Source organism: Salvia miltiorrhiza, chromosome 1, assembly GCF_028751815.1.
Source record: "Salvia miltiorrhiza cultivar Shanhuang (shh) chromosome 1, IMPLAD_Smil_shh, whole genome shotgun sequence".
Taxonomy (NCBI): domain Eukaryota; kingdom Viridiplantae; phylum Streptophyta; class Magnoliopsida; order Lamiales; family Lamiaceae; genus Salvia; species Salvia miltiorrhiza.
The window spans coordinates 18,103,010-18,175,098 of NC_080387.1; the positions used below are offsets into that span (position 1 = coordinate 18,103,010).

Consider the following 72,089-nt stretch of genomic DNA (forward strand, 5'->3'; position numbering starts at 1 on the left):
TTTCTTTGCCTAGTTATGAATTATGCTTTGCTTTCAATTATGCAATTTCGTTTATGCCAATTAGATTAGAAGCCTTTAATTAAAGTTATTTAAATTCTTAGCGTAGTAGTATTTAATTATTAGTAGCTTTTACTTTATGCTTTTAATTTTGCCTAGGGTTAATAATTTATTTATGCTTTTAATTCTGTCTAGGGTTAGTAATTTACTTCCGCATGCGCACTTATGTTTTGTTCTTTTCTGCCTAGTTAATTCTAAGTAGTTTTATGTTAAGTTTTAATTCCAAGCTTTAGTTTAATTTTACAGCTTTCAAACGACAATCTTTACTGCTTTCTTGTGATACAATTAGAAGCCCTGTAAGATCACGTTAGGATGTCCTTGTTCTATTACAAGTCAATCTAGAGGTGTTTTAGGTTGAGTCAGTCTGCAAGTTAGTAGTTTGAAAGCTGAAGATTGCATTCAGGTGCAATCAAGGAAATTGATTTAACGGTCACGACCGCATAACCTATGGACCAGTTTTAGTAAACTAACTGATCAACTGACTTGCAACTTTAAACCAAGGAATTCAAAGATGGTGGATTCTCTTGTAAACCAGGACCGTGAACGTATGAATGTTTCTCCAAACCACGTAGAACTTGTTGTACACTCTACTTTCAATACTTTATATTTCAATATTATATTACTAACCATCAGCATAATTCATTCAGCATATATCCTCTCAGCAAACTCAATTTGCTGACCCTACTAAAAACGGACTAAGCTGAAAGTTAAACTTAAAAAGATTTTGACTAAGCCACTAACGTAACCACCACATTCCGCACATATAATTATCAGTCCAACTGATCAGCTTACTAAGTACTCTGTTAAACACGCTTACTTGGATTGCTAGTCAACTGCACTGAATCAACTCAACTGACTTATAACCAGCTAAACCTATTTTAGAACATATATACTGCTAAACAACGAAAAATTTGTAACTACTATATCCCCCATACATCAGTACATACTCGCTTGAGACTAAATATCCCAAACACAATAGGACTAGACTAAGTTGGCATAAATTATTATTTAATTGTTAAATTTTATTACTTTAATTTTAAATTTAATGCTAAAATGTTAATATTGTTATCGCACGTAACCAAATTTGGCATAGTTAAATGCAGAGTGTTCTTAAAACACGAAAATGCAGTTGTAGAAACGAAAAAGGAATGAAAACACTTGAAAGGAAATAAAACTTCAAACGATTGAGAATGTCATGTAATAAAAAGGAATTATAACCAACTGTCCACAATTCTATTTGGGCAACACGCAATATAACATTTAGGACGCTTCATTGAGTTCCAGCGACAAATTTTATTCACAAATACAGAAACAGCCAAAATCATGACTGTTTCACAGTTTTGTGAAGTTAAAAAAAATTGCGAAAGCACGCATTGGTTCGATGAAGAACAGATTATTTGTACTAAGTAATTGGATGAGGCTGCAAGGCTTTCTTGACAAGTTCAGTCTGCTCCTTAATGTGAACTTGGTAAAAGCCGGTAGCAGTAGCTGCAGATGGACCTCGACCAGAGTACTTGACGTCTTCCACAGAGCCTCTACCGAGAGCTTTCATCGCAGTTCCAAGGCGTGGCAAGATGTGGCTGTATGCTCCCATGTTCATGGGCTCTTCCTGGCACCACACGACTTCCGCATCTGAAACAATCACAAACCAATGAAACCTAGCAATCACTCTACATGATGATGATACATATAATCCATCTGGAGTTAATATCGTCAACATAGATTAACAACCCATTATAAATATTAGATACGTGGCTTAAGTTGCCAGTTAGTCTTCTGTCAGAATGGAGAGGGGGTACTTCATGTACAGTTATTCGATTAAACAGAATTTATTGAATAGTTGAAAGTTTTGAAGACATACTTGGGTATCTTTTCAGTTCACGCTGGATAAGATCATACGGGAAGGGACAAAGCTGCTCAACCCTACATATTGCAACATCTTTTCCCTTCACTTTTTTCCTCTCTTCGTCAAGCTCATAATAAATCTGCAAATATGAAATGTGGGAATGGTTATTATACAAACCATACTTATCGAATAAAATGAGTCCACTATAAATTTATTATATAACATTATGAATTTGCTGTGAAAAATTATAAATTCAAAAAAATTCAAATTTTTGCCACCTATGGGATTTGAACCCTAAATGGTTCTTAGTTTATATGATAATAAATATCCGGACACATTTGAACTACTCCCTGTAAAAGGTAGTGATTGCAAGCATGAACACACAAATAAAACTAATAGTTGTAAAATCATAATCAATAGAATAATTGACTCTCGAGCATTTTACTTTAGCAGCATACTTATTCCATCTTTCTTTTTGGGGTGGAGGGGGCATTTGGAAAGAAGAATATCTCACTCATACCTTTCCAGAGCAAAGCACCAAACGTCTAATACCCTCTTCAAGATCTGAGTGATCATTTTGGTCCTTTATCAGACGTTTAAACCTTGTTCCTTGCTTGTCAAAACCTGGGTGTCCTTGAACATCATCAAACTCAGATAAATTTGATTTGCAGTCCTTGTGACGAAGTAAATTCTTTGGGGACATCACAATGAGAGGTTTACGGAATTCCCTATGGATCTGAAACAAATACGCAAAACGTGAGAAACTAGATACAGCAGCTGCACAGTTTTAGAGATTTAGTGAGTTAAAAATACTTACTTGGCGACGCAAGACATGGAAATAATTTGCAGGAGTAGTAACATTAACCACCTGCCAATTGCATTCCTGAATCTGTTTCCTAAGAGTAGGGTCCATCTCGGGGATCAAATAGGGATGTTCATCACTCATCTGTATTGTAACAGGAAAAGTCAGAATTGCAATTCCTGAACAAAACAACAATGCATATAAACTTCAAAAGTAAATGGATATTGAACAGAAGAAGGAATGACCGGATATAAATACAGTGTTCTGAAAGCAACTGGGTAGTCTGAAGCTCCTTTGAGAATCTGTTTCCTAAGAGAGTGTTTGGACTGCTTATAAGCTCCTTTACAATGGAACTTATTAGCTCTTAAATTAAGATGTCAGAAGCTTATAAGTTCTTTTGAAAAAGGTAAGGACCTCAACTTTTTTGGATAAAGGATCTCATTTTGAAAAGCCCTTATTCTTTAGGATTGTAATTACAACTGTCATTAGTCATTACAAACATCTTATAAGCTCAATTGTCAAAAAAATCCAACTAAAATAATATCTAACAATTATAAGTTCTAAAAACATGTAAATCGTAGAAAATTATAAGCTCTTTAAATAACCTTGGCCAGAAACCCTCTAAGTGCTGCTGTAAAACAACTTGCTAAAATTTCATAGAAGTACTAATTTCAACCAATGTATCTTAAATGCTAAGAAAAGCATGGAAAGTTTCAGGAAAAGGAAAGTTCTTCTCCATCTTCCCATCATTTCACCTCTTCAAAGTAAGCGATAAAATTTATGTTCAAAATTGTGGGAGCGGGTCAGCATTAGATATTTGGTAACAAGCAATGTTATTGAGGGCGGTCCATGGCGGTCAGGCCCGAAAACCGCCATAAGGCTATGGCGGGTGCCATGGCAGATTAATAAAATAATAATAATAATATATATAATTATATTATATAATTTATATATATACAAATTATGAAATTAAAGGATGCAAAACACATAATATCATAGAAAACTTGATATCCTAAGATCAAACATAACACAAAATTCTAAGTTCAAACATAACAAAATGCAATAATAAGTTCAAGGCTTCAAGCATAAAACATAGATAGATAATAATGTCTAATAAGAAATAAAATGATAGCCCTCCTCATCAACATCCACATAGTCATGACTCATCTTCTTATTCATCATCTAAAGGAGCAAAAACCCTTCTTCCTCTTCTCCTTCGGATTCCTCATCAATCTCATCGAGTTCATTGTCAAATTCTTCATCTTCAAGCACCATATCTAACCCGTTCCCTTTTGATCTTGAAGATGTGGAAGTAATTGTGCTTTTCTTAGAAGATCTAACACTACTAGCTCTAGAATTAGCAAGTGAAGTTGATGACTTTTTTCTTTTCCACGAGGTGGTACGCCGATAAGTTATAGCCTCTCCCAACCCCCGAAGCCTCATAAACAGTGTCCCAATTAAGTGAATGATTTCCAGAAAGAGGCGCTTATGTTATGAGGGCTGCTATGATTTTTTTCTACTCCTTAAAACCCTAATTTTAATATAATTTTAATTGGTCAACAGGATAATGGATCGGATCAACGGGCTTACTGACCCATAAAACAAGTTGTCGGTTAAAAATCCGCCATATCCCGCCATGACGTGGATATGGTGGCCGCCACAGCCCGCCATGGCAAAACTGCCATGCCATAGGATTTTCATGGCGGTTTACTCCGAAACCGCCACCGCCATCCGCCATATCCCCGCGGCCCCGCCATGGAGGAAATTTGACAACACTGACAATAAGTTTTGTTGGTAATTACAAACCAATATGAACTTTAAAAAATTTGCTTGTGGTTAAAAAAATATATGGTTCATTAAGGCCAATACAGCCCCGATGAGTGCCAGAATAAAAAAACGCAACGCAAAACTAAAATCAGAACTTTAGATGTAAGAGCACAAACCGTGAATGATATTCTACGAGACAAATTAAAGCCAATCGAATAAATAACATTCACGACCATCTGAGTGGAGCACTTAATGAACATTTTCCATTAAAAACATATAGCCACAACTGAGTGCAAGAAAAGGTCCTCATTCTGGAAGCAGCCCAAGAAGATACCTCTAAAATACTGCACTCTTTGAGTGGCTAGAAAACATAACAGGTTCAGAGTTTTTCCCAGGAAAATAGTCATTGACCTTGGTGCAGTAGAATACACTTCTGTTCTAAGCTATCTTCATCAGTCTTTCTTAATGTACTTTTAGGATGTCTTAACAAACATCATTCACCCAGCCCGACAGCCAACAAGAAAAGTAGAAATATTTACCAAGACAAGTAACACAAGAAAATAAATTATAGTAGAAGGATCAGAAAGAGATACCTGAAGTAAACGCTCCAAACGAGCACTTGAGTGTTCAGGACCTTGACCATCATATCCATGAGGTAGTAGGACAACTAATCCAGTTTGACGCAACCATTTTGCCTCCCCACTGCTAATAAATTGGTCAAATATCACCTGAGCCCCATTGGCAAAGTCACCAAATTGGGCTTCCCAGAGTACCAGCGAATTGGGATTTTCCATGGAATAGCCCAGTTCGAAACCTAAAACTCCAAACTCTGAAAGAGAGCTGGGGATGGGCAAGGATGAATAGTAAATATTAGAATTTTATTATGCACATGAACAATTTCCTAACAATTTGAAAGCCCTCGAAGGACCAACCTATTTCATGTAACAAACTAAAAGCACCGAACAAATGGATTGTTTTGGCTTTCTGAATATTTAAAAACACAAAAGTTGACAGAAGGCACAAGAAATATGTATGGGCACTCTCTTACTCTGCATGTAAATTATGGAGTAAAATGCCAAATAGTGTATAAAATAAAACAAGAAGTTTTGATATGAGGTGGACACGATACCGACACATAATTACAGTGTACAGATAAATTCTAACAGGTACATCCTCATATAAAAATAAAAAGTTTCTAACAAATAAGTAGTTTGATCTCAGCCACCTCAATGGAAAAATAAATATCCCATTAAATATTTATAGCTCAGCTAACATTGTTTCCATCTTCAACACCAGAAATTTATTCTTGTAAAAAAAATTAACCAAACAATCTCTTAGAAAGTTGTGAGTGTTAAATGCTTATGCATAAATATAGTTCACTTGAAACAAAAAAAGTCGAACCAGAAGTATCTCGTTAGCATGTGTGCATGTGTAGCAGAAATAGGAACATAAAATACCTGTTGCTAACAGTAAAGGTCTCTTCATTTTGGTTTATCATAACATGATCTAAGGGGCAGTATTTTTCCCCTGTTTCTTGATCATGTAAAACAGAATGCCTATGGCTGAAAGTACCTCGCTCCACATCCTGCCCACTCAACCTGACATGATTTCCCTCAACCAACAAGGTTGCGAAAGCAAGTGCTTCTCCCATTGCCCAGTCAATGCCCTCACCTGTTTCAATCATCTTTGCGCGTTCTTCAAAGATCCTCTTCACTGCTCTGTGAGGTTTAAATGTTTCTGGCAAAGTTGTGACGGCCTTGCCAACATTTTTCAAAATCTCCGGTTTTACTCTGCAAATAAGAACATTTTAACAACCCCAATTGAAACAAGCAGCAAAAAATGTCATCAGAGGATCTATTTGGCGAAAAATTACCCAGTATTCCGAATGCGAGAGAGCTGTTCCGGAGACTTGAAACCACCCCAGTAAGCTGAAAGCCAGTCCCTTTTCTGAGGCACGTAGTCTTTGCTGGACAGAAATTCTTCGTTGAGAATTGAAAGGACTTTGGCATTTATTTTATCAATATCATCTTTCGTAGCCTGACCCAATTCTAGAAGTTTGTTTTGGTAAATCTGAAGTGCGGAAGGATGATTCCGGATGATCTATAAAAATCATAAAATACTATATTTAGAAGCTTCAACTATGAATAAATGGAAAAACTGAACACTGGTTACAAAAAGAAGGAAAGATAACAAGCATCAGAGCAGGTAGAAAAGAGACACTGAAAGAAGCAGATCTTGATATAATTGAGAAGTAGAAAAAAAATATTAACAGAATGGACCTTATACATGCATACTGAGTATCAAGAAGGAAAGATAAGAAAGCTTTGAGCAAATTGACAAGAAACAGTGAAAGAAGCAGAACTTGGTTTCACAGAAAAGTTGAATAAGAAAATTGACAGCATGGACCTTATACATCTTCGGTTGCGTGAATGATGGTTCATCAATTTCATTGTGGCCAAATCGACGATAGCACACAATGTCAACAACAACATCTGTATGGAATGTTTGACGCCACTCTGCTGCAAGTTCACAGACATGGACAACTGCTTCTACATCATCACCGTTTACATGGAAAATTGGAGCACTCAGAGCTTTTGCAACATCTGTACAATACTGAGAAGATCTTCCTGATCTTGGGTCAGTAGTGAAAGCCACTTGATTGTTCACGACAATATGAATGGTACCGCCAGTAGTGTAGTTTGGAAGAGCACTAAGATGCAAAGTTTCATAGACAACACCCTGTCCAGCGAAACTACCATCACCGTGTATCAAAATGCCCATGTTTTTTGTTCTGTCAACATCATTTGAGAAATACTGTTTTGCTCTAGTTTTTCCAACCACAACGGGATCCACAGCTTCCAAGTGGCTAGGATTTGCAACCAGTGACAAGTGAATTCTCTTGCCTCCCCTTGTTGGCCGGTCATAAGAAGTTCCCAAATGATATTTAACATCACCAGTTCCAGTGTAAAGGCCAACCTCATCCACAGGTTTCGTACCACCACTAAATTCACTGAAGATCTGTCGAAGAGGTTTCCGCACAACGTTGCCCAGAACATTCAATCTTCCTCTGTGTGACATCCCAATGACTATGCTCTCCACTCCAAGATCTGCCGACCTATCAAACATTTCTTTCATGCCAGGAATCAATGTCTCACAACCTTCAAGCCCGAACCTCTTGGCTGCAGTCCACTTGGCAGCTAAGAAGTTCTCAAATTGTGTACTCCAAATAAGCCGGTCAAGGATCACCTCACGACGCTGGCGACTATACTGAGTGGGGGTTGGAGTCTCAATCTTGTCTCTCAACCAGTTACATTTTTCTCGATCAGCAATGTGCATGTACTCGTAGCCTATGTTTCCACAATAAGCCTGTTCAAGTCTTTTCAATATCGCCCTCAGGGTTTGCACCGGGCGGTTCTCAGACAAGAATCCAGCCATCCTCCATACACCAATGAAGAACTCTCTATCAAGATCAGCTTCTGAAAACCCATAAAGGGCTGGATCGAGGTCGTCGGTAACAGACCTCTCCTCCAAATCTAATGGATCCAACTTGGCTTTCGTGTGACCATACACCTGGTAAGCTCTCACAAGCAACAACAGCCGCATACTCTCTTGAATGGTTTGCCCTGAAATCCCTGGTGAGGTGGCAGCCTGCCCAACAAAGTTCCTGAAGAAATTGTCCCACGATTCATCAACACTATCAGGGTCCTGCTCCCAAGCCCTCTGGAGCTCTTCCAGATAAACGCTGCTCGTTCCATCCAAGAAGCTGTCAGTCAACCTGGAGAGTGGAACTGGACGAGGAACAGGCGCAGATTGCGCCTTTGACCTAAAAACTGTAGAATGAAAGTATTTGTTTCCATCAGACAGGGTCCTAGTCCGCTTTGCGTATGAACAACTATGCGCTAAAGTTCTTTGAATGGCATGCTTTGCAACGCTAGACCCCACTCTAAACCAGGCCATTGCTATGGACAATTCCAATCAAATCTATCACTCAATATCCAAATTTGGCCCTTTCCCAAGAAGATTGAGCATATGAGCTCTCAATCCATCACCATCAGAACCTAATCAACAAATGAACACCAATAAACGCATTGAAACATCAGATAAGCCAAAAACCCACAATCTCCATAAATAATTAGCCTAGAGAGATTCTATCACCATAACAAATTCGTTACCATACCAGTTTATGAACTAATCTCATAGAGCAGTCAATCAAATTATAACTATCATAAGAGAGCATAAAAATTTGAGAAAACAAACTCTAAAAAAAAGTTCCAGGGTTATATCACAACAACTTCTCAATATCAAATGCTACACAGACAAACAGAGTCGACTGCACAAATTTGAGAAAACAAACTCTAAAAAAAAGTTCCAGAGTCGACTGCACAAATTGAGTCCGCGTACTAAAAGATGGTGAAAGTTGAAGGGAAAGATCATATGAAATGTTTTGAGGCAAATCAACAGAGCAACAGACGCTAACCGTCCTTGATTTAGAAACTGTTTGACTTCATATTCTGCTTACGACGACAGAGCAATCAATTTCCATACCTGAATTGTGAAAGAAAGTGAGATTGAGCCCCAAATCTGAGATGATTGTTCTTTTTTTTTTCCGTTTCCGTTTTGGTTTTTTACAGTTTTCGATTTTTTTCTTTTCTTTGACTGAAGTGAATTTTCCACTTTTTTTAAAAGCTTCTGGAGATAGCTTTCCTTTTTTGTTGATATTTTTCTTCGTTTTCAAAAATAAGCACAGGAAGTCAGGTACTAGTCCAATTAATTTATTTCAGGATACCTCTTTATAGATTTTATTTTTGTATTCCAGTATCCTATACCTTTCTTGATAGATTTTCTTTTATTTTTGCATTCAAGTACATTTGATAGGCATAGGGATACGATATATACTAGCTTACGTTAAGATATAAATAAGAGGTGATTGATTTTATATTTTTGCGTTTAATAGCTAAAATATGAAAAATAGATACCATAAATTAGTTATTTAATGCCCTATGTTAAAGTTAGGGGTGGGAATTTCGGGATCGGGTAATCGGGTACCCGACCCGAAAAAATCGGGTATCGGGTACCCTATACCCGAAAAAATCGGGGTCGGGGTCGGGGTCGGGTATTTAGGCTGTGAAAAAATCGGGTATCGGGTATACCCGATCGGGTATCGGGTATACCCGAATTACCCGATTTTTTAATTAATAAATTTTTAACTATTTATTTATCCCATTCTCCTCTCTCTCTCTCAGTAGTCAGAACACACCCCATTCTCTACGCCTCCCCTCTCTCTCTCTCAGAACACACCCCATTCTCCTCCTCTCTCCGCCATCTCTCTCTCACCAGCCGCCTCGCCACTTCTCCATCGCCGGCGACGAAAGCTATGTCGCCGTCGCGGCTCCCCCTTCCCCTATCTTGCTTCTCTCTCTGTCAAAAAGGAAATCCCCAAAATCCTAAACCCTTTCCTTCGATTTCAAGGGAGAGGCAGTCGGAGCAGCGCCTTGCCGTCGCGGTACAGCAGCAGCGTCGCTCAACCACCTTCTCTCCCGTCTCCGTGACGTCGCGACCCTCGCCAATCGCCCCCAGATCTGAGACTTCCGATACCCTCGACCCTCGCCGTTCCGCCGCCCAGCCGTTTCCCAGATCCGAGACCCTTGTATGTATGTAATCGCCGCCCAGCCGTTTCCCAGATCCGATACCCTCGGCGCTGCTGCTTCTTCTTCTGTACATATTTGATTTTGATTCTTGAAAGTTGCTGTACAGATTCTTGATTTTGATTATTGAAAGTTGTTGTACAGATTCTTGATTTTGATTTTGATTATTGAAAGTTGTTGTACAGATTCTTGATTTTGATTTTGATTCTTGAAAGTTGCTTACAGATCGGGTAATTTAGGGTACCCGAATACCCGACTCGGGTACCCGAGTCGGGTATTAGGGTACCCGATTTCAAATTCGGGGTCGGGGTCGGGTAGTGGGTTTAGGGTATTTTCGGGTTCGGGTACCCGATTTTTTCGGGTAGGGTACCCGAACCCGACCCGATTCCCAGCCCTAGTTAAAGTATAGATTAAATTTACAAATTATAATTATAACTTCATATAAATTTAAGGGAGAAAGACATATCTAACCAAAATGAGATAGTTTGAGACTTATATAGCCACCATTTTTAAAAGATGACTTTAGGGGTCAAAAAGCATTGAAAGTACATTTTTACCCTTACTAATTAGTGAATAAAAATAAAGAGAAAAGAAATTATTTTCACCCACCACCAACCTCTTCTCATTCTCTCTCTCTCTTCTTCATTCTCATTCTCTCTCTCTTCCTCCATTAATGAACTCAAAGCTTGTGTATCTTCTTCTTCCTTCATTCTTTGATTTTCGCAGGTTATCTTGGACCGTACAACTGACTTTAATGTGATAGCAAATGTTGTATGTTGGTGAAGAAATGGATGAAAAGTGGATTTAGAGTTCTTCTTCCTCATTTCTTTTCTTTTGGGTGAAAACCCACGAAAATTTTCCCAAAAAATCCGTGATTTTTTTTATCTGAAAACACTTGAGTTGGGCGAAATTCCTTGGGCATTCTGATTGTATTTAGGTATATATGTTAAATTTATAGCAAATGTATCAATTGTATGTTTTATTTTCTGATTTTTGTGAGAATATTGCAGTACACAGTAGCCTCTGCGTAAATGACACAGTTAAGACTATATTGATATCAAAATCATGATTTGTTGTTTTGTAATGATAAAATTTAATTTTTTCACGTCTATGACCACATTCAATGTGAAAAATATAAAATAAATGTTTGATTTTGAGGACACAGCTGGGAGATATGAATGTGTTCTTAGCTACACAGTTGAGCTCAATTGTGCTGCACGAGTGTTTATGTTGACTGTGTTGTATTTGTAAATGATACAGTTAAGAATATATTGATATCAAAATCATAATTTATTGCTTTGTAATGATAAAATTTAGTTTTTTCACGTCTAAGACCACATTGAGTGTGAAAAATATAAAATAAATGCTTGATTTTGAGGACACAACTGGGAGATATGAAGGTTTTCTTAGCTACACAGTTGTGTTTTACAATGACACAATCAACATAAACACTCGTGCACAATTGAGCTCAACTGTGTAGTTAGAAACACAGTTGCATCCACAACAACACAGTTGTAAAACATCAACTGTGTACAAAGTCAATCAATCGTGTACATAATATGCACAGTTGAACAATATACACAGTTGACTATAATACGTACACAGTTGATTCTATTTGTACATTTTTTTATCAAAATCAACCGTGTAAATGTGTGCACAGTTAAAGTCAATATACACAGTGGTCTAATTACATAGGTGGGGACGAGGTTCTTTTATACATGATTGTGGGTTTGTTATCTTATGATAATCTAGTACGAGAGATTAAAAAGACATTGAAATATGACTTTGATGGTCAAAATGAATTGAAAATACTATCTTTACCCTTACTAATTAGTACATAAAAATAAAGCAAAATTAAAAAGAAAATTATTTGACTTAAAATAATAAAAAATAAAAGAAAAAGGTTAATCTCTCTCTCTTAAGCCGAGTCTAGTCTTCTTCTCCCAAAAATCTCCAACGGTGACGAGGGCGGCGACAACCTTTCTTCTCCCAAAAACCGACGTCCCTTCTTTTTTATGATTTGAGAGTTCCCCGATAATGGCAAAGGCGGCGAGATCGGCGGGGACGACGGTGAAGTCGTTCAGCGGCCAGAAGGGCGTCGGCTTCGTCTCGTCGTAGATTGCTGCGAGGTCGGCCGGAGCAAAGCCGTCGAGGTCGTGATCCTCGCCAGGAATCACAAATTACAAATTAATAAGTTAACTTTGTTCATATACATTCATAAAGTTAAGTTTGTTCGTATTCATGTGTCACTCAAATTACTGTGTATACATTCATAAAGTTAACTTGGGTTGTTTTGGATGTTTTGGATTTGGATCAGCTGTGTACGAATTTATCTATTTATTGTGCACTTATTTAATTAACTGTGTACATGTGAATGTTTTGGTTGATTTGGATTTGGTAAATTGAATTAACTGTGCAAAAAAATTTCAAGTGTGTATGAGTATTCAATTGTGTAAATAACAAATATGTTGAAAGATAAGCAAGTTAACCAACAAATTACAAAGCAATAAGTGAAATTAAGTATTCAAATGTATTAGTAAACATTATATTCAATATAATGAGTTAATTGTGTTCATATCCATCACTCGCTCAAACATATTGAACATATATTACATGTAACTTAAGTGTAGTGAGTGTATATGTTAGTATACATATAATAGCATCATAGTAATTTACACGTGTTTCATTAAAAATAAATATCCAATTTGATTTGTTAACCATTGAAATAAATTTAGAAGGTTCAATTTCTTAATTTCAATTTCCCAAACACCCTCAAATCAGCCAAAAAGAATTGTTCTACGGTGCACAATGACAATGCACAATGTCAGTACACAGTTGAATGCATACACAGTTGTGGGCTAACTACCCTTTGAACGGGGCATATTTTAGCAGTTGAGATGCAATTAGGTGAAATTAATATCGAAAATATATTAGTTAACATTATATTCAATATAATGAGTTAATGATGTCCATATCCATCACTCATATGTCACATGTAACTTAAGTGTAGTAAGCGTATATGTTAGTGTACATATAATAGTATCGTAGTAATTTACACGTGTTTCATTAAAAACAAGTATCCAATTTGATTTGTTAACCATTGAAATGAACTTATGAGGTTTAATTTTTTAATTTCCATTGCCCAAACACCCTGAAATCGGCCAAAATGAATTGTTCTACGGTGCACAATGGCAGTGCACAATGTCAGTACACAGTTGTGGGCTAACTACCCTTTAACCGGGGCATATTTTAGCAATTGAGATGCAATTATGTGAAATTAAGATTGAAAATATATTAGTTAACATTGTATTCAATATAATGAGTTAATGATGTTCATATCCATCACTCGCTCAAACATATTGAACATATGTCACATATAACTCAAGTGTAGTAAGTGTATATGTTAGTGTACATATAATAGCATCGTAGTAATTTACACGTGTTTCATTAAAAACAAGTATCCAATTTGATTTGTTAACCATTGAAATGAACTAAGAAGGTTCAATTTCTTAATTTTCATTGCTCAAACACCCTCAAATTAGGCAAAAGGAATAGTTCTACGGTGCACAATGACAGTGCACAATGACAGTACACAGTTGAATGCATGCACAGTTGTGGGCTAACTACCCTTTAAACGTAGCATATTTTAGTAATTGAGATGCAATTAAGTGAAATTAAGATTGAAAATGTATTAGTTGACATTATAATTGAATATAATGAGTTAATTGTGTTCATATCCATCACTCGCTCAAACATATTGAACATATATCACATGTAACTTAAGTGCGATTTTCTACACCTGTAGTTGACTGCTTGTCTTTCTTGACCATATATACTACCGGATAGTCATTTTGTTCCAAAAGTATTCGAAAAAAATATGTATCATTTTTCAAGGCAACTTTTGTTCTCCTACCATCGCTCATACTCGTCAAATAGTGAAACAAATAATCAAAGACGCTTTCATCACAATCCAGTTGCTCGTTAATCTCTCGTACTAGATTATCATAAGATAACAAACCCACAAGCATGTATAAAAGAACATCATCCCCACATATGTAATTAGATCTCTCCCAATGACTACCATGACGAATTGCTACACGTCGTGATGACATATTTGCAAAAGAATCACGTAATAGATTACTAATGTGTTCAATTGTTGATAGTTGACTATGCACAACAATTAAAATCAACTGTGTACATATTATCACGTAATAATTAAGATTTTTATGCGCTTGAAATTAAAATCATTAGTTCATAAATATATTAATACATTATTAAATAAATTGATAAATTAATTAATTTAATTTAATTAGTATGTAAACGATAATTAAGCTAATTCATAAAGAATATGTCAACTGTGTATATTGACTTCAACTGTGCACACATTTACACGGTTATTTTTTTATCAAACGTGTACAAATCGAATCAATTGTGTACGCATTATAGTCAACTGTGCGCAAAATATATATTATAATAATAATAAATAAATATGTAACTTAATTAATAAATAAATAAATAATATCATTAATTAATAATTTAAATAAAAATCAACAAAATTAAATATTAATCAATTTTTAATAAGAAATAATTAAGCTAATTCATAAATAATATGTCAATTGTGTATATTATTCAACTGTGCACACATTTACACGGTTGATTTTGATCAAAAGTGTACAAATAGAATCAACTGTGTATATTGTTCAACTATGTATATTATGTACACGATTGATTGATTTTGTACACAGTTGATGTTTTACAACTGTGTTGTTGTGGATGTAACTGTGTTTCTAACTACACAGTTGAGCTCAATTGTGCACGTGTGTTTATGTTGACTGTGTAATTGTAAAACGCAACTGTGTAACTAAGAACACCTTCATATATCTCAATTGTGTCCTCAAAATCAAGCATTTATTTTATATTTTTCACACTCAATGTGATCTTAGATGTGAAAAAACAAAATTTTATCATTACAAAACAACAAATCATGATTTTGATATCAATATAGTTTTAACTGTGTCATTTATGCAGAGGCTACTGTGTACTGCAATATTCTCACAAAAATCAGAAAATAAAACATACAATTGATACATTTGCTATGAATTTAACATATATACCTAAATACAATCAGAATGCCCAAACAATTTCTCCCAACCCAAGTGTTTTCAGATAAAAAAATCACGGATTTTTTGGGAAAATTTTCGTGGGTTTTCACCCAAAAGAAAAGAAATGAGGAAGAAGAACCTTAAACCCATTTCATCAATTTCTTCACCAACCTACCTTACATTACCATTTACTATCACATTAAAGTCAGTTGTACGATCCAAGACAACCTACGAAAATCAAAGAATGGAGGAAGAAGAAGATGCACAAGCTTTGAGTTCATTAATGGAGGAAGAGAGAGAGAATGAGAATGAAGAAAAGAGAGAGAGAGAATGAGAAAAGGTTGGTGGTGGGGGAAAATAATTTCTTTTCTCTTTATTTTTATTCACCAATTAGTAAGGGTAAAAATGTATTTTCAATGCTTTTTGACCCCTAAAGTCATCTTTTAAATGTGGTGGCTATATAAGTCTCAAACTATCTCATTTTGGCTAAGGAAGGGAATTCTCACTAAATTTAAATAGGTAACCCCAAATATCTAACTCCTTTTATCTCCTAATTCATAGTTATTTTCTCTATTTTTTTCTCTCTCACTGAACATAACGCAGTTCCCCCTCCCCCATTCCAATCTATTGATTCCTTCTCAATCTCCTCCGAAGTTCGATAAGTAATCTATTTTGAGAATGATCGTCGTCATCGTGCTTCTTTCTTTGTAATACATTGTTGTCGTTGTCGTCTCTCAACAACCATTGTCTATTTCAGCTTGTTTTTCTCTCCTCAATTTTTCTACAGCAATGTTGTCGTCGATTTCCTCCCCTCACCAGATCAAACAGCAGCCCCGAAATTCTTAGCCTCTTTCAAAACCAAATTTCCCTCAAAATTTGATCTAACACCTAAACCACCACACCCATAATTACTCATCCATCAACGAATAAATTTGAGAACATTAAGGTATATTGATGATAATTTTTGGTTACATGGAGCGTAATTTTGTCTTCTCCAATCTTTTTTTTTTATAAATTAGCAATATTAAATAAAGAAAATTTAAAGACCGCACCACATGGGACTCGAACCCAAGACCTTTGACCTTGGGCATTAACCCTTACCGCTTGGCCAACACACGCATGCTGTCTTCTCCAATCTTAATTTGTGGTACTGTTGCAATAAGGCATGGGTATTTGAGGGGGTGAGGTGAGATGTATACTCTAAAGAGAAATAATAATTTAACAACCGTGTGCGTGTGTTGGCCTAGGGGTCGGAGGTTAATGCCCAAGACCTGAGGTCCTGGGTTAGAGTCCTCTGTCGCTCGGTCTTTAAATTTCTTTATTTACTTATGTAATTTATCAAAAAAAAAATTAACAACGAACTTTGCTCAATTCGGGGACTGAAAGGATAGGTATCTAGACTACCAAACAACTAGTTAAGGGAAGATGTGTATCATATCTAGCCATTTTTTAAAAAAACAAAATAAAAGATATACTTTCATTTCAAGAAAAACAATATCTCAAATATCTTATAGTAACACCAAAATAAAAATAAAAAAACCCTGCCACATGAAACTCTGCTACTTCAACATTCAAACTATAATCCACAAAGATAAGGTCAAATACATGGTTTGAGATATCAAAGTTGTACTCGCATCCAAAATCATGCTCAATAGAACCGTAGAACTTTATCACTAACATTATTTCTGCATGCTTTTTATGATGCATGATTCTAGCAGACGTTGTTAGCACAATGTAGGGCTCAACGGAAGCATCTTCACAATTCTTAGCTCAATCTCTTTCACACTGTAGTTGGCAAAATTCGTTAATTTGGCCCAAGTCCAATTAACATTCCAAGCTGGATAAATAAGTCAAGTAACCCAGTCCGTCTAGCTTCGAACCAACTTAGATCGACAACGAGGCTAGCCCAATTACTTAAACTTGTTTGCCTAGCCCAATAAATCCAGTTTGTCTAAACAGTCGGGTTGAATAATTCACACTCAGCCTGAGCCCATCAAGCTAGTCCGTCAAAGCTAGCTTGCCAATCTGGCACGATCCTAAAAGACCCAATTAGTCCAACAGACTGATCCATCTAGCCTAAAAAGCTATAGATCAACTGGAATGGACAACCAAGCCAGATATATCACATCCGGCCCAAGGGTTATCATCCACCTGGTTGACAAAGTCACAAAGACCTAGCCGCTAACCTTAAGAGGCGTCTTACTCCAAGCTGACATACTGAGAGTATGAATCTTTGTGATCCCGTTCAAATCGCAACAACCTGGGAGATAAGGGTTTGGATGAGGTCAGACTGTAGAAACCCTAGCGGCTGGATGTCCATTATATAAACGGCCCGACTAGGTCATAAAGAGACACACGAAAAATCTTACTTGCTCTCTACTTCTTGAATTATCTTTACTCTGCCACCACGCTGATTGCTCTTCCAAGTCGAAAATCGCCAACTTGGTCTATCTCTGTCTCCCACCTTCCATTGTCACAACCCGCCGTCACCGTTTCCACCCTCTGACGCCGCTGACACCTTGGAATAACCACTCATTCCAATCTGTATTTCTCTCTTATTTCAATCTGTTTGTCATTCTATTTTGCTATTCCATTACTGACTTGAGCGTCGGAGGATCTACGGTCGACACCCCCTCCCGGTGCTCAATCTAGGGCTCTTATGTGTTCTTATGTTGACAGATTGCTAGTGGCCAATCTATCCGGACGTGCAGACGTCAATTTCAATTGTAGATTTTAGCCTCTACACACACCAACATCAAAGCGAGGTGTGCCACATTTGTTTAACCTATCATTCATCAACGTACTCAAACTCTCCTATATATCTATACTTTTGCATGACAATAAGAAACTTGATAATGACTTTTGATGATGGCATGATCATGATCTGATGTTTTCCTATCTTTTTAACACTATACATGTTCTTTAGAGCATCATTAAGGACAGTTTCTTTCATGGGAAATGGGTGTGCGTTATACACTCACCCATCCGGCCGACACGTGTATTCCATATATTTATCCATTTATTTTTATGATGTTAAATATTTAACTTGTAACCAAGTTAATGAAATGGGGCCCACTTTTTCAAAAGCTTTCTTTAGAAGCTGAAGCTACGGGTGTTTTGAATAAAATTATTTTGTAATTTAAAATGCGGGCCGCCGCACATTTCAAAACTTCCTTTAAAAGCTAAATTGTTGCAGACGAATTGAATATGTCATCAATTATAGTGGCAAAAGTAGGTGGGTGATTTGGGCACGACAAGAATTTGATTTTTGTCTCTACCAAGTAACTTCATTTTTTCGAAAATCATATTCATTGCAAACTGAAGGGGAGATGATTTTCTTGAAGAAGATGATTTTATTTTTCTCTCAATGTCTCCACCCAAAGAAGATCACTTTTACCCATCTTCACAATGTGAGTAGAGGTGAGCAAAAAATCCGAAACCGAATAACCGAATCAATCTGAATCGAAATTTTAAAATATGGTTCAGTTTTTCGGTTCGGTTCGGGTTTTTTTTCATAAAATTTTGGTTTTTCGGTTCGGATTTTTTAAAACCGAAAAACCAAATTATATTTATAATATATATATATATATATGTATAATAATATTTTAATTACACATATAACTATTATATATTATATAATATATATAATATTTTAATTATAATTTTATAATATCTAACTTCTAATATTTTTTTAATTTTATAGTTTTTTTTCAAAAAAAAATTCAGAATTTTTGTTTTTTTTTTCAAAATTTTCGGGTTTTTCGGTTGTTTTTTTTGGATTAATTCGGTTTTTCGGTTCGGTTAGGTTTTAATTATAAAAACTTTGGTTAATTTGGTTCGGTTTGGTTCGGGTTTTTTTTAAACCGAACAAAAATATGGTTTGATTTGGTTTTAACAAAAATCGAACCATATAACCGAATGCACACCCCTAAATGTGAGCAAGATCAAACTTAAACCTAATGTAAGTGAATCTTTGTGTTTTTTGTTTCTTAGAGGTTTAAAATAGTTTGTGATGGAGGGCTTTTTGTATTTATAAATTATTTTTTGTACTTGTAGTAGTTAGTTGTAGTTTCCAGTATGATGTAAATGATATTACTTACTTAGTATGGTATTATGATGTTTGTTATGCAATAAAATAGAAGATATATGATTTGTTTTTGTGTTTGTTATGTTGTGTAGTCTTGATGGTGTTCAATTTGAATGTACCCGTTGGTTTTGACGATTTGGAGTATTATAATCATATATTGAATGATGAAAATCTGGAATGGGTATGGATAATGAAGTGAATGAGGAAAATTTAATTAATGATTATCCCATACATGAAGCAGATAATATTGATGATTTGCTTGATTCAACTCCAACGAAGCAGCAAGCGAGCATGATGTTGATCCTAATGTGGAATCTACAATTGATCATTGTACTGAAATGGCTCTTGAGAAATGATTGAAACCTGGTTCTACAATTGAAAAAATGGATCAAGCTTATCTATTGTATTGTGAGTATGCCCAATATAAGGGGTTTAATGTTAAAAAAGAGACTCAGAACTATTTCATAAAAACTGAAGAGGTGTGAATGAAAGAATATATATGCTTATGTCATGGAATGAGAGATAATCGACGTATTCAAGGGAGATTGGCTATTTACAAGAAAGAAGACACTAGCCCAAGATAATAATTAGAGAATTATAAATAGAAAGACAATGGGAAGAGCCGGCTACCACTAACCTTTATGTGAGCAGCAATTCAAGTGGGATTATTCTACGAATTTTCGCTCACTAAGAAAGTAGAACACTGACATCACAGTCCAAAAGATCAAATCTGGAGTCTTTCATCTGCAGCTTCTCAAGTAAATGATTCTACCACTAATGTGATGCAATTAAATTATGGATTAAGGTACAGATACCCCCCTAAACATGACCCCCCTAGAACGTATACCCCCCCATTCTCCAACTTGGTACAGATTGCCCCCCAAACTCAACGGAAAGTATACATTTAAGTCCAGGTGTTAGACGGACGTCTAACGCCGTCAAGAAAATAATTTTTTTTTTCGCCGCTGCAATTCCGAGTTTGGGATCTCCGCCGCCGCGTCGCCCCCTTCTGAACTCCGGCGAGGGGTCGCTATCTCCATCTCCCTCACATCTTCATTTCTTCTCTCTCGAAATCTACCGAAGAAACGAAGAGAAGCCTCAAATCTGGACTCGAATGGAGCCCCAGTTTTCCAAAATTTGGGATCGCCGCTGCAACTCCCGGCCATCTCAGTCGCCGCCGGCGTCGCCTCGAGGAATCTGGTATAGTCAGTCGTCATTCGTCCTCCTCTCTTTCTCTCTGGACCTAGCACCACCGATTAAAAATGATAGAGTCTCCGTTCTTCATACGATTTCCGGCGAAGCTTATAGGTGTAGCTCCCTCCTTTATTCTCACGGCTGCTGCGTTTCTCCGGCGAGCGGAGAAAGGTCCGTCATTGCTACTTTCTCTGGTCGACGGTTCGACGCAGCCGTGCTGCTGCTGGATTCGGGGATGGTTACGCCGCTGCCGCCGTTGAGGACCTTCTCCGGCGAACGGTTAGCCCCGTTGCTCCACTTCCGGGCCCAACATTAAATTAAAAAAAAAAAAATCTTGACGGCGTTAGACGTCCGTCTAACGCCTGGACTTAAATGTATACTTTCCGTCGAGTTTAGGGGGCAATCTATACCAAGTTGGAGAATGGGGGGTATACGTTCTAGGGGGGTCATGTTTAGGGGGGTATCTGTACCTTAACCCTTAAATTATTAGATGCATGCTAGGTATATAGTTGTTCTATGGTGAATGATTTGACAACCAGAAACGATCCGAAGGGGAAAGAGAAACCATATTTCACTATATGGTTCCATCAACAACTTCCACCAAATTTTTGGGCAGAAGCGATCAACACTGCATGCTTTACTCATAATCATTTTTCCTCACTCAAAGACATGGTAAAACTCTATACAAACCATGGAACAAGCGTAAGCCAAATCTAATCTATTTTAGAATGTTTAGTTGATGTGTTATATATATATAACAATGAGAAAAGTCAGTTGAACACCTTTGAAAGAAAGGAATATTTCCAGGCTATGCCTCGGGCAGATCAACTTACATAGCTTTCAATAAACAAACCCTTAAAGTGGATATAAGTATAACACCCCCCATGTTGTTTTTTATTATTCTACTTCTGAGTATAAGGACATTAATTCTGAAAACAACAATCAGAAGCATCTACAAGTAGAATTTCTCAACTTCATCAATCAGTTTCCCTTATCGTCCCTGATGATTTACTGATATGGGGACAAGATGACAAAGAGGCTGGAGAAGAAGAAGATTTCTCGCATTAAGACAAAATAGATCAGATGGATGTTCCACCAGTGATTATTGACTTTCAAGAAAATGCAACATGCAAGGGGGAACAACACTAACTACTCAGAGAACAGAAGTTGAACATCTATGGCATGAGGATACAACTGTAGCTAGAGATTCGCCAGTTAGCAAGACTCATTCAATCAATCCAGCTGACAACACATCTACAGCTAACCAAGAGCCACTCACAATTCCTTCAGCGAACGAAATTATAAGATATCGTAAGCAGGGTAAAGAACATCCAAATGAACTGATTAGTAGTGATTCGATTGAGAAAGTCAGAACAAGAAGTTCACACATTGACACCGTCTTATTCAGTTTCTACTTATCATCTATTGAACCCATCGATATATTGGAAGCTCTCAAAGACGTCAACTAAATGATACCTACGTAATAAGAGCTGAATAAATTTCTCAGAAATGACGTATAGGAATTGGTAGACATGCCACTCCATCAAATATGATTGGAGTGAAATGAATCTTCAAGAATAAGAAGGATGAAGATGGAAACGTCATAAAGAACAAGGTCATACTAGTTGCCAAAGGTTATAGTTGTTCAACCTAAAGTACACTCTCTAGATTGCTCGCAAGAGAACGAGGTCAATCGTAGAGTGACAAGTTGACCCAAGTCGTATTCCATGAGAAAGACTTAGCAGGGCTAATTATCTATGTGTTAAATACGTAAAAACAATAACACCTAAACATTCTAACCAATTTTCAAGTGATCAAGTAGTGTATCAAAAACAACGAGAAATAAATTCAAGATAATAAAACAAACGGAAATTCAAGGATTAAAGATTCTAGGGCGACAGATCATCTTCTTGGGAAATCAATAAATAAGTGAAGATCATGCACAATTCATAAACTCACAAAATTCTCCTAATGTAGGTGCTCAAACCATAGTTTTCACATTCAAACATGAGTCTACGCTAATTAAATCACATGAATTCATCAATTATTAGACTATACGTTTCCGATTAAGTCTAATTCCAATTCAACCATGGTCAAGCAATGAGTTCTTCTCTCGATCTCACACGTTACAAACACAATCAAGCAGATCAATTGCTAAATCGAATATCATACAATTGAATCGGATAAAGTACATCAATACATCACAAACACATAAATTAAACCCTCCAACCCTAGATTATAGAAATTAGTTCATCATGCTGTAAAAATAAAAGAAAAAGCAAAAATAATCCATACAATGAAAGCAAAGATGAAAAATAAAGAAATTTTTGCTAAATAAAAGTGTAATCCGTTCCAAAAGCGTAGAGAAATCGAAATAAATGAAAAACTAAGGTTCAACTTATGTTTGTGCTTCATCAAAGTGAAAGATAGAAGTTAGAATGAAAGAGAGATGGTTTTCTAACTCATAAAGACTCATTTTGAAATCAAATTTTCGTCAATAATCGCTCCAGTCAGCTACGGCTCACTGGTCAGCCGCGGCTCACCCGTCATTCTGCCCTTGACAGCTTCCTTAGTCAACCGCGGTTCACTGGTCAACCGCAGCTCACTCTAATTTGTCCTCAATTCTATAGTTTTCCTCTTTTCACCCAAAATTCCTTCATTTTCAAGTGCCGAGTACCTAAATCATTAAAAATACAATAATAAGCTCAACTCGACAATTCAAAATGGAAATCACCCAAAATATACACACTTTCACAAGAGACGTAGAGCTAAAATGACTCGAAAAATGATTAAGAAAACGACCAAATAAATCCCCCCACACTAAGCATTTGCTTGTCCTCAATCAAAAATTTAGTTCAACGTAGTAGAGTTTGAACTTAAGAGACTTCATTTCCAGTCAACTCAACATAGACATCATATCCTCTTCAGAATTATTGTCAACCATTTCCCAACATCAATGAATTTCTCTCTCTCTCTCTCTCTCTCTCTCTCTATTTTTAATACAACTCCTCAAATTCCAACAAGTACAAACTCTCAAGAATGAACTTGTCGCAGCCCGACATCTAGCCAGTGATAGCGTAGATCGGGTATCGATACGACTAATAAAATGATATGGTAAAACAAGGAAAACTAGATGACTCATCAAGCGGAAGCTAATAATAATTCATGCTCAAGCAAATAAAATATCATCAATCTTAATAGAAATATTGTCGGCTTCATACATTCAAACGTATCAGGGTTCTAGTCAACGAAAACAAAGGGAGTATAGCTAAATATTTACAAGGATTCAAATTGTTCAGGGTAGCACAGCAAAACGTGATCAGACTATATGTATGAAGACATATAGCTGAGAGTGACAATCCTAATTAAGTTCAAAGGACATAGTCTTCAACTATTCACACTACCGTATAGGAGCAAAATACGGTACTCAAAAGTCGTCTAGAAACAACAACCCTCCAGCGGTCCCCCAATCTCTCTCCTTGTTCATCCTGCACATTTAGAAATACATGCAGGGCTGAGTATAAAATACTCAGTGGACATAAGCCGAAAATAAACAATCTCGCTCATAGAGCTATAAATTTAACTTGCCATTTATACATTACACAGGGGTTTTACTCAAAAGAACCCGTGTAAGCAATTGATAAATTATAAGCATCATAAAGTAAAGAAAGATAGACTGCAGTCACAAATACTTAGCATGTAGTACCACTTCTACAACTCATCATCATCAAGGCACTGAGAAGTAGGCCTCCTTCTCAAGCACCGTAACCGGCCGACCTGACAATCGGCTCACAGTCATTTCTGACCGCCCAACCCGATATACAGCTCACGGTTACCTCCGTGTACACAATCCCGTCTTTGGCAGGACCCGAAATCGTTTCATCCGTAGAGGGTAACGTACAGACTCGTCGTCATCAAAACTCGGCAAGTTAATTAGTTCAAACATCAATTTATCTCAAATCATTTTAAAACTTATAAACATCATCATAATCATCATTTAGAAAGCCAGTAACAGGGGTATTAGAAAGTAATGCCCACCTGGAAATCCTAGCTTCGGTTCCCGTACTTTGGAGCAATCTTACTTATGCCCTCGACTTGTATCTTCAGATATCATCATTGGCGTAGACGGTTCATGTAATAAGATAAACGTCGATCAGACAAAACCTCACTAAGTTCACTGTTCTCATCTTAGTACTACTCTTCATTTCTCATCGGTACCTTCTAACTAGTCATTCTTATAATGAAAATACTTCCTAAATATTTACCGTTTCTACTCTCGACTCATCACCAAATTCGGTTAAGTAAATTAAGAACGAACTAAGTTTCATATCTATATATGTATATATATACTCCATAGCATTTTTATGAATTAATACGGTGTATAGTTATCGCCATTAACACATGCAATTATAATAAGTCAAAGGTAGGAGTGTTGTGAATGCCTATTACTAGACCTCATATACTCTGTCCCAACTTCAAGCAATAAACTGTTTTACCTCGGAACTCCCCTGGGTTTGGAATTCATACCAATTGAAACCTCTTGAAGTCTAGTTTCATTTAAAAAAAAAGTAGGTTGCAAAACTCTAAGTGGTTCAGGAGATATGACCATTTTCCTACAGCCTACCATATTCGGCAGTTTTGTGCAACTGGAAGTTTTGATATTTGAAAAATAGTAGATCTTGTCAAAATGACTTTAAATTTTGTGAGTAGCTAGATAACATGTTCATATTGTTCATATAAAAATTTGGAAACCATAAACTCAGGGGAAGATACTGGAAAGGTGACTCTAGTATCTGTTTCTTCCAAACTTTCGGTAGAGAGTTGTAGTTGGAGATTTATAATTTAAAAAGGTATCAAACGATGTCCAAATGACTTTAAATTTTGCATGAGAGTTTCTAACACTTATATATACTTACCATAAAATTTTCAAGATTTTTTGGGTATCACTAAGTCTGTCGAATTCAATCAAGTCAGTAGCTTTGTAAGCTAGCCAATTAACTCATCAATTAGCCAATCTTAAGCATATAGCCAAGTATGCCTTATTTCCCATCAAACCAATTCATCATAATCTTTATCAATCATCTCTAATCATCATTTTAATCCATCAACTATGATACCTACAATCTCATAAGCTCATATTCATAATCAATTCATCAATCAATCCTTAATCTTCAACCTTTCTTAGCATACTAACACATTCAAACATTTGTATCTCATAATATCTCATAATAACTCATGCTTTGCATACAAAAGATAATTAACTGGACTCCTAATAGCCTAAACATGGTCTCTCTTGAAGATTGGCAGAATAAAAATTTTATGACTTCCAACCCTAAATTTTTCGAAAATTACCAGCTTGAATTAGGAGTTGTTTTCATGCTTTAATCATCCATATTCATGCTTATACAGCTTAATATAAGTAGATTCATGTGTTTAGAAGCTTACTCTATGATTTGTGTAGAGAAAAGTATAACTCCACCTTCTTGATTCCTAGCTTGAACCTTCAACCCAGCTTTTGTTCTATGGATTTAAGGGTGTTTTCAGCTTGATTTAATCGGTGGTTATGGCATAAAAGTAGCTTGTGAAGCTTTTTACTATCTCATCAATGGTGTTGGGTGAAGACAGTCGAGAGAGAAGAGAGAGAGAAGTGGCTGCTAAGGGGAATGAATCAAGACCGAGATGTTTTATTTAATCCCATTTACTTAGCCACCAAGTATTTCAATTAAAACACATGCTTAATTATCCACAAAAAGAATCTTATCCATTAACTATGTTTATCCACTTGCTTTGACTCCCCTCTCTAAAGTCAGTTCTGCACACTAAACAGTCTTGGTGGCCAGAGCTGCTTCAGCTATGGAACCAGAGCAGAGAACAGCTCGACATCAGCTCTGCCACCAGAGCAGAGCACATCTCGATTTCAGCTCTGCCACCAGAGCAGAGCTCGATTTTAGCTCTGCCACCAGAGCAGAGCTCGACTTCAGCTTCAGCTCTGCTTCCAGAGCAGAGCTCGGTTTTCAGCTCTGCTGCCAGAGCAGAGCTCAGATTTAGCTCTACTGCCAGAGCAGAGCTCGGATTTCAGCTCTGTCGTTAGAGCAGAGCTCGGGTTTTCAGCTCTGCCGTTAGAGCAGAGCAGAGCTCAACTTCAGCTCTGCTTGCAGAGCAGAGCTGGGCTCAACTTCAGCTCTGCTTCCAGAGCAGAGCTTGGTTTTCAGCTCTGCTGCCAGAGCAGAGCTCGGATTTAGCTCTACTGCCAGAGCAGAGCTCGGATTTCAGCTCTGCTGCCAGAGCAGAGCAGAACACAACATCAGCTCTGCAGAGTAGAGCTCGGCTACACCAGAGCTGCTACAAATTATCGAAAGAAAAAAATTTTTTAACTTCATCAATGTTCAACCAACATCTCTATACATCCTTATTTCCTCAAAGTATTTCATTCTCTAGTCCCATCATCGAAAATATAATAACTCAATCTATTGGAATACCTCGTCTCATCATAAGCTTATTTTTATATCTCAGTGCTCTTAAAAATAAATCTCAAAATATTTATAATGAGGAAAAAAAATGCGGGGTGTTACAGAACTACAACCATATCAATTCGTACAAGATGGAACACTTCTGAATTAGAGATAAATATTTAAGCAACTGCAATGATAACACTCCTTCAAATTTCAGCCGGACAAATCACCTCAATCATATCTCATAAACTTGCCCCACAACAACAAGTATAAAAATGGCCTCATCTCAGTTAAGTCACAATTAACAATGAACTCCAAAGATTCAACTCAAATCTAGCAGACTCAACCAAAGACAAACTAACTTAAATCAAACCTCTACTATGCAAAACTAAAATAACGCAGGGCTTCACAAATGCTCACACACTCAAATAAAACAAATATCACAACACACAAACTCATCAAATCACATAAGAAATAACAACCTCCCCCCACACTAAAATAGAGCAATTTCCACAATGCTCAAGTGCAATGAAGTAATGCAAGGAAAAGGCGAAACTTCCATGAAAATTGACGAGCCGGCAATGATGTGATTCATTGGTGGCCTGCTGGTGGTGGATGGGGATAGTGCTGGGTCCAAGAACCCCAGCTAGTCTCTAACGTAGATATCCTCTGATCCTGAGTATCCAAACGCTCAAACAGGACTCTGCGAAAATCACCAATGACATTGTCAAAATGATTTTGAAAAGCAGTCATAGACGTATCAAAATGGTGTTGTGTGAGTGGTGTATCAGAGTATGTGAGTGATAGTGCGGGTGAAGCAACGGGATCCTCGTCCGCTTTAACTGCATGAGATGCGCCTTTTACGGTCGACTGATGCGCAGGTTCTGGACGAGAAATGATAGGTGACCGGTGACGTTTGGTGGCGAGGAGGAATGCGGCTGGAGACAGATGGTGGGCGGAGATGATGAAAGTGGGCGGCCGATGGATGTAGAGTCGCGAGATGATAGTTGGCAGATTCAAATTAGGGCTCCACTCCTTTCTTTTCTTTTCTTTTCTTTTTGTTTTTTTCGATTTTGTTTTTAAAGAAAGTCAGCCGGGCTGACTGGCCACCCCCGGCGCACACTGCGTTCTGCCCGGCTCACCTCTATTTGCTTAAACGCGAGCCAGCCCCGGCTGAGTAGTCATCTGCGGCTCACGCTGCATTCTATCCGGAATTGAGATGTTGCGCCAACAAGGCTAACCGCGCCCTTCGGCTCACTCTGTAAACTGCCTAAATATGAGAAAATTCGCCAACCAAGATGACTGCGAGCCGAGGCTCAATGTTGCTCAAATAATTCCAATTTCAAATTTTCCAAATTTCATCCCATCAACTTCATCTCCTTTCCGAACCAATAAAATTCATAAAAACCCCTTCCTGAAACCACAAAAATAATAAACTCCATCAAATCACTATGAAGCAAGACAACATAAAAACTAAACTAAAACTTAAGCAAATAAACAAAGCAATAAAATCGTGGGTTTTCTCCCACGTAGCACTTTATTTAATGTCGTTAACTCGACCACTTTATGCTCAATCATAGATCACATCATCGAGTACAATGGACTCGACTCCTTTTGGACGAATTCCTCCTTCAATGTACGGCTTCACCCTATGACCATTGACTTGAAACGACTCTTTTTTCCACGGATTGAATAATTTGACCACTCCATATGGAAAAACTTTTTCAATCCCAAATGGTCCACTCCAACTAGATTGTAGCTTGCCCGGGAATAATCGTAACCGAGGATTGAATAGAAGAACCTTCATTCCTGGGCGTATCTTCTTTCTCACAATAATTCGATCATGGAGCTTTTTCACCTTGTTAGGCCCGGAGGGTCTCGAATAGGTGTATGGGGGGAGGGGGGGGGGGAAAAATACACCTATAGGCTATTTTTCTGAAATCAGAAAGGATCTCAAGATAGAGATCAAAACGAAACTTTACATACAAACTTAGACGCCTGTTTACTGAAAAGATTTTTGACCAAACAGGGTTGACGACTGATACTGAAAGACTCTTCAGTAATGAGTTATCAGTTAAGTCACTGGAACTTAACTGATGCACGTAAGGTTTCAATCGAGTTTGCTAAAACAGAGATGTTATAAATCTTCCTGACTATTAGATGATAGAGCAGTCAGACTGATAACATACGCAGCGAAAATACTTTTGTTTCGCAATAGCCTTTGTTGAGCACGTTGTTAGTCTTAGGTTTCTCTTTGCAATTAATCAGTATTCAGTTTATCAAAGTAAGAACACAAGTAGGAAAGTAAAATTAAAAGCTGTAAATAACACTGAGATTTTTACGTGGTTCGGAAAATACTTCCTACATCCACGGTCGGTTGATCAGACCAACAACTTCACTCTGCAAGTGCTTACGGGTGCACTGCAAACCAATGCTTGTGCTTACGGGTGCACAGCAAACCGAATCCGTGTGCTTAGCCGGGTGCACACAACCGAATCAACTGAAGATCCAATCTTCAGTACCAACGACTTCACTCGTGTTGGATTTCTCACTCCTAGCACGAACTGGCACTAGGATCTCACGGAGTCAGAGTACCTTCCTGAACTTATTTTCAACTCAAACACTCGATTCTATCGGTCGAAGGGAGGTTTGAAATCTTGCCAACTAAACTTCAAAGAACAAGTTCTTTGGAGTTAGTTTTGACCTAGGCTCTGGGTATATAGGGGTTTGCCTAAGGTCTAAGAGAATGTATATTCTCTTCTTCGATTCAAGCTTTGGAGAGGTTAAGCTTTGGCTAAGAAACAATTTTGGCAGAGTTTCAGCTTATGTCGTTGAATCGGTGAAGATTGAAGTGGTCCTCCAGCGCTATTTATTGGAGAGGTCTTGAATAGATCCGTTGGCGGAGAAGGTCTTCAAGAATTCTTCCGTTGGAGAGCAGTTTGAATTTGGGCTGAGGCTTCAATCTTCGAGGTTCCTTGTTTGGTGAGAACGGCTATGTGAGGAGCAGGAGATGCGACGTCTCTGATAAAGTAGCCACCAAATAGGAATGACCTCTGCAGAGAAAGGAGAATCTTGAGATCTCTGCATTTAATGCGGCTGTACTTCTGGTGTACGTGGCTTCCTTTGAACGTTGGAGGTTCAGTCTGAGGAAGAATGTTTAACTGATACTTGACTTTAGTATCAGTCCGCTAATTCCTCGTGGCACGCATTAAGTAATCAGTTCAAGACTGATTCTTCAACTGATACTTCAATTGGCAACTTCAGTCTTCAGTCCTTCGTCCTTTAGTCTTCAGTCTTCAGAACCGCAACTAAACTAGAAAAGAACTCTAACACTTGAGTTCGAACAATTCTAGTCTATTACAATCAAGGCCTATGGATTTTGGTATCATCAAAACAAGGATTAGGATATTCCATTAAGTTCCCAACACACCTTATCCTTGTAAATCTTGGCGTTGTCATACACCTCATTCCTCAACTCATCAAGTTCCGAGAGTTGCAAAGCCTCTAAATTCGCAAGTACAATATCAAGGCTATTCTCTTGCAAAAATACCATCTCGACCGCGGCATCAATAACATCAACGAAAGAGCAATTTTCCATAAGAGATGTAGCAGGTATGACACTATTATCTCGAACAGAAAAAGACACTGTTTCCCCCAACACAGTCATTTTTAAAGTTCCATTCTTGACATCAATTAACGTGTTGGTTGTTTCCATAAACGGCCTACCTAACAACAAAGTATGCTCTTTTCCATTGTCTCTCACATCCCCCACATCCAAGACAACAAAATCAACAGGAATAATTAAACCACCAACTTTAACTAATATATATTCGACAATCCCTTTAGGATAACAAACAGACCTATCAGCTAATTGCAAGCACATACGAGTAGGTGTAGGATCCCCTAATTCAAGTTGCTCAAATAGAGAAAATGGCATTAGATTAATACCTGCTCCCAAATCCAACATACCTGATGTCTCCTTTCCATTTCCCAAAGCAATTTTGATAACAAAGCTTCCTGGATCTCGTTGCTTTGGTGGAAGTTGATGCTGCAATATTGCACTTGCCAATTCAGACACCACAATTTTCACATCATCGGCGAATTTCCTTTTCTTTGATGCTAGTTCTTTGAAGAACTTTACATACGCTGGAACATTCCGAATCACATTAAGTAGAGGCAGATTCATATTCACTTTTGATAGCAGCTTGTAAAAGTCATTAAACTGCTGATCTTGCTTTGCATTTCTTAGTCAGCTCGGAAAAGGTATAGGTGGTTTGTAAGGATTAGCAGCTTTGTGAAGCCCATTATCCTTATTCTCCTCTTCTTTCTTTGCATCCTCATTCTTTTCTCCCGACTTGCTTGGTTCTGCCTCTTGAGAACTTGATTCATAAGCCCGTAGATATTCAACCTTGTTATCAACCACTTTGCCACTTTTAAGAATAGTAATAGCATGAGCCTGTTCAGAATGGCTCGGCAACTTGTCCCTGGTGTTCTGCTGAACTAGCTCTCCTACAGTTCCTACAATCTGTCCAACTTGAGTCTCGATTCTTTTTATTGAAGCTTCAACGGATTCAAATATTTGATTAGTTGACTGGATAAATGCGTTCAGTGAATCTTTCAATGAAGGCTTCTTCGGTGGAGCTTGTTGGTTTGGATACTGCTGTTGTCAATAGAATCTCGGCTATTGCTGTTGATACTGTGGCTGATTTGGTTGTTGTGGCTGCTGAAAATTCTGGGCATTCTGACTCGGACCTTGACCTTGATTTTGTCTCCAAGAGAAGTTTGGGTGATTCCTCCACCCCGGATTGTAAGTTGGAGCAAATGGGTCTAGTTTAGGATGAGGTTGAAAACCTTGCAAAGTATTAACTTGTGCCTCATCCTCAAATATGGGCTTCCCCATTCTCGGGCATAAATTTGCTCCGTGTCCAGATTCTCCACAAATCCCACAAGTCTCGACTGACATCACTCGTTGAGATTCAGAGTCTTTCACCCTCAAAAGTTCCAATTGCCTAGTCAACTCGGCAACTTGCCTTGTAACATCATAGCCTGGCGTAGCTTCATTGACGGTTGCCTTCCTTCCTGATCACTAATTTCTTAGCAACAAAAATGACTGCAACTAACACAAGTAATTGTAGCAAGCAACAAGTAATCGAGTATCGTATCCACAGGGACTGAAAAACCAAAATCACCATTAGCTATCTCCTAAACAGACACTCACAGTAGACAGGCAAATGAAAATAAGGAGGATTGATTAACACTAAACGCAAATAGCAATAAATAAAAGCACGTAGAAAAATCAAATATTAAAGACAACTGATCCTAGGGTAGTAAATTCATTAACTAAATCTACGCAATAAATTTATTAATCCTATGTACCAGTTTAATCCAGTTATGATGAGAGATCACTTAATTAATCAATCACTCTCGCTAGAGCAGCAACGATCGTAGATTAGTAAATTCTCTATCTCCGCTAGGTCTCAAGAAAATCTACTAACTCCCAATAGCTCCTAAGAATAGTTCCCTATGATCCACCTATCTCCGCTAGGTCTCAAGGTTAAGATCATATCATACATTCCTGAATCCGCTAAACAGTTATCTCCCCTAGGTCTCAAACCGAATAGCTACACATGCAAATTATTCGCCAGATAATCCACAAGAAATCAAGCACCAGGAATTATGAATCATAAACTGGAAGGCACAAAGGTATTAACAAATAAATCACATAAATTCAATCAACTATTTACAAACCCTAGAATCAGCTAAACGAAACTAGCCAGACATAATGAAATAAAACATAAACATAATTAAAAAGAACACAATTGGAAGAACTGAATTATATAAAAACTGAATAAGAACGAATGTAGCAGCTTGAATCTTCAATCTTGTAGAAATCCAATCCAAGCAGTAAAAACTGGAAAGCAATAAATTCTAAAGCTATGAAATTGAAAAATAAAAGTTGGGAACTGAAAAAGGAACCCAAAATAGGTCAAAAGAAGACCTATTTATAGTACCAGGGTAAAATACAGAGTTTGAGCTCGAAAAGGACTTGAAAAACGCATAAAAAACGCAAAAATACGGAGGCGCGGCGGTCTGGCGGCGATCGAACGGCATCACCGCTGGCGCCGAAAACTCGGCGGGCTGCCCGGCGGTCGCCGCCCGGTCGCCGCTGTTTCGCTGTTGCGTGCCACTTTCTTGTTTTGGTCATAACTTTCTCGTCCAAACTCCGATTTATGATCCATTTGCGCTCACGAACTCGTATCGAGACGATCTACAACTTATATTTCAGATAAGTTTTCCAAATTCGAACTCAATAGACCTGAAATTTTCTTCAAAGTTCGAGTAAGAATCATGTTTCAAAAGATAAAGCAAATTAAGCACAAAACAATCATCCAACACTCAATTTCCTATAAAATTGACATCATATGAACACTAAAACCATGGAAACATGAGTGTTATCAACTCCCCCAAACTTAATCCATTGTTCGTCCTCGAATAATGAGAAGAACACAATCAATAACACGAATGGGTAAGAAATCTAGCTCATCGATGCCTCCAAAAAATAAAGAATGATAGAATTCTCAAATCCTCAATAATTAAGCACAAAATTCACCAATAAACACAACCTATAGCAAAATCCACCTTGACATTCCCACCAATTGAATCTCACAAGGTATGTGTATCACTCAACTCTCAATTTGATGGAATATATATGACGTGTATGCTCTCATCGAATTCAATGCAATGCAGATCTCTTACCATAGGCTTGCCAATCGTCTACAATCTCCATCGCTAAAAGTGTGTCAGGACTAAGATCAAAAAGGTCTTTTTCTTCGGGTTATAATGTAGGGACATTGGTTAAGGTAGGGAAATATAGGCTAAGTGACTCAAATAAATTAAGAACACCAACCTTATAACTTCACAAAGCAAGTATGGAATAAATTCCATCTTCCTCCCAACTATGCCACCATAATCAACAAAACTCAATGGATTTAATCATCACAAAACAGAACTAAACACTCTTTTATACTCTCCATTTATTTCCAACAAACAAACAGTCGATTTTCTAACAAATATCTCAAAGTACACTCGACTTCACACTTTTTTCCTTTTCTTTTTCTTTTTTTTTTCTCTTTTTTTTTCTTCCTCAACAATTTTTTTTCTTTTCTTTTCACAACTGGTCTAGAGCTTATAAGAGTAAATAGTAGCTCAATATCATCCCTTCTTTTTCACAACCCACTATGAATATTCACCACACAAAGATTCCCATATACTTCATCACCCCCTATCATCCGGATAAAGAATAAAAGCTAAATAGGCTCAAAGTGGATAACAAAGGATAATTTTTTTTTCAAGGATAGTGTTTGGGAAAAATTGTGGCTAACAAAAGATGGCCTAAAATCATCTCCTAATCCTGGGCACAACAGCAACCTCGACACAGAAACCATGGCAAGTTCCAGAAGATCACCACATGCATGACAAAACTCACAACAAAGAATAAACTGTGTATGATAAACAGCTATGGCTCAAAATCTCACAGGTTTATTCAACGTCTAAAAGTCAAGGTCAAAATCACTCTAGAATTATGCAAATTAGTTCCAATTATGCTCAAATCATTAAAGAAAATCAAATTCAAATTTTTTTTCACAGAAATCATCATTGGCATCTCACCAGAAATCTAAAGGAGCAATAAACATCTCAAAAATAAAACAAACACACACCACCAACCAAGCAAGATAAAACAATAAAGCTAACAAAAAGATAAAAGTGATACACATATCTACTTTCACCCCCCTCCCCCAAACTTATTACAGAACATAAGTTCGAAAATAAGTTTGGAGGGATGATGATATGTGTGTCACTACTCACAGAAATACATGCTCCATGGTGGTGGTATGAACAAGGCGCGAGTTCCCGCATCTTCCAAGCTCAACACTGCACTAAACTCCCAAACAAAACAAAGAAACAAAAAGAAACAAAACGAAACTAAAAGAACGAAAAACAAAACAAAGAAAAACAGTTGGGTTACCTCTCAACTAGTGCTTAATTTAACGTCTAGAGCTCGACGATACCTCAAAAACTCATGGAGGTCGGAAACAGCACTCTAACCATTGGAAAGCTTTTGTACTCTTAGGTGCCCTCTCCACCAAAACACTTCTCTTAGCTCGAACATCCTCCACAAGCATTGCCCCCTCCTCATTCTTGTTCCGAAAAATTCGGAATTTCACTTTCTTCTTCTTGGGGGTATGGGTTTTCAATGACCCCCCATCATGCTCCAAAAACAAACACATCTCAAAATTCAGAACTTCTTTTGGCTTTGGAGTTTTTTTCTTGGCTTCATACTTGGGCAGCTCATTCTTCTCAACCTCTTCATCCTCCGAATTTGCTAGAAAACTGTCAGCTAAGTTAATCACTTCATTCTGGGGAACTTCCTTTGGTGGAGGTTTCTTGAAAACCACAGTTTCCCCATAGGCTCCCAATGTCATCGTCCCCCTTTGCATATCTAGCTTTGCTCCACATGTGGCAAGGAAAGGTCTCCCTAACAGCAAAGGCATCTTTGGATCCTCCGGAATATCCAACACTACAAAGTCGACTGGGAAGAAAAAATCACTCACCTTCACAAGCACATCTTCCGCAACTCCTAGAGGTTTACAGCAAGACTTATCCATAAGCTGAATTTTTTTGTTGGTTGGCTTCAAATCCCCCAGCTGCAACTTCCTATAAACTTTGAGAGGCATGACATTTATGCTTGCTCCGGTGTCACACATCACTTTCTCAAACAATGACTTTCCAATCTTCACAGGAATATTGAAGCTGCCTGGATCTTCTCTCTTTGGAGGCAACCGATACTCCTTCACTGCGAGCACCTCCTCAAATTCATTGAATGCACTCTTTTTTTCCATCACAGCCTTCACAATTTGCACCTCATTTGGTTTATTTCTCAAGATCTCCACGGAAGGAATATTCACAGCCAACTTCTTAAATGTCTCCAAAAATTTGGAGCTTTGCTCATCTAATCTTGGCATCGGGAATGGAAGAGGGGGAGAAACAGAAATACCTTCATCCTTAACTGAATTATCAACCACCCGGATGGAATGACATTGCTGATTTTGCTGAGGCTGTTGATGTTGGCTCTTCGGATTGAACTGAGTGTTGCTAGGAAATTGGCCTGGCTTGTGCTGTGCAGCTGCTTGGTTAGCCATCTGACCAACTTGAGTCTCCAACATCTGCACCTGCTTAGACAACGCTGAAAATTTTTGCTCTATGTTGGAAATTTTGGTCCCCATGTTTGCCGAGTTTGCCTCCATCCCGGTCACCTTCACCAACATTTGCTTCATCATCTCCTCTAGTGAATCATTCTTAGGCTCATTGATGACTCCTCCACTAGACACAGAAAATCCCGGTGGAGGTTGCAAAGCATTGTTGGGATTGCTATATGCTAGATTTGGGTGTGGACGCCCTACTGGCTGATACTGCTGCTGAAACTGCTGCCCTCTGTTGTATATTCCTGGCTGTACCTTCTGAAAATTTCCATATTTTTGGCCATTGACAAAATTTACGTCTTCTATGCATAAGGGATCTCTCACAGCTTGCTCCTGATTTCCAATGGTCAAAGCATTAATCTTAGTAGTCAGCTCTGCCTGCTGCGTAGCAATCGCTGCCTGCTGTGTAACCATCGCTGCCATAGGATCAGAACTGGAAGCAGCTGCAACCTTTTTCAATTGTACTCTTTCCACTGGCCATTGATAGCTTGTAGCAGCCATACTCTCTATGATGTTCCAAGCCTCTGAACTGCCTTTCTGAAGCAGAGAACCTCCTGCAGCTGTGTCCAAATGTATTCTTGTACGCTCTCCACAAGCATTGTAGAACATGATAATGAGCGTGCCTTCATCAAATCCGTGGCTCGGACACTTTCTCAACTTCTCTTGATACCTCTCCCATGTATCTGACAGCTTTTCTCCCTCAAACTGCTGGAACTGCACAATGTCCATCTTTAATTTCAGGGTCAGGCCAGGAGGATGGAACTTGCGTAGGAAAGCTTGAGCTACATCTTCCCACGTAGTAGTTGCACTCAAATTCAATGTATGATACCATGACTTCGCTTTAACCCGCAGTGAGAAAGGGAAAAGACGAAGACAGATAATATCATCAGATACTCCATTCATCTTTACAGTGCTGCAAAGCTCCAGAAATTGCGCCAGATGCGCATTAGGATCCTCTATAGCGTGTCCTCCATACTGGTTCTGCTGGACCATCGTGATCAAACCAGACTTCAGCTCAAAATTATTGGCATTAATGCGGGGAGGTTCCTGATACTCATACTGAGGAACAAACATATATGCAATCGGAGGCTAATTCTGAGCTTCTTTAGCAGCTTGAGCGTCCAACAGCTGTTGCAGCTGCTCCTGTAGAGCATGAATTTATTCATCAGTAGCCATCGTATGCAATGCCTAAAAAAACGAGAATTAGAAAAAAAATAAAAATAAAAGCCTGAAATACTACTAAGTCCTATAGGACATATTAAAGAAACTTCTAATCAGTCCCCGGCAACGGCGCCAAAAAGTTGATCACTAATTTCTTAGCAACAAAAATGACTGCAACTAACACAGGTAATTGTAGCAAGCAACAAGTAATCGATTATCGTATCCACAGGGACAAAAAACCGAAATCACCCTTAGCTATCTCCTAAACAGACACTCACAGTAGACAGGCAAATGAAAATAAGGAGGATTGATTAACACTAAACGCAACTAGCAATAAATAAAAGCACGTAGAAAAATCAAATATTAAAGACAACTGATCCTAGGGTAGTAAATTCATTAACTAAATCTACGCAATAAATCTATTAATCCTATGTACCAGTTTAATCCAGTTATGATGAGAGATCACTTAATTAATCAATCACTCTCACTAGAGCAGCAACGATCGTAGATTAGTAAATTCTCTATCTCCGCTAGGTCTCAAGAAAATCTACTAACTCCCAATAGCTCCTAAGAATAGCTCCCTATGATCCACCTATCTCCGCTAGGTCTCAAGGTTAAGATCATATCATACATTCCTGAATCCGCTAAACAGTTATCTCCGCTAGGTCTCAAACCGAATAGCTACACATGCAAATTATTCGCCAGATAATCCACAAGAAATCAAGCACCAGGAATTATGAATCATAAACTGGAAGGCACAAAGGTATTAACAAATAAATCACATAAATTCAATCAACTATTTACAAACCCTAGAATCAGCTAAACGAAACTAGCCAGACATAATGAAATAAAACATAAACATAATTAAAAAGAACACAATTGGAAGAACTGAATTATATAAAAATCTGAATAAGAACGAATGTAGCAGCTTGAATCTTCAATCTTGTAGAAATCCAATCCAAGTAGTAAAAACTGGAAAGCAATAAAGTCTAAAGCTATGAAATTGAAAAATAAAAGTTGGGAACTGAAAAAGGAACCCAAAATAGGTCAAAAGAAGACCTATTTATAGTACCAGGGTAAAATACAGAGTTTGAGCTCGAAAAGGACTTGAAAAACGCATAAAAAATGCAAAAATACGGAGGCGCGGCGGTCTGGCGGCGATCGGACGGCGCTCACCGCGCGGACGCCGCTGGCGCCGAAAACTTGGCGGGATGCCCGGCGGTCGCCGCCCGGTCGCCGGCTCCTTCACAAATTTCCCTCTTCAGGCGGCGGTCGCCGCCCGGTCGCCGCGGGGTCGCCGCTGTTTCGCTGCTGCGCGCGACTTTCTTGTTTTGATCATAACGTTCTCGTCCAAATTCCGATTTATGATCCATTTGCGCTCACGAACTCGTATCGAGACGATCTACAACTTATATTTCAGTTAAGTTTTCCAAATTCGAACTCAATAAACCTGAAATTTCCTTCAAAGTTCGAGTAAGAATCATGTTTCAAAAGATAAAGCAAATTAAGCACAAAACAATCATCCAACACTCAATTTACTATATGATGAGGAGTAATATATGTGGAGCGGAGGAATCTCTTTGCCAGTGGAGCCACGGGGAGCAGCGAGGTAGATTTCATCAAAAGAATCGTACTCGCTGGAAGAATCATCCTCACCAGAAGAAGCACACTCGCCAGAGGAACCATCCTCGCCAGAGGAATCATATTCGCCAAAGGAACCATCCTCGCCAGAGGAACCATCCTCACCAGAGGAATCATACTCGCCAGAGGAACCATCCTCACCAGAGGAATCTTGCTCGCCAGAGAAGTCACTTTCGCCAGAGGAGTCTCGTCCATCAGAGAAGTCACTTTCGCCAGAGGAGTCTCGCCCACCAGAGAAGTCACTTTTGCCAAAAGGAAGCAACAAAAGCGCGGTGAAATCTCCCGCGTAAAGATGAATTTCCTATAATACCCTCGACCATGCAAGGCGCATGCGTGTATGCCGATTTTACTATTTTGCCCTCCCATGTAATCTATAAATAAGCATTGAGCTCGTGCATTGTGACACACGCTATCTCAAATTCTCAATGCAGCAATAGTTTTTCTCTTGAGCTCCTGCATTCCGACTGTTTTTTTTGTCTCTTCCGTTCAATCACACTAGGTATAGTCTACGTTTTTTGCTCTTTAGTTTAGGTATTGGTTCCTTGTTTCACCAACTGGCGCCGTCTGTGGGAAAATAACTAAGTTAGGATGTGAGTTTGTGGTCGCCGGCGCATGTAGATCTGAAATTCCAATCGGGTTTGCGTGTGTCGGTACCGTTTGAGCCGATAATTTGGGCACCCAGATGAATTCGATCCGTTAATTATGTTTTGCGGGCTGATTTGCTTTTAATCTTCTGCGATCTGTGTTTAGTTACGTTTTTTGATGCATGGGGAAAGGTGGTGAAGGTCGTAAACCGTGAATTGGGGGGATTTGTGTTTATTTACCGATTGATCAGTTTAATTGTAGGCGAATGCAAGGTTTCTTCGTAGAATTAGGGTTTTTACTTACAGATCTGATGTTTTATATCGGTGGATTGTGGGGTGGTACTCTGTTTCTGTTGTGTTGGGCTTGCGCTGTTGATTTGCGGGTGTTTTTCGCTTAAGGGTGATAATTATCGATGTTTTCCATGTTTTTGCGGCTAATCTTCGTTTTCTATCGGTGGGTTGTGGGGTGGTACTCTGTTTCTCTCATGCTGGGTTTGTGCTGTTGGTTTACGGCTGTTTTTCGTTTAAGGGTGATAATTATCGGTGGGTTCCATGTTTTTATGGCTAAATCTTTATCTTCCCCTGTTTAAGGATGATAAATCTTCGTTTTATCCCCTGTTTAACGCGTTCTGTTAATAATCCGACTGATTGCTGTGATGATTTTGCCGTTTTTGGGTTTTGTGGTTGTTTTGCTGCACGATCGTGGTAATTTCGGGCTGTGAATGTTCATTTTTCCTGCATAATTCTCACTATATATCATGCCTAACGTATTGCGCTAACAAGTTTCTTGGTGGTTGCTCTGTTCATGTCTATCTTTGGATCTCTTACTTTGGTTCTCTTGACACTCTGTTTCTTCTGCCGGATCTTAATACGAGTTCACAGGGGAAACTTCGGTTATTCGGGCTCTATTATTTCAATATATGCCCTGGGTTTATTTCCCAGTGTATAGAGTTATCTTGAGGGGATTTTTCAACGGCCTCTGCGCCGGTGTTCGGGATTTCTTATATCGGGATTTCAATCAGGAAGGGAGGATCTATTCATTTGACGTCTGGATTTTTTCTCACTCTGTTTATGTGCAGGTACCATGGGATCTTCTGATGCTCACAGCACCTTGGAGAAGGAGTTCGACAACGTGGGATCTGGCTCTGTTGCCCACACTACTGAAGTGCCCACCTCACTGTTTAATGGGCTGCCCACCAGCACCATCTTCACTTCACCGCCGGGTTTTCACACTGTCTCAGCCACTCCGCCGACAGGGCAAAATGCTAACGTCCAGAGATTTGCTCTGGTGACTCCGGGTTCCGAGATGCCAGGCTTGGCCCCTACATCTGGTGGGGGACCGCTCAACTTCGGGCTGGCAGAGCAAATGATGGCTCTACTCAACTACGCTACTATGCGTCAGGCGCTGGGGACTCCTCTGCTGTCCACCATCCCCGCTGCAACTCCTCTGGCAGGAGCGCTCATTCCACAGGGTACTGAAGCCCCGCCTCCTACTGTCCATGAGATGAACAACCAACTCACTGATGCACAGGCCCCGCTGCCTAGGGAGATACAAAGGGTTCCTGCTGACAAGAAAGTGGAGAAAAGGCCGGAGGGGAGTCGAGTCAGGCTCAATAGTGTTGTTAGACGAGAGGGGGTTGATGAGTCTGATAGTCAATCCGTCTCGCTCGTGTTTGAGAAGGAGAGGCCAAAGGAGAATGCGCGACTGAAAAACCAAGTGTCGCAACTAAAACACCAGCTTGAGGACTTGGAGAATTCACTGAGGGAGAGGTCCCAGAGGGACGGCCGAGCCCAGAGGTCAGAAAAGTCTCATAGGGCAAAGAAATCACATCGATCAGAGAGATCCCATCATTCAGAGAAATCACGTTATGTAGAGAGGGCAGATGAACGGGAGCTGGAGTATTCCTCTGGCAGGCCAGGGCGCAAGGATCACAAGCGCCCCCACGCTCACGACTCCCCGAGGGACAGACGGGAACATGGGAGAGATAAGGAGGACAAGAGGGCTAAAACGTCAAGGTTCCACCCCATCAACAATCGCAGTCCTTTCTCTGATGACATCCTAGCGGATACCCTACCGCGAAGCTATAAACCTATTTCTCTGGACTACGACGGTACCACTGACCCGGAGGTGCACCTTAATCGGTTTGAGGGGTTGGTCACACTGCACATGTATACTGAGGGCATCAAGTGCCGCATCTTCTCCACTACTCTGACTGGACCAGCTCAGTTATGGTTCGGAACGCTTGCTCCCAATTCTATTTACTCCTTTGAGGATTTGCAGACCCGTTTCCTACGTCAGTTCGCAAGCTCGCGAAGGGTAGGGAAGTCAGCTATTTCGCTGATGGACATCAAGCAAGATCAGAACGAAACACTGCGGGAGTACACTGCAAGGTTTAATCTCGCCGCTCTGGAGGTGCCAGAGGCGGAGTCACAAATCAAGAACTGCGCTTATGTCCGAGGATTGAAGCCGGGCTTATTCTTTGACGAATTACAGATCAGACCGGCCAAGGATTTCGACGATATTATGGCAAAGTTGCCAGGATATTTGCAGTTGGAGGACACCAGGATGGCGAGAAAAGCGGAAAACGATAAACACAAAGCCAAAAGAGCTGAGGAAGCACCAGAGAGACAGCGATACCAGGACATGGCACCATTCAGAGGGTTACCTCCAAGGGTACTGCCACCCCAAGGAGAAATGCCGCCCCGGCAACAACGTACTGTGAACGAAGTCACGCGGTTTACTGAGTACACGCCCCTGAATAAACCACAGGAGGAAATTTTTCATTTGATAAAAGATCAGCCATTCTTTCGGGCACCGGGAACTTACTGGGATGGGCCGCCACAGGAGGGGCCTAACAATAAGTTGTGCGAGTATCACAATGTCTATGGACATTATACCAAATATTGTGGCCATCTTAAACACCAGTTGGAGCTACTGGTGCGTTAGGGAAATCTCGACCAATTCATCGACAGAGGAAATGAGGGCCAGAGGCGGAATGATCAGAGGGATCATAGGGATCAGAGGGATCATCGAGATCAGAGGGATCAGAGAAATAATCGAGAACAGCGACAAGAGTAGGGGAACAATAGGGACCGCAGACCCGATGACAACCGGGATAACCGTAGAGAGGGACCAGAAAGACAAGCACCTTCTTTCCCATATAGGAGGGAAGTTCATATGATTTGCGGAGAAAATGGGATGCCCACGTCAAACAGGGCTAAGAAACAAGTTATGCGAGCAGTCAAGTCGGGGTACTACCCTAAACAGGTTATGGAGATTACAAGCGCGGCAGAGGAGCCGGCTATCACCTTTGGGGCAGAGGATTTACGCACATTAATGTACCCACATGATGATGCGTTGGTTATTATGGCGGACATAGCAGGCTGCATTGTTCACCGTATCTTTGTAGACTCGGGCAGCGCAGTGAATATCTTATATCTGTCGTGCCTTCAAAACATGGGAATCGAAGTACATATTGAGCCAACGAATGCCCCTTTGTTTGGGTTCGGGGGAGAAATGGTCATGCCTTTAGGTTACGTGGAACTGCCGTTGAATCTCGGCACTGCAGCTGCTAACAGCAAAACTAGAATGGTGCGCTTCTTGGTGGTGGACATGCCAAAACCATCTTACAATGTAATACTCGGCCGGCCTGCCTTGATGGCGTTCAGGGCGGTAATCTCTATGTTTCACTTGAAGATGAAATTCCCCATCGAGGGGGGAAGAGTGGGAGAAGTCTGTGGTGACCAAACGACATCGAAAGCGTGCCATGTACAAATGCTTACACATTCTTCAGGGCAAAAAAGGGAAAGAACAACAGAAGGATCGGATATGCGGAAGTAGGGAAAGTGGGCGAAGTGCATGCCCCGGCAGAGGAGCGTCAGGAATTGGCAGACTTATTGAAGGATAGGGATAGTACAGAGAAGACCGCTCTGGTTTCTACAAGTGATGTTTGTAACATGATCGAGTTATTTCCAGGGAAGGAGGGCTTCCAGACCAAAATCGGGTCTTCCATGAGTGATCAGGTCAGAGAAGAGCTCATTGGTTGTCTGCGGCGAAATGCAGATGTGTTCGCATTCAGTACCGCTGATTTAAAGGGAATTGACAGAGGGTTGGCAGAGCACTGCCTTAACGTGGATCCTAGAGTTAAGCCAGTGAAACAACGAACGAGGAATTTTGGGGCCGAGAAGGACGCTGCAATCAGGGAGCAGGTCCAAGGGTTACTAGAGGCAGGGCACATCGAGGAGGTGCAATATCCAGAATGGATCTCGAACGCTGTGATGGTACCAAAGAAAACAAACACTTGGAGGATGTGTGTTGACTTTAGAGATTTGAACGCTGCTTGCCCAAAGGACCACTATCCTCTGCCGAGGATTGATCAGCTGGTGGATTCCACTTCGGGATGCGCTTTATTGTCTATGATGGATGTATACCAGGGGTATCACCAGGTCAAAATGAATAGGGGAGACATTGCCAAAACGGCCTTCGCCGTCTGTTGTGGGGTTTATGGCTGGAGGAGTATGCCATTTGGATTAAAAAATGCGGGTGCCACGTATCAGAGAATGATGGAAAAAATCTGCAAAGAACAGCTTGCTAAGAATATCTCAGTGTATGTGGATGACATGCTCGTGCGGAGTATCAGGGCGGAGGACCATGTCTCTGACCTGGAGGAAATCTTCACCGTTGTTAGAAAACACCGGCTCATGCTGAATCCAGCGAAATGCACCTTTGGGGTCACAACAGGGAAATTCTTGGGCTACAAAGTTACGCCCGCAGGGATTGAAGTTAACGCCGAAAAGGTCAAGGCTATTATGGAAATGACACCACCCAGAGGGATCAAGGAAGTGCAGACTCTGAATGGGCGCATCACTGCTCTGAGCAGGTTTATCTCACGGTCGGCAGAGCGCAGCATGCCGTTTTTCAAAATCTTAAGGAAGGGAACTAAATTCTTGTGGACATCGGAATGCCGAGCAGCATTTGAGGATCTCAAAATGTATCTAGCGAAGCTCCCGACTCTAACCAAGCCGGTCCCGGGAGAAACATTGTATCTATACATAGCAGTGGGGGAAGATGCAATCAGCTCTGTGCTTATCAGAGAGGAGGAAAGTCACCAGAAACCCATCTACTTCGTCAGCCGAATCATCCAGGATCCTGAATTGAATTACACAGAAATCGAAAAGGCTGCTCTGGCGGTCATGGTCACGGCAAGAAAATTAAGACCTTATTTCTTATCACATCGGGTAGTGGTACGCACTGCTCTATCTTTTAGACAAGTGTTGGGGCGGCCGGATTTGTCGGGAAGAATGGTCAAATGGGCTGTGGAGTTGGGGGAATATGATGTGGAGTACGAGCCGAGAACGGCGATCAAAGCACAAGCCCTTGCGGATTTCATCCAAGAAACCACTCGTCGTCCCGTGCCAGAATTTTGGGTCGCTTTTGTGGACGGATCAGTAACGAAGGAGGGATGCGGAATTGGGGTGTACATCACCTCCCCAGGTTATGGGATATATCAGTTTGCTATCAAATTCACCTGCCGGCTATCCAATAATGAGGCTGAGTATGAGGCCGTGGTCAGAAGGGCGCATATTCTGTCGGAACTCAAGGCCGAATGTGTCATCATCAAGACGGACTCCCAGTTAGTAGCTCAACAATTGTCAAGGGCCTATAATGTCAAGGATCAGCGGATGAAAGCGTATCACTGCAAAATCAGCGAGATGAAGGACAAGTTCATGGAATTTAAAATCGAGCAAATTTCCCGGGAAGAGAACACGAAAGCAGACTTATTGGCACGCATGGCCAGTGCAGTAGAGCAAACGTGGAATGACGAGATTATTTTACTCTGTGATACCAGATAGATGAGGACTTCACAGGTCTTCTCCGTGGAGATCAGGGACGACTGGCGGGCTCCAATTATACACTTCCTTAAGACAGGGGAGCGGTTGAACAGAGAATCTAATCAGAGGGCCCGATACGAAAATTATTGCTTGCTCAATGACCAACTCTACAAACGATCCTTTACTCAGCCTTTACTAAAATGCTTATCTCCAGAGGAAGCTAACTTTGCTTTAAACGAAGTTCATGCAGGTTGTTGTGGTGGTCACACGGGATTTCGGGATCTTGTGACTCATCCAAAAACACCTAACGGATGGACTCGAATTTATACGAGGTCGTCCTAGGGCGGTAAGGTGACTCAAGTCGTCTCACACGGAAGGCTTAGCATGGCTTCGATTGTATCACTCACAAGAAACAGAAAGGAAACCTAAACACTCTAATCGGGTAATTGGGTCTGTCACTCACTCACTCTCTAATCACCAAGACGTAAACAGAATGAAGCAACAAACATGAACTAATGTAGAAAACATATAAGAACTAAAAACATGGCGATTGAACATTAAACTTATCAACTAGGGTTTTAATCTAGAGCTTTAAACAAACGATCATACTCATAACCATCAATCAATTTGAAACCAAAGCATGAATTCTAAATCAGGCATCCGATTCAAGTTCAATGAAAACCTTAATCACCATAAAAGAAATCTCTAACGGGCTAAACATTCACCAACAAGAGGAAAAACGTATGCAATAACAACGAACTACGAATCACGTAAATTATCTAGAATCAACAACAATGATCTCCAATCATCACATTCATCAAAAGCATAAAACACTGGATTCAAATAATCAAAGGATTCATATAAGCCAAGAGAATCAACGAGTTCTTACAAAATGTAGCAATCCAAGAAACTATTCCGATGAATGTTGATTGACATAAAACCGCGATCCAATGAATCCAAAAACAAGTGTTAATATTTTGAAACTCTAAAAACAATGGAAAAAGGTGTGGAATTCGCCTAGGAGGCTGCTGTGTTCGAAGATGTGAAATAAAACCCTAAAAATCGGTTTTTATATGGTGAAACGTAACTGCCGGATTTGGCCAGTGACGGCGGCCGCCGTGAGACAGCGGCGCCGTGGGACGGCGCCGCCGTGGGTGCCTTTCGCGGATTCCTCTTGAAAATTGCACGGCCCGCGCCGTGGGGCCGCGGCGGCCGTCTCGACGGCGGCCGTGAGTCTGCCTTCGAAAATCGCTCGAAACAATGCCAAAACGCTCGGCAACTCACGAATCCTGCACGCGACAATAGTACACCCAAAAAGATCATCGAGCACGTGAAATATAGGGCAAAAAGTCATGAAACACACTCGAATGCACAGCAGAAACATACACAAAAACTGCCCAAATACGAGGTGAACAACCCCCCCACACTTAAATACTTGCTTGTCCTCAAGCAACAATCACAATATCAAAAGAAAAACCACAAGCGATTCTTCTCACCAAGCAAACACAAACCAATCCAAGTCCTTCAAGAAATCAATGTCCCCCAATCAAGTGTTCAAAGCTAAGATTTAAAAGTGCAACAACAAGGTGATACAACTCAATCCGATCAGACCCAATTCTCCGCTAAGGGTGAATTTCCTAATGCAATTTCCTTTACAATCATGTCTCATTCCTTTTTCATATTCTTTCACTTTTCACATTATACTTCTCTCTTTTTTCTTTTTTTTTTGGGGGTCAAGTTATTTTCGCTCTTAATAGATGGGCCATAATTCACGAGATTGCACTTTTGGAGGTGATCCAAAATGTTCTCGTGTGGTTTTCCATGCTCATAATGAAATCATTAGAGGAGCAGAGAGCCAGACTATCAGAAACTCAACAACCAACCAAACAATTCAAAACAGAGACAGATATTAGGAAATTGCACTGAAAACACTCCCCTTAGCATCTACCGGACAAATCACGTCAAGAGTTGCTCATCAGGGTGTTGCACCAAAACCTTAAACTAATTACACTTCATTGGGAACAAATCAATCAGGAAAACAAGGACAACAAACCAAACAGACACAATCCAGAATCGCCAGTGAATCACCATCAATCATGTGATGTACTTAAAAACAGGCAAGAAAATAAGAGGAGGGGACCATTCGCCCCAAGACAAGCAAACCGGGCACCACAACCAAGCATGCAACGTAGTGATAAAGCATCATAAATTCCGCATGCGTCACAATCAACAACACAACCAAGACAGGACCATAAGACCCTCACAACAAATAAATAACGCCCCTCCCCCACAAAGAAAAACGTGCACTGTCCTCAGGGCATAACAAGGAGAAAGTTAGAGGACGTCCCTGAATAGGAGTGCAGCCAACACGGCGACGGCGGTAGAGAGAGCGGCGACCAAGAACCTATAAAACAAGCGACCACAAAACCCACAAGAGAAAAAAAAATAGCATAAAACAAGAAAGAAAAGAAAAACAAGAATATGTACAAAAGTGGGTAAAAGGGAAGCTCAGTTGGGGCCCCGAGGGGGGCCCGGGGGGTGCCGAAACTGGTCCTGGTTCTGCAAGGAGAAGGCGGCCCACTGCCTCTCGAGGTCGGCGATGTAGTAGTTGGTGTCGGTGAGTCCCTGGTTGGCGTCGGTGAGGCCCTGGTTGTATTAGGCAAACCGAGCATCATATGACGACACTTGGTCACGCAAACGCGTGACGTCCTCGCCTATGGTATTGACACGGCCATAGATGTCGCCCAACTGTTGCTGCATGGGCGTCACTTGGCCACCAAGCTGGTCCAGATGACCATAGATGTCGTCGATCCTGTTATAGATGCCGCCCACCGAGTCCTGCACTGTATCAAAACGGGAGTAGACCTCCTGGCGGAACTGGCCAAAGGACTCGTCAAAGTGGGCCTGAAACTGCTGGAAGGCATTGGAAGGGCCGGCCTCAGGATCATAGACGAAAGCAGGTGGTGGCGCAGGCTCCTCCTCCTCGGCATCATCGTCCTCATCATCGTCATCTAAAACATGGCGTGCCGAGGATGAAGCGCCTTCGCCCCGGTTGAGTTGCAGGATGATGGAGCGCACATTAGGGCGTTGGGCCTGAGGGATGATGGTGAAATCAGCGGCCACAAATGTCTTTAGCTCTGAGCGATCGATCGGCCTAGTGACAGCGGCGCGCAGGTGGTCGGGGACCTGGGTCGACGGGAAGAGGCCGAAATGGAGGGCCAGGGCGGTAGAGATAGGACTCAGGGAGGGCTTGAAACCCCCGTGGCGGACCATGGTGTGCAGCTAGTTCCAAATGATGGTGGTGGCGTCGATCTTCTTCTTACGCTTTGCACACCAAAGCATATAGGCTTCTGACGCATTCACTTTGTTGGCCTGTTCCTTGCCCACAATGCAGAAGGACAAGAACTTGTGTAGCACGCCGATGTCGGCGTCTATGAGTTGGTTGCTCGGAGCACCCTGGCCGGTCCAAGTGGGCAAACCTGTCAACTCTTTCCAAGCATTCGCGGCCACCCAAGTATCCGGCATGCCCTTCAATCGCTTCGGGTGAAACCCAAAGACTTCATTCATGATCCGGTAGGTGACGGCGCATGGCGTATTCAGCATGCGACAGTGGAGCTCGGACTTGTCGGCGGTCATGTTGAGGGTGCAAAGGAACTCCAAATGCAGCGGAAGCAAGCCCGGCGGCGTGGTTTGTGAAAACTTGTAGAGTCCCATAGTCTTCAAATGTGTCTCGATGGCCTTGTCAAGCTTCAAACTTCGGAGCAGTGGCCAATCAAGACAGCGAGGTTGGGTGACTTGCTTCCCTTTTAACGCCGTCCACCGAGTGCCCTCCCAATCTTCATAGATGGAGAACGGGGCATTGTAGACATGGCGGATATCCTTTGGTGGCGTGGGGGGATGGGGGGGGCGGGTAGAAGAAGCCGGAGGGCTAGGGGGAGCCTCGTCTTCTTCGTCGGTGACGATGAGGTGTCGGCGGTGCTAGTAGGTGTTGAGGTTTGCCATAGAATGAGGTTGATGGTGGCAGACGGCGGAGGCTGTGGAGCAAGGCGGCGGCAGTGCAGACTGCGGCGGCCGTGTAGACGGCGGCGGGCGTGGTCTGCTGAAAGCGGTGGCGGGGCAGCGCTGCGTCGGCGGTTGCGGCTGTGGCTGTGTGGCGGCGACGGCTGCAGCGGTGGTTGGGATGGAGGCCGGTAGAGGTGGGGAATGGAGGTTGGTGGTGGTGGTGGGCAGAGGGAGATTGGTGGTGGTGGTGAATGTGGGTGGTGGTGGTGGACGGAGGGAGCTTGGTGGCGATGGTGAGTGTGAGCGGCGGTGGTGGACGGAGGGAGCTTGGTGGCGATGGTGAGTGTGAGCGGCGGTGGTGCTGGAGGTGGGGGAGGCTTGGTGGCGATGGTGAGTGTGAGCGGCGGTGGTGCTGGAGGTGGGGGAGGCGGATGGGAAGTGAGAGGGGGGAAAGAAGTTAGGGTTTTGGTATTTAAAAGGGGTGGGTCGGGCCGGGCTAGCTGGGTTGGGCGGGCTGGGCTGGGGGGGCGACGGCGGCCGCTGTGGCACGGCGCTGCCGTGACCCCCCTTCGGGTTTTGTGGCAAATAGCTGGTGGAAAAGGTGGCGGCGCCCGCTGTGGCACGGCGGCGCCGTGGACGGCGCCCGCTGTGGCACGGCGACGCCGTGGACGGCGGCCGCCGTGGGACGGCGCCGCCGTGACCCCCCTTCGGCTTTTGGTGAGTTTTTTATTGGATCTTTTGGTGATGCGCAAGCGACGGCGCCCGCCGTCCCCCCCTTTCGGCCTTTTGATGATTTTGCTGTCCAGCCGCCAAATTCACATCCTTCAAGCTCGGGGACAGTCCGGTAAGCCTATTTCCTGCAACACCACAATTAAACACTAGTGAAAACCCAACTTAAACCAACAACAACATAATAAAACACCTCAAGAACTCACTCCACACAAAACAAAAAGGAAAATAGAAGAGAAAGAAACGTGGGTTGCCTCCCACGAAGCGCTCTAGTTAAGGTCGAGAGCTCGACGGTAAAAAGCTTGTCAAAACGTTGGGTCGTGGAGTGCTTGAGACTCCACTACAACGGCAACCACTTCATGCTCCAGGTAGGGCTTCACCCTATGCCCATTGACGGTAAACGTCTCTTCGTTGTTCTCCTTGCTCAAGATCACAGCGCCATGAGGGAGAATCTCCTTTAGAATGAAAGGGCCACTCCAACGAGACTTGAGCTTGCCCGGGAAGAGTTTCAACCTTGAGTTGAACAAAAGAACCTTCATTCCGGGTTGGAGATTCTTGGGCACAATACGGCTATCGTGCAACCTCTTGACTTTGTCTTTGTAGATCCTTGCATTCTCGTACGCCTCGTTGCGCAATTCATCGAGTTCTTCCATTTGCAAGGCTCTATGCTTCCCCGCGGTTGTAAGGTCGCAATTTGTGGCCTTGATTGCCCAATAAGCTCGGTGCTCAACCTCCACCGATAAGTGGCATGCTTTACCGTAGACAAGGCGGTAGGGGCTCATTCCTAGGACTCCTTTGAAGGCGGTGCGATACGCCCACAATGCATCATTGAGCTTAAGAGACCAATCCTTACGGGAGGGTTGGACCGTCTTTTCAAGTATGCCCTTGATTTGCCGATTACTTGTCTCGGCTTGCCCCGAGGTCTGAGGATGATAGGGTGTGGCAACCTTGTGAGTAATGCCGTTTTTCCTCATAAGCTTGTCAAAAAGCTTGTTGCGGAAGTGTTTGCCTCCATCACTGATGATAGCCTTGGGGAATCCAAACCTACACAATATGTTTTCCTGCACAAACTTCAAGACCACATTAGCATCGCATGTCCTCGTGGGGATGGCCTCAACCCACTTGGACACATAATCAACGGCTAGCAAAATATACTCAAAACCGTAAGACATAGGGAAGGGGCCCATGAAATCTATGCCCCACACATCAAAAATCTCAACAACAAGAATGCTCGTGAGGGGCATTTCATTCTTGCGCCCAATGTTCCCAACTCTTTGGCACCGATCACAAGCAAGATAAAAAGTATGAGCATCTTTGAAAAGAGTTGGCTAAAACAAACTGGATTGGAGGACCTTGTGAGCCATCTTTTGTCCACCAAAATGCCCACCACAATGGGCATCATGACAAAGCTTCAACACTTGTTGTTGCTCCACATCCGGGATGCATCTCCGAATCACCTCGTCCTTTCCCAACTTGAAGAGGTAAGGGTCTTCCCAATAATATTGCCTGCAAGTAGCCAAAAACCTTTTCCTCTCTTGGGATGTTAGATTGGGTCTTAATTCCCCACAAGCAAGGTAATTGACGATATCAGCAAACCAAGGCACAGAGGCAATTTCATATGTATGTTCAAACGGGAAGGACTCATGTATGACATCTTGACTCGATTCAACCACATTCTGCTCAAGTCTAGATAAGTGATCGGTAACGGAGTTTTCACTCCCCTTCCTATCCTTAATCTCAAGATCGAACTCTTGCAATAATAAAATCCAACGGATAAGACGTGGCTTGGCTTGGGACTTAGTCAACAAATATCTTAGAGCCGCATGATCAGTATGGACGATTACTTTAGACCCGATGATATAAGCCCGAAACTTGTCTAAAGCAAAAACCACAGCAAGCAATTCTTTTTCAGTGGTGGTGTAATTCACTTGTGCACTATTCAAAGTCAAGCTAGCATAGTAAATTACATGCAACATTTTATCAACACGTTGACCAAGAACGGCTCCCACAGCGGAGTTTGATGCATCACACATAATCTCAAAAGGCAATGACCAATTGGGTGCAACAACAACAGGCGCAGTGCTCAACTTAAGCTTCAGCAATTCAAAAGCATGCATGCAAGTTTCATCAAAATCAAAATTCACATCTTGAGCAAGCAGACGACATAAAGGTTAGGTAATCTTAGAGAAATCCTTAATGAAATGCCGGTAAAACCCGGCATGACCTAGGAAACTCCTTATTCCTTTCACATCAATTGGCGGGGGTAATTTTTCAATCACCTCCACCTTAGCCCTATCAACCTCTATACCATCTTTTGACACAACGTGGCCAAGAACAATGCCACTAGTCACCATGAAGTGACTCTTTTCCCAACTAAGAGTTAGCCCACTCTCTATACACCTTTTTAAAACCAAGTTAATTTTACCCAAGCAATCACTAAACGAATTACCAAACACAGAAAAATCATCCATGAAAATTTCAACAAAATCACCTATCATTTTCGCGAAGATCGACATCATGCACCGTTGGAAGGTCCCCGATGCATTGCACAGCCCAAATGGCATCCTCTTCCACGCAAAGGTACCAAATGGGGTGGTGAACACCGTCTTGTCCTGGTCCTCCGACGCGATTGCTATTTGGTAATAACCTGACAAACCATCAAGGAAACAGTAAAAATTATGACCAGCTAAACGATCCAACATTTGATCAATGAAAGGAAGAGGAAAATGATCCTTTTTTGTGACGGCATTTAGCTTCCTGTAGTCAATACACATACGCCAACCCGTGACCGGACGGGTCGGCACCAACTCCTTGTTGTCATTCAGGACAACCGTGATTCCTCCTTTCTTGGGCACCACATGCACTGGGCTTACCCACTCACTATCGGCGATAGGGTAAATGATCCCTTCCGCCAATAGTTTGAGTATCTCCTTGCGTACTACCTCCATGAGGACGGGGTTTAGTCTTCGTTGGCCATCCCTCTTAGGTGTTGCTCCCTCCTCGAGATGGCTGGGCTAATGCCACTAATGTCGGCAAGGCCCCACCCAAATGCCAGCTTGTTGCTCCTTAGCACCTCCATCAATGCCATTTCTTGCTCATGAGTGAGCTCGGTGGATATTATCACGGGCTTCTCCTCTCCTTCTTCCAAGTACACATACTTGAGGTGTTTGGAGAGCTCCTTGAGTTCCAATTTGGGCTTTTTGCACTTCGTGGCATCTTCAAGCACCACAGGCTCATCAATGGGGAGTTTGTCTCTTCGTCCTCTCTCTCTTTCCTCGGCTTCCCGAGCAAACTTCTCCATATCCGCCGATCCTGCAAAGACCTCCACTATCTCTTGTTCCTGCACATAAACCATCTCGGCGAGGCCGTCAATAGCATCTATATAGGAGCATTCATTAGTAAATGAAGATGATGGCAAAGCGCGACTATGATGCACAGAAAAAGACACGGACTCTCCTAACACAGTCATTTTTATTGTTCCATTTTTCACATCAATCAACGTGTTAGTGGTGGCCATGAATGGTCTTCCTAGCAGTAAAGTATGTTCCTTGCCATTCTCATGAACTTCTCCTATTTCAAGCACAACAAAATCGACAGGCACGATTAAACCACCCACTCTAACTAAAATATCCTCAATGACCCCACGAGGATACCTAACTGATCTATCTGCCAATTGCAAGCACATTCGAGTGGGTTTTAAATCGCCTAACTCTAGTTGTTTAAAAATATAGTACGGCATCAAATTAATTCCTGCCCCCAAATCAAGCATACCCGAGGCCTCCTTACCATTCCCCAAAGCAATATTGATAACAAAACTACCTGGATCTCGTTGCTTGGGTGGCAAGGGCTGTTGCATGATGGAATTGGCAACCTCGGACACAAGAATCTTCTCGTTGTCAACAAACTTCCTCTTCTTGGACGCCAGCTCCTTAAAGAACTTCACATAGGCCGGGACATTTCTGATCACGTCCAGAAGTGGCAAGTTGACATTCACCTTTGCCAACATGTTGTAGAAGTCGGTGAATTGTTGATCTTGCTTCTCATTCCTCAACCGACCTGGGTACGGGATCGGTGGTCTGTAAGGCTTGGTGGCCTTGTGAAGCTTCACCGAGGGCTCTCCTTGCTGCTCTTCTTCTCTCGGTGGGGGTACTTCTTTCACCATCTCCTCCTCACAAGTTTCCTTAGGGGGCTCGTCAGTAGGGATCTCCACTTTGTTGTCCACTTTTTTTCCACTCCGTAGGACTGTGACAGCTTGAGCTTGATGAGGCTGCAATCCTTGGCCATGGAGCTTCCCTGGTTGTTGCTGCTGTTGCATCTGGTTCAAGGTCCCTGAGAGTTGTCCAACGGTTGTCTCAAGACGCTTGATTGTAGCAGACTGTGACTCCATGTTCTGTTTGGTCATCTCCATAAAGGATTGCATGGTGTCCTCGAGGGACGGCTTCTGCGGTTGAGCTTGCTTCTGAAACTGTTGGGGGGCAGTCTGGAATTGCTGTTGCTGCTGAAAATTCCCTTGTTGCATAGGGAATTATTGATACTGCTGATACTGCGGGGGCTGCTGCTGCTGCTGATAAGCTTGAGGGTAGTTCTGCTGCTGAGGAAAAGGGAACTGCTGTTGAGGTGGGTAGAACTGTTGCTGGTTCTGATACCCAAATTGCTGAGGAGGGCGGCGGAATTGATTTCCTTGATTTGATCTCGACCCTTGGCCAGGCGCTTGGTTCCTCCATCTAGAATTCTGCTGAGCTCTCCAACCCGAGTTGGAATTTTGTTGCCCTTGATTAAACATGGGCCTTTGTTCAAATTGTGGCCTCCCCGGGTATCCCTGGGCAGCGTAGACCTCTGCCTCCCCTTCAGGTGTGAACTCCCCCATTCGATGGCACTCGTTGGTTCCGTGGCCAAAATCGCCACATATGCCACATCCGTCTACTGGCGGTGCTGGAGCTGGCGGTGCTTAAACGGATGGCGTCTCCACCTGGTTCATTTTTAGATGCTGAACTTGCCTCATCAAGTCCGCTACTTGCTTCTGCAGCTCATTGTTTGGGGCTACTGCATTGGCTTCGACCCTCCTTCCTCTAACTGATTTTTGTTGAGAGCTCGCGGCAAGTGTGTCGAAGATCTCTTTGAGCTCATCAGCTGTCTTCCGGGCAATGTTGCCCCCTGCTGTACTGTCCACCATAAATTGTGCCGTCTGAATCAATCCGTCATAGAAGAACTGCATCAACATGACGGGTGCTAACTGGTACTGCGGGCACTGGCGGAGGAGCTCTTGGAATCTCTCCCAAGCCTCGTGGAGAGGCTCGTCTGCTCCTTGCATGAAGTTCATTATTTGGGTCCTAATCTCTTGAGTCTTGTGATTAGGGTAGTACTTGAGCATGAACTTCTCGCACGCCTCTCCCCATGTGGTGATGGAGTTCGGCGGCAGGGACAGCAACCACGTTCTAGCCCGGTCCTTGAGTGCATAAGGTAAGCACTTGAGTCTCAACTGATCCTCGGTGAGCTCCAATAGAGGGAAGGTCTGCACTTGAGTGCAGAAGTCACGGATGAACTGTAAAGCGTCCTCACTTGGCATCCCATGAAAGAGCGGCAGCAGGTTTGAATCGTTAGGCTTCAGATTATAATTTCGGACTGCTGTCGGAAGCACTAACGCTGAAGTGCTAGTGTTCCCAATGACCGGCCTGGAGAAATCCCCCATGTATTGGACATTCTGCTCCGCCATGGTTTCTTGGTGAGGATTGGGACGAACTTCTTCTTCTTCTTGCTCACGCCCTTCACCGTTCTCTAACGGGTCTTCTAAGTCAACTGAGCGTGAATCCTCAAAGTCTTTCAGAATGGGGTTGAAAGTGACTCTCTCTTCACAGTCTTCCTCTTGAAACTGTGATTCCACAAGGTTTCTCGAACTGGACTCGGACTCCTCCTCTAGGCTTGAAAGGATCTCACGGGGTCGATGTATGTTGTCGTAGTAAGGTGCAAGCTTTCTCTTCAAACTTCTACGTCCTTGCATACACAACACGGACAAACAAATCAAACGCACCGGAGGGAGAAAATAATCGAGTTAAAAGAAAGAAATAAAATAAACACTGAAAACAAATGCAACACAATCAAATGCCTAAAGCCTTCCCCGGCAACGGCGCCAAAATTTGACTCATCCAAAAACACCTAACGGATGGACTCGAATTTATACGATGTCGTCCTAGAGCGGTAAGGTGACTCAAGTCGTCTCACACGGAAGGCTTAGCAGGGCTTCGATTGTATCACTCACAAGAAACGGAAAGAAAACCTAAACACTCTAATCGGGTAATTGGGTCTGTCACTCACTCACTCTCTAATCACCAAGACGTAAACAGAATGAAGCAACAAACATTAACTAATGTAGAAAACATATAAGAACTAAAAACATGGCGATTGAACATTAAACTTATCAACTAGCTAGGGTTTTAATCTAGAGCTTTAAACAAACGATCATACTCATAACCATCAATCAATTTGAAACCAAAGCATGAAAACTAAATCAGGCATCTGATTCAAGTTCAATGAAAACCTTAATCACCATAAAAGAAATCTCTAACGGGCTAAACATTCACCAACAAGAGGAAAAACGTATGCAATAACAACGAACTACGAATCACGTAAATTATCTAGAATCAACAACAATGATCTCCAATCATCACATTCATCAAAAGCATAAAACACTGGATTCAAATAATCAAAGGATTCATATAAGCCAAGAGAATCAACGAGTTCTTACAAAATGTAGCAATCCAAGAAACTATTCCGATGAATGTTGATTGACATAAAACCGCGATCCAATGAATCCAAAAACAAGTGTTAATGTTTTGAAACTCTAAAAACAATGGAAAAAGGTGTGGAATTCGCCTAGGAGGCTGCTGTGTTCGAAGATGTGAAATAAAACCCTAAAAATCGGTTTTTATATGGTGAAACGTAACTGCCGGATTTGGCCAGGGACGGCGGCCGCTGTGAGACGGCGGCGCCGTGGGACAGCGCCGCCGTGGGTGCCTTTCGCGGATTCCTCTTGAAAATTGCACGGCCCGCGCCGTGGGGCCGCGGCCGCCGTCGAGCCGTGGCACGGCGGCGGCCGTGAGTCAACCTTCGAAAATCGCTCGAAACAATGCCAAAACGCTCGGCAACTCACGAATCCTGCACGCGACAATAGTACACCCAAAAAGATCATCGAGCACGTGAAATATAGGGCAAAAAGTCATGAAACACACTCGAATGCATAGCAGAAACATACACAAAAATTGCCCAAATACGAGGTAAACATCTTGTACGCAAAATCATTCGGGCAGGGTTTTATTGGCCTAACATCAGCAAAGATGCCAGGGAATTCGTCCGCAAATGTGAGGCTTGCCAGAGACATGCCGGGAGAATCAACATTCCAGGGAAACCTATGGGCGTTATGTACGCTGCATGCCCATTCGACAAGTGGGGCATCGACATAGTCGGGAAACTGCCAACAGCGCCAGGGGGCAAATGCTTTCTCCTTGTAGCGGTGGACTACTTCTCCAAGTGGGTCGAGACTGAGGCCGTGGGAAAAATCGATGAGGTGACAGTAGAACGATTTATTTGGCGGAATATATGCTGCAGATTTGGCGTTCCCAGGATCATCGTGTCGAACAACGGAACCCAGTTTACTGGGCAGCGGATTGCGGATTTCTGTGACCGGATGGACATCACCCAACGATTCGTCTCGGTGGCTCATCCACAAGCGAACGGACAAGTGGAGTTGGCCAACAGGACAATATGCGAAGGGATTAAAAAGAGGCTGAATCAAAGTAGAGGCAAGTGGGTCAAGGAGTTGGACACTGTACTTTGGGCTTACCGCACTAGCCCAAAGACAGCCACTGGCGAAGCACCATTCACTCTGGTGTATGGATCTAATGCGGTGATACCAGCGGAGGCAAGGTTGGAGTCGTATCGGATTACAACCTACAACACTGAGCACAATGCCGAACTCCGCCGAGCAGAGTTGGATTTGGTGGAAGCACAGAGGGATGAAGCCCGGGTCAGAGCGGCAAAGTACAAGAGTATTATCAAGGCAGGATATGACAAGAGGGTCAGAGCGAGGAAATTATCCAAGGGCGACCTGGTCCTTAAGCGAGCTGATGCATTAAAGGCAGTGGGCAAGTTTGAAGCTAATTGGGAAGGCCCGTTCATCATCACAGAGGTCTTGGGTGGCGGAGCGTCCACATTGTCGGATCCAGACGGCAGAGCTCTCCCTAGGCCGTGGAATATCAACACTCTCAAAAAGTTCTATGTATAACTGCTACTCAGCAGGAATGATGAAATTGTAGACCGAATACTCTTTTTCCCCACAGGGGTTTTAACGAGGTTCGGGGCCATGATATCAATAAAATTGGATACGTGGTTCTAGGGAATTTCCCGGTGTTGTCTCGTGTATTTTTCATTATCATTTTTTCAAATTACATATTTTACTTAACATGTTCATGCAGCGGCATTGCACATGTCACCAGAGGGGGGAGTAGGGTGTATACTCGTAGTCCCCAATTTACAAATTCAAAATTGCTTCTAAGCAAGTCAAGGGAAAAGTAGAGGGATGCTATCGTAAGCCGCGAAAGTTGGTTGCACCCCCAGGGTCTTCCATGCTCCGCGCAGAGGGATCATGTTGTCACCAGAGCAGAGGGATGCGAGTAAGCCGCAAAAGTTGGTTGCACCCCCAGGGTCTTCCATGCTCCGCGCAGAGGGATCATGTTGTCACCAGAGCAGAGGGATGCTATCGTAAGCCGCGAAAGTTGGTTGTACCCCCAGGGTCTTCCATGCTCCGCGCAGAGGGATGCTATCGTAAGCCGCGAAAGTTGGTCGCGCCATCTGGGCCTTCCATGCTCCGCGCAGAGGTTACTACTTAATCGTAAGCCGCGAAAGTTGGTTGCGCCGGCCAGGCCCTCCATGCTCCGCGCAGAGTGTTCTCTTAACCGTAAGCCACGAAAGTTGGTTGCACCCCCCGGGTCTTCCATGCTCCGTGCAGGGTGTTCTCTTAATCGTAAGCCGCGAAAGTTGGTTGCGCCGGCCAGGCCCTCCATGCTCCGCGCAGAGTGTTCTCTTAACCGTAAGCCACGAAAGTTGGTTGCACCCACCGGGTCTTCCATGCTCCGTGCAGGGTGTTCTTTTAATCGTAAGCCGCGAAAGTTGGTTGCACCCCCCGGGTCCTCCATGCTCCGCGCAGAGGGTTACTATTTAATCGTAAGCCGCGAAAGTTGGTTGCACCCCCGGGTCCTCCATGCTCCGCGCAGAGGGTTACTATTTAATCGTAAGCCGTGAAAGTTTGTTGCACCCCCCGGGTCTTCCATGCTCCGCGCAGAGTGCTCAAGCTTGGATGGGAAGCAGCAAAGGAATGCTTGGATGGGAAGCAGCAAAGGAATGCTTGGATGGGAAGCAGCAACAAAATCCTCGCCAGAGGAGTCAACGAAATCCTCACCAGAGGAGTCAGCGAAATCCTCGAAACAGAAGTCATAAAAATCCCAGAGAGGAAGATCAGAGAAACGCTTGGAACAAGCACAGCGGGCCAAACCGAGGACATTCTCGGCAGAGGAGTCATTCAGACTTCAACAAAAACAAAAATCATACTCTACCTTACAAAAATATACACCGCAGATGGAGATCTGGGAATGCGAGCTTAACATCAACAAGCAACAAGAATAACATCAAACATGAAGGAAAGCAGGATCAGTACAGAAAATCTAAAGGCGAGGCAAGCAGGGAAGAAATTCCATTCAAAAATGCCAAAGGGGCAAGCTATACATCGAACACTAGAAGTAAGTACCAAGTTTTTACAAATTAAAAAGTTACAAAAGTATTCGTAGAGACAGAGGGGAGATCGGGGCCATCAAGAAGGCGGAATGGAGGAGTCTTGAGCAGGAGCAGAGGAAGCTAGAGCAGAGGCAGAGGAAATCGGGGGAGGGACAATACTTGCAGAGACCTGGCCAGAAGAGGCTCCCTCTGTAAACACCTGCAACGGGCCAGCATCCCTCACCTTAGAGAGACAGGCCTCCACATCCAAAAGCTTCACAGCTTCTTGCACATATGTTTTTTCGTCTCTGTACAGGGTAAAAAGCTGATCCACCGCGGAGGAAGAGGAAGCAGAATCTTCGAAGGTTGAGGCCGCCAGACCAGAGGGCAGGGGAGGCTCCATGCTATATTGGGAAAATGCTCGGGTGCTGTTACCAGTTGGATCCCGCAGCCGGTTCACGAAGCCCACCAGGAAAGCAGTGAAGGCAGGCATATACATCGGAGCAGCAGGCAATGCGTCAGTCCCGACCCCAAAGGCAAAGTAGGGAAGGGCCTTATCCAATACCGGATACCACCACGCCGGTTTCTTCGGGGAAGCCTCAGTGATCCCCATCAGCTTGTTCACGTCTTCATCCTTGATGTTCTCCATCAAGGCCGGCAGGTTCAGGGCATCAATTTGCTCCGGGGCCGCCCCCGCCATCTCCAACGTCTTTGTGGCGGACTGCTTTATCACATAGGCGAAGAGGGGCCCGAAGTCCTCTAGATACTCTGGAGTTTGCTTAAAGGCCGCCAAGGTGCCCTCCAACATCATCCCCAGGAAGTGCTGGCCTGGTGGAGACAAGAAATACTCCAGACGCTGGTCCCGTGCCCCCAGGACATAACCACGGTGCTGAGCCTCCACGCAAGTTTTCCTCCAGCCACGCTTGGCCTCCTTATAGTCATCCTCATACCTCGCCTTGAATTTGGCAAGGCTCTCGCGACTCTCCTTCGTCACCCTCGCCAGTTCAGAGGTCAAGGAGGCCTTCTCCACCTCTGCCTGGGCCAGCTGAGCCTTTAACTCGGCAACCTCCGCCTCAGCTTTGCTGAGACGCTCCGCCACGCCGGCCACGTCATCATCACGCTTGGCCACCGCCGCTTGCTCATTTTCCCTCTCTTTCTCCAATGCATCATAATCTTGGATGCATTGGATGGCCCCCCAGAGTCGGGACTCCATCTGCAAGAAGTAAAGCGAGTACTGTTAGACCAGAGAAATGGTTTTTTGCCAGAAAAATCAAGAGGTTAGTAGTTTAATCATTAAACAAAAATACAAAGTGCAGGATACCTGAAGAGCCAACTGGCCAAGATGGCTGGTCAGAGTCTCTCGTTTCAATTTCTCCACCACCTCCTTGTCCTTCGGATGGACACGGGCAGATAGGGCTTCAACAAACTGCTGCCCCGATAGACGCGCAATCGGACCAGGAATGGCCACCTCTGGCTCCTCAGCAGGAGGGGCTACAACCTTGCCTTTACCCTTTTTGGTGGCTCCTGCCCCACTAGCAGGCTTCTTCGCGGGCTCCATGGACTTGCCGGCCTTCTTCAGGCTTTCCTGCTTCTCTTTTTCGCCCAAGGAGATCAGGCTCCTCTTCCTTTTCTTTGTGGTGTCTTGGGCCGAGTCGGGGGAGGGGACTTCATCAGTAATGTCCACAACAGGGACATCTTCTTCACCAGCACCGGATACCCCACCGGCGCCAGAACATCTGCGTCTGTGAACAAGGCCACCAATATCAACCTCCGGATCCTCCGGACTGAATGTGCGCAAGACCTCCATTTCTTTTCCTTTACCAGGGCGAAAGCCTTGGGGGGAGGTGACCATCTCTGGGATCTCTGACACCAGAGGAGGGGTGTCCACTTCGGGCCCGGTTGGTTGTTCGGAAGGGCCCGTACGGGAAGCAGAGCCTCTCGAGCCACGTTCCCCGCTGCGAGTGGGAGAATCAGCGGCAGCTAGATTGAGCCCACACTTGGTCCTCCAAGCCATGTCTGCAAATAAAAAATTCTACACTGTTAGAATCAGAGTAACCAAGGTCAATATATTTTCTAACACATATTTTTTACCTATTGATGTCTTTGGATACAAGGGAAATAAGCCATTAGCTGCCAGAGCCGAATTGTTCTCGGCAAGGTATCTACAGGATAGGGGCTCGACATCATTCATGGCATTGAGTCGGGCTATAACCCCTAGGTCAAACTTAGAGGGGGCGCCCGGAGAAGCTGGCTTATAGGTGGTCCGAGGGCTGTGCCACTCCAGCTCCAGAGCGTCATGATCGCGCCAGGAGCCAATAAGGGTGCGCACATAGCAGTATTGAAATAAAAAATCTTTGTCATAAGAATTCAAGGAAGAAAGGAAGGTGGTGGGATATTTCTTAAGGCCAGCAAAACTATACAAAGGGCTGCCTTGCATGCGGAGAGATTGGGTCTGGAAAAATAATTGGGCGGTGTTTCCAACACCGTGGGCGCGGCACAGAATGTGGAAGGCGTATAGTCTCCGGATGGCAGAGGGGGTAATCTGGTAAAAGGGAATGCGGTAATGGTTGGAGACATCAACCAGGATAGCAGGGGGAGGAAGCCTTAGGCCAGCGTCGATCTGGGCCTTCCAAATGGCCACCGTTTTATGATCACAAAGTTTTTCTGGGGGCGTCGAGGCTTTGGAGAAGGCCATGAATTTTAGGTCTGCGGGACGACGACATTTGGCTTTTATCTTCTCCACCGCCGCGACATCAAGGCGAGATTCGGGAATAAGTTTAGGAAGTTGGGGTGCCTTTTTTGTTCTCTTTTTAGACCTGGAGGGACTTGGAGTAGCCTCAGAATCGTATGAGGCGGAAGGGGAAGGAAGGTTTACGAGATCCTGGGGCTGGGGAGAGGAAGACGAAGAACCTTGGGGAGAAGGAGAGGGCGACCGCGAGGGTTGGGGAACGGAAGTGGAGGCCATTGTCAGAATTTTTAAATCCTAGGGTTTCTAACACGCTCAATCAGAGCACCAACAAATCTCAAAACTACTTACACTAAACACAAAATATCAGGAAATGGAACACGCGAGTTACCTAAGGTCGGGAGTTCTTTAAAGTCGACGGATAGGGCTGGAACGGTAGGGTCGCAAGAAAATCGCCGGAACAGTAAGAACGAGATCATCGAAACTTAGAGAAGAAAATGAGGAAGGGCGGAAATAGAATGAAGAAGATGAAGGAATAGAAATTCAAAACTAACTATGTAACGTACGCGGGCAGCTATCGGTATACGGGATAAATGACGCGTGGCCCCAAAAAGCAATCGACGGTCGAGGATTTCTACGGGAAGGCGAAAGGACGCGAAGGCTGAAAAAGTAACCTCGGGATACGGAAAAAGCACTGTAGGAGGGGCGGGCATTTAATGCTAATGACGTCATCCACACGGGCGAATCTTCTGACTAGTTGCACCGTTCCAGAGCGAACTAGTCAGACCAGAGGGGGGAGTAGCAAAAAAAAATTCCAAGGAAAAATTTACAGGGCTTACCTTTTGTAACACCCCGTACCTCTCCTTATGATAAGAGATAGTGTTTTAACACTACTGAGAATACTGAGATGTCGAGATGATAGATTATGAGTTATGAGTGGACAAACTCATGATGGAGTTAGAGTGATGAGATTTGAGAAACGAGTTGAGTTAGAGATGCTGATGGAATTGAGATTTTATTTTATTTCTGACTACCGGGAATAGAATTTCCGGATACCGAGTTATCAGAGGTTGACAGTCCTATTAAGAAAATAGGAATAATGAGTTTGACATAGAGTCAAGGAAGTTGCCGATGAATGGCGAGATGAGTAAAATGGAGATGTTGATAGAATTGAGAGGATGTGCGAGTTGAGATGGAGATGGTAATTTGATTTTGATGATGAGATGAAAGACGAGAGATAGAGTCGAGGTTGTGACTGAGAGTCACTATAAAGAGGATTAAGCTAGAGTGACGATTAGATTAATGTCGAGTGATGATCCGTTTTTAATGTGATAACGGTGTGAGCTGTTTAATTGACGTTATGTAATTTACCTGATATGTGCGCACTAATATTATTTTGAGTCAGTATGAGATTCGAAACCTTGACTTATGATTTATTTTCCACCACACGTTCCTACACTCACACCCATTATTTTTAATCCCTTCTCACATGTGGGAAATTAGCCGATTTAGGCTTGCTGCTAAGGGAGGAGACAAGCTACTATTGAGCATTAAATGCTACTTATCTTAAGGGATAAGAATCTTGATAAAACCGAAGCATCTCTCTCTCCGTCATTTCTCTCATTTCGGCCTTTCAACTTCTTCTCTCTCCCTCAAGACATTTCTTCTCTCCTCCATGGGAGAACAAGCTCGAGGTTACACAGACGTAACCATAGTGAAATCCTCCACTAAATCTAGTCCATAAACACTTACTACTCATAAATCAAGAAGTTTAGTGGAGTTTGATGCTTGAAGAATAGAGACCGGAGCCTTCCTTTTTCTTGAAACTCTTGAGTAAGTGTTCTGATTCTTTGAGTCTAGACTTGCTGTGAGAAGTATGTGATGATATATGTGTGGAATAAGATGTTTAAGCATGAGAAACTCCCCCTTCACCTTTTTCGTCATTTTCGAAAATTAGGGTTCATGCCCTTTAAAAATCTTTCTGATTCTTTTCTAAAAATGGGGTGAGAAATGAGTTATATGTGATGAGATGTATGTTATACGTGATGATTTGAAGTTATTAAGAGGTGTTTTGCAAAACTGAGTCTCGAGCATGAGTTTTTACAAAATTTAGTTTGATGTAAGATTTGGGAAAAATCTGTAAGTTATGTCTTGAATGATGTTTTGACGATGAGCATGAATAGATGAAAGGATTAACGTGATGTTGATGAACTAGTGTTTAAATGAGTTTTTGAGTTGGTCATGATGTAGAGTGTGAGTATTTTTGATGTTGGAGAGTGTTTGAGGATTTCTGGGTATGAAAAGTTGATGAAGTTTAGAGTTTACTCTTGTTCGCTTTGTTCTGCCTTGAGTCTCGTTCTGCTCTGCCAAGTCGTTTCCCCGGGTATGCCAGAGAAGTGGTTTCCCCGGGTATGCCAGAGAAGTCGTTTCCCCGCTGGCATGCCAGAGAAGTCGTTTCCCCGCTGGCATGCTAGAGAGTTCATTTTCCCCGCTGCTCTGCCAGCGAGTTCATTCCTCTGATGTTTGATTTCTCTGACGTCTGATTCCTCTGACGTCTGATTCCTCTGATGTTTGATTTCTCTGACGTCTGATTCCTCTGACGTCTGATTCCTCTGATGTTTGATTTCTCTGACGTCTGATTCCTCTGACGTCTGATTCCTCTGATGTTTGATTTCTCTGACGTTTGAGTCCTCTGACGTTTGAGTCCTCTGATGATCGACTCCTCTGACGATCGACTCCTCTGACGATCGATTTCTCTGACGTTTGATTCCTCTGGCGACAGAGAGTTTGCCATTCCTCTGGCATTTCTCCGCTGCTCTGCCAGAGAGTTCCTGTTTTCGCTGCCAGGCAAGTTGACTCCTCTGCCCTGGCGAGCACCTCTTCGCTGTTTTACTAAGCTAATGCGCTCCGCTCTGCTGAGTTTTCCACTCTGACCACCGAGCATTTCTCTGCTCTGGTCTCCGAGTCAATTGATGTTTGCTTGTTTGTGAGATGTTTTATGTGAAGTGGTATGCTTATATGTTTCTACATGCCTATGTGCTTGTTTGCTGAGTATGGTCCGAGTTGAGAGTTAAATCGAGAATAAGACGTGTGAATCCTTAGAAGTTGAGTATACCTAGGGATTTAGTTTTACTGAGTAAATAGACGTTGAGTGAGAAGTTATCGATGAAACGAGATTGGATTTCAGTATTGAGTACTAACTAAGGTTGTTTTATCACATGAACTTTCGTGATGATGTTGATGATTTATGAAGACCCGAGTAAGACGAAGAAGTAAGTCCCCTGTTCCTATCCGAGCTTAAGCGAAGGACTCCAGGTGGGCAATATTTTGAGTATACGAATATCGTATGAGCTTTCTAAAATGATGAATTGATGATATTTATGAGTTTATCAAATATTGAGATAAATGATGTTTGAGAATTGTTTGACTTGCCAAATTTTTGATGTTAAGCTTGTATGTTACCCTCTACTGATGAAACGAATTCGGATCCTGCCACAAGCGGGGTTGTGTACACAGAGGTGACTGTGAGCCGTCTTCGGGTCGGCCAGTCACGGTACTTGAGAGGGAGGCCTACTTCTCAGTACCGATAATAATGAAGTTGTAGATGTGGTACATGCATGATGAATATTTTGATAGCGCTATCATTTCTTTATGATGTTATGATGTTTAAAACTGCATGCACAGATTCTTTGATGTTAAGCTTATTTCTGTGTATTGCTGATGAGATGGCAAGCTTCAAACACATAGCTCTAAGAGCACCTTTGATGTTTTCCGGCGTTTGCCCACTGAGTATTATTACTCACGCCCTGCATATATTTCTAAATGTGCAGGTTAAGCAATGGAGCGAGATTGGACTGGTGCTGGTGGGGATGGTTTCACCGATGAAGTTTTCCTTGATTGTTTCCCTTTGATGTTGGAGTCTTAAGGACGATGTACTTTGTTTTCCTTCTGATGTTGATAAAACCTTAGTGAGATGATATACAAATCCTTTAAAATCAAGCAATATACTCGCGATTATATGTCTTCATACATATAATTGATACATCTTTTGCTGTGTTACTCTTGAGATTATGATTCCTTATGGAAAATAAGCAGTACCTACTTTGCTTTTCTTCTTGAAATTCCTAATATTCAAGAAGTCCTAACGATATTGATGAATACACCCTTGAGTCAAACTATGAGTCTTGCCTTGGCATGTTTGATGTAAGCTTCCGCGCCGATGTTCAATTTAGTTGTGATGTCCTTTATTCATTTAGTTTAGTCGTATCGATACTCGTACCCCGCTATCACTAGCGTTTGGGAATCGGGCTGCGACAGAGTGGTATCAGAGCAGGTCGTCTGCTCTGAGTTAATTGCTTGATCGAGTACTAGTCTAATTTGAGTTCTTAGACTAGTTTGAGAGAGTCCTTTTTGAAACAAAACCCCAGCACCCCATCTCCTCCGGCTTAACGAGGTAAGAAGTTGATGTTGTTTTTTTTTTTTATCGCTTTTCTGATGAGAACTGAGTTTGATGCACTAATGAGTGATGTATTGTTTTGATGACGAAGTTGTTTGATGATGATGAATTCTGATGTGAGGAAGTTGATGTGGAAGATGAGGAGAGATGTTAAGGCTAGTGTGGCCAATGCCCCACCATACCAAATGAGGATGAGATGCCGAGTTATATTGAGATAGCGATGCAGCGATGGTTCAGGGAGTATATCCCGGACGAGGATGACACCTTGGGTGAACTTATGACACGAATGTCGAGGATGAGCCGAGCGATGATAATGTGTATCGGACCATAGACGAGTATGAGGAGAAAGAGACGAAGTCGAGTGAGGATGCACCGACTGACGATGCTGAGAGTAGGATGTCAGATGATGGCGATGACGAAGACGAGATGGGAGAGTGATAGATGACGACTGAGACTATCTAGAGATGTATAGATATATCTATAGTGATGCTTAGTTAATGTACATAGCTAGGAGCATAGTATAGAACATATATGACGTTTAGTCCCTATGATGCTTGCATAGTTAGAGCATCATTTTGGAGTTAGAGCTTTGGTGCATAAGACCTTACTTTCGTAAAAGACCTCGAGAGAGAGGGGCAGTTTTCCCTTATATAGATGTATATATACAGAGAGGTTGATGATTAGTGAGTTTCACTTTCTTTAGCAGAGCTTTGAGAATGATAATGATGTAGATGCTTGATGACAAATGAGAGATAGAGATGACGTTGATGACTAGAGAGCTTGAGGTCACATTAGAGTTTTGAGAATTTTGAATTGATGCATGATGTAAGATGAATGATAGAGATGACGAGAACCATAAGAATTTTATAGGAGAAATATAGAATTGAGTTGAGACATAGAGAACTGAGATGAGAATTCTATATGATATATATATAGAACCGAGTTGAGACGTATATTTGAGATGAGAAAAGAGAACTTGTAATCTTGAGATCACTTATGAGCTTTAGAAGCGATGTGAGAAAAAGAGAATTGTATTTTGTTTTGACGAACTGGTAGTTTTGAAGTCGATAGTTTTGTAATTGTTTTTCCTCTATGGTTTACCTCCAAGAAGAAGAAGGAACGGAAGGGATATAAACTGAGAAGAAGATGAAGAAGAGAAGCAGAAAGAGAGATAGTTGAGATAATGCGATAAGAGTTAGAGTTTTCGTCGCGACTTATAGACATGACCCTACTAGGGCAAACGTAGTATGGAGACCTCATGGGATGCATAGATATTATTGACCAATTGTACTTCGTGATGGAGGTACTTTCACCGGGACTGCGTTTACTATCGCTAGAGTAATCATGAGAGTAGACTCATTGAGTTCCTATCCCGCTTGGTCGTTTTGAGATTTTTCTGCATCCAAATGAACTCCTACATGAGACGAACTATTTTGCTATTGAGCAGATCCACTGTGTTCGAGCCTAAACCATTTGTGTTGGAAATCTTTACCCCTTGTTTTAACAGTGGACAATTTATTCATTTTTCCACTTAGTGGATTGCTTCTACTTCCAGTATTGATTTACCCCCATCATATTACATCTCAGTTTTCATCTGAGTTTCTGTTCTAGTTTTTGATCTTCCTTTGATTATAACTTCTTCATTATCCTTGAAATAGCACTGGCTATTATGGAATTATTCCATTAATTGAGCTCGTCTTGTTCGAGATCAGACATTTTTATTCATCACATCCTAGTCCCTACCACATCCGACAAGAGTTAGGAATGTCTAGGTAACTAGGATGGCATAATAAGAAGAGTGTTTGGAAGGAAACACGATTTAAGGGAGCAGTCGTAGAATGTTGTTACAGGACGAGCACAACAGTTAGATTATGGATTTTCTTATATTAGCCAAGTACATAGAAAGCTAATCAATTCGAGGATGAGAAGAAGTGATGCTAAGCCAGAATAGGCAATAGCAGATTCAAGGAGATCGAGATGACAGATTAGAACAGATGACGTTTTTCACGATAGCAGACTGAGATGATGACTAGTATGGGAGTAGCAACGACAGAGTATTACGGGATGTTTTATTTCCGTTATGCCCCGCTTAGGGTACAAATTCTCGAAAGAGAAAATTTTCGTACATACCGATACGACGATGACCAGAGAATCTTTATGCTTGAGTAGAGTTTTGAGCTGATGATTACGATGATAGACATGAAATGTGTCTTTGACGTTGAGTTATGAGAATTGAGGAAATAGTATGATGTTGAATAAAAGTCTTATGATGTGTGAGCTATGAGGATTAGTTCTAAGGTTGATATATGTCCCCTTAGACTTTGCTGAGAAAGATAAACCGATGGAAGAAAAAAATAGAGTTGATATGAGATAAGGCAATAAAACCGTAAGCTAAATACGAACGTCAGTTTCGTGACTTGGTTCGGTGTGCCACATATCGAGAAGAGATAAATGAAAAGATGTCAGAATTGTTTCGATTAGATTTGAGATAGGAGGTACGAGACGATATAACGAGTCAGAGTGCAGATGTGCGTACTGAAGCATTAAAAAGAGCATTTGATGTAGATTTGGCAATGTAGCCAGAGAACGCGAGTTAAACTTCAGCACCCCGAAGGGGTTAAGATCGCTCGAATGTGCAATGTATCTTTTTCTGAACGAGGGCAAGAAGGAAAGAGAAATGAGACGACCGAAGTCAAGGCCCTAAGAAGCCGTGGCAGAGTCAGAATGTGCCACCGCAATATCTGAACTGAGATAAACGGCCTTATGTTGGCCCAACTGCCTCAGCAGCAGTAAATCTTCAAGAATCATGAGGGATGTTGCATTGTCGAAGGGAAATAAATTACATTTGAGATAATGCAAAATGAAACAGAATAGCGGTTACACCTGCGGAAGGGTCGAGCACTACTCAACTAGTGTTCGAATCGGCAGCAAAGTGGAAGCGGAGGACAGCCGAGTCAGTTCGGCCGCAACTCAAAAGCAATGGAGGGAATCCTAGCGCTACTTCCACCACAGCGGCAACAGCCAGCCTTTCGACCACGTCAATCGAGAGAGCGACCACAAGCCCCGTAGGCGAATCAACCGCATCAACAGAGACTGTTCGCGCACCAGCAGAAAGCACCAGACAAGAATCGAGGAAAATTTCCAGAGATAGACGAATTGAAAGATGTACCCATAGTATTTTGTTAGATGCCGAGCGAAGAGCCTGTTCCACAACCTCTAAAGAGTAATCACACTCATAGGCTAAACCACTACGGTTTCATCCGTGTGCCCTGACTCGGAATACGAGTGAGATTGATTAAGCTCGAGGCGAGAAACCTGAGATTGATGCCTATATGGCACTTGGATATAACTTCTAGAATGTACTGGTTAGAGGAAAACCATGTGACGACACAAGACAAGGAGAGACGAATAACGTTTCAATTTCCAGGCCAAGAGCCTACCTCGGTTATGGGTATTGATAAAAGATGGAAGAAGACGGTGATCATCTCGGCACTGCGAGCAAGAAAGCCCTTGCGAAGAAATGATACAACCGTGTATGTTGTATATCTGAGCCAGAGAGACGAAACCGAAGAAAACGTTGATGATGCCAGTCGTGCGAAAGTATAAAGATGTTTTTTCCCTAAGACCTTGTCGGGTTTACCCCAGACCGACAGCTTGGGTTACGATGATGTGGAGCCCAGCGCGACACCGACGTCGAAAGCGCCATATAGAATGGCCCCCACCGAGTTGGAAGAGTTGAAGCTGCAACTCCAAGGACTTCTAGATATGAGTTCTTTTGACCTAGTGTTTCCCAGAGGGAAGCACCAGCAGTCCTGATGTTAAAAGAGAAGGATGGAAGCTTGAGGTTGTGTATCAACTACCGAGAGTTGAATAAAGTGACGAAAAGGAATATGTATCCGTTACCCTGGATCGATAATTTGTTCGATCAACTGCAAGGAGCGAGCATTTTTTTTTAAAGTTTGATTTGAGAACGAGGTACCACCAGTTGAAGATACGAGTGGGAGATATTTCCAGAGATGACATCTCGTATGAGACGTAGACACCATGAGTTTATAATAATGCCTTTTAGATTGACGAACGACCTGACAGTATTCATGGATCTCATGAATCGCGTTTTTCACGAATACTTAGATAAGTTCGTGTCTTCATAGACGATATCCTGACTTACTCGAAGAGTAAACGAGAACACGAAGAGCGTTTTGATGATCGTGTTGAAAAGATTACGAGCTGAAGAGCTTTATGCGAAGTTAGTAAATATGAGTTTTGTTTTGCGAAGGGAATTGAGGAAGACCCCGCAAAAGTTCAAGCGGTACAGGTAGGGAGAACGCCAACCACACCGCGTGAGATTTATAGTTTCCTAGAAATTGCAAAGTATTATCGACGTTTATCGAGGGCTTTTTGAGAATCGCTAAGCTATTAACACACCTGCTAAAGAAAGAAGTCAAGTTCGGTTGACCGAACGATTGTGAATGAAGTTTTTAAGAGCTAAAGAAGAGACCTAGTATGCAATTTGCATTGATGCAACGAAGAATGGTCTACGATGTGCGCTGATGCAAGGGAGAAAAGATATCTTATCTTTCGATAAGTTTGAAGCCGAGCTCCGCTCGGGAAGCAGAACTGAAGTTGAACTCTGCTCTGCTCTGACGACAGAGTTGAAAGCATTCCTCTGCACTAGCGCCGATTTCTCTGCCCTCGTGCGGAACTAATGTTAGAAAGAAAGGAGTTAAAGCAAAAGAAGACCACACGAGATGAAGTATCTAACGCAAGATTTAGATTTAGCAGCCGTAGAGCATGCTTTGAAGACATGGAGACACCATCTTTATGGAGTACAATGTGAGATGTACCCCGATCGTAAAAGTCTCAAATTTTTTCTTTGAGCAACGAAGGAGACGATCAGAGTCAGTGAAAGACTACGAGCATGATTCATGAGTTTATAGAAGGTTGATGATGTTTTAAGTGAGAGGAGTTACCCAAGATTTTGGGAAAAATCTTGAAGTTCATAGGTCGATTTGAAGATTTAAATG

The 72,089-nt window shown here is 42.0% G+C and overlaps 3 protein-coding genes across 5 annotated transcripts; all 3 read right to left on the reverse strand.

The window, feature by feature from the left end:
- Nucleotides 1-1,226: 1,226 nt before the first annotated feature.
- Nucleotides 1,227-9,232, reverse strand: LOC131006829 (uncharacterized). Of its 3 annotated transcripts, none has more exons than XM_057933988.1 (9): nt 9,018-9,232; nt 6,879-8,530; nt 6,346-6,572; nt 5,930-6,262; nt 5,066-5,312; nt 2,721-2,849; nt 2,424-2,639; nt 1,919-2,042; nt 1,227-1,689 (listed from the first exon to the last, which is right to left on the reverse strand). In XM_057933988.1, the coding sequence occupies exons 2-9, from the start codon at nt 8,427-8,429 to the stop codon at nt 1,460-1,462; spliced, it is 3,057 nt and encodes a 1,018-aa protein (XP_057789971.1). In that variant the 5' UTR covers nt 8,430-8,530; nt 9,018-9,232; the 3' UTR covers nt 1,227-1,459. The 3 variants fall into 3 exon arrangements, with proteins under 3 accessions (XP_057789971.1, XP_057789973.1, XP_057789974.1); XM_057933990.1 differs by having other exon boundaries at nt 8,950-9,170; XM_057933991.1 differs by lacking the exon at nt 9,018-9,232 and adding an exon at nt 8,650-8,950.
- On the reverse strand, nt 8,457-31,138 carry LOC130990871 (uncharacterized). The gene is made up of 3 exons (XM_057915117.1): nt 30,383-31,138; nt 8,645-8,660; nt 8,457-8,530 (listed from the first exon to the last, which is right to left on the reverse strand). Exons 1-3 carry the CDS (start codon nt 31,136-31,138, stop codon nt 8,457-8,459), a joined length of 846 nt encoding a protein of 281 aa, XP_057771100.1.
- A 21,982-nt stretch (nt 31,139-53,120) lies between these two features.
- LOC130991141 (uncharacterized) lies at nt 53,121-54,563 on the reverse strand. The gene is made up of 2 exons (XM_057915266.1): nt 53,981-54,563; nt 53,121-53,827 (listed from the first exon to the last, which is right to left on the reverse strand). The coding sequence occupies exons 1-2, from the start codon at nt 54,561-54,563 to the stop codon at nt 53,121-53,123; spliced, it is 1,290 nt and encodes a 429-aa protein (XP_057771249.1).
- Between the last annotated feature and the right edge of the window lie 17,526 nt (nt 54,564-72,089).

What these genes read in the sequence shown, in the direction of transcription:
- LOC131006829 (XM_057933988.1), bottom strand. Translation starts at nt 8,429, where the DNA reads ATGGCCTGGTTTAGAGTGGGGTCTAGCGTTGCAAAGCATGCCATTCAA. An exon ending in ACCTTTACTGTTAGCAACAG is followed by an intron (nt 5,313 to 5,929) that starts GTATTTTATGTT and finishes GCCCATCCCCAG; the next exon opens with CTCTCTTTCAGAGTTTGGAG. An exon ending in TCCATGTCTTGCGTCGCCAA is followed by an intron (nt 2,640 to 2,720) that starts GTAAGTATTTTT and finishes TATTTGTTTCAG; the next exon opens with ATCCATAGGGAATTCCGTAA.
- LOC130990871 (XM_057915117.1), bottom strand. Translation starts at nt 31,138, where the DNA reads ATGAATCTGCCTCTACTTAATGTGATTCGGAATGTTCCAGCGTATGTA.
- LOC130991141 (XM_057915266.1), bottom strand. Translation starts at nt 54,563, where the DNA reads ATGACCAAACAGAACATGGAGTCACAGTCTGCTACAATCAAGCGTCTT. An exon ending in ACCCAAGCAACGAGATCCAG is followed by an intron (nt 53,828 to 53,980) that starts GTAGTTTTGTTA and finishes TGCAATTGGCAG; the next exon opens with ATAGATCAGTTAGGTATCCT.